The sequence below is a fragment of the Lactuca serriola genome, chromosome 4, assembly GCF_051521515.1.
Source record: "Lactuca serriola cultivar US96UC23 chromosome 4, Lser_US96UC23_V15, whole genome shotgun sequence".
Lineage (NCBI taxonomy): Eukaryota > Viridiplantae > Streptophyta > Magnoliopsida > Asterales > Asteraceae > Lactuca > Lactuca serriola.
In genome coordinates, this window is record NC_136411.1 from 173,079,532 (window position 1) to 173,151,620 (window position 72,089).

General features: G+C 36.4%; 1 protein-coding gene and 1 pseudogene across 2 annotated transcripts; one reads left to right on the forward strand and one right to left on the reverse strand.

Annotated features, from left to right (window-relative positions):
* Positions 1 to 12,083: 12,083 nt before the first annotated feature.
* LOC145102938 (mitochondrial import receptor subunit TOM40-1-like) lies at positions 12,084 to 26,835 on the reverse strand (annotated as a pseudogene). The gene is made up of 6 exons (XR_013706312.1): positions 25,717 to 26,835; positions 25,522 to 25,617; positions 25,362 to 25,412; positions 13,058 to 13,287; positions 12,837 to 12,937; positions 12,084 to 12,556 (listed from the first exon to the last, which is right to left on the reverse strand). The product of XR_013706312.1 is annotated as a mitochondrial import receptor subunit TOM40-1-like (transcript).
* Positions 26,836 to 65,871: 39,036 nt separating this feature from the next.
* On the forward strand, positions 65,872 to 66,992 carry LOC145102939 (acid phosphatase 1-like). The gene is made up of 3 exons (XM_079040460.1): positions 65,872 to 66,306; positions 66,372 to 66,581; positions 66,686 to 66,992. Exons 1-3 carry the CDS (start codon positions 65,873 to 65,875, stop codon positions 66,855 to 66,857), a joined length of 816 nt encoding a protein of 271 aa, XP_078896586.1. The 5' UTR covers position 65,872; the 3' UTR covers positions 66,858 to 66,992.
* Positions 66,993 to 72,089: the final 5,097 nt, after the last annotated feature.

Below are 72,089 nucleotides of genomic sequence, written 5' to 3' on the forward strand. Positions count from 1 at the left end.
CTCGTTTTATGATCCTCGGCATCCCAGTCACAAAACCTGGAGGGCACACTCGAGATTGAAACATGCCTTTGAAAAAGTTCATTGAATCTCAAAGAATCTAGGAATTTCTAATCAAAAACCTAATACTTAAATATTGCGGTTTTCATGGTGGAAATTGGTGAATCGTCATTCACCTACCTTTCAAATATGGTATAGCTTAGATTACGGCATACCTCTTCTAAGTTATATTATATTGTGATTGGATCCTAGCCTTAATATTACATTTGGGTGTTTTATTAAGGACTCTCTTATATCTAAACTAATCTTGTTCTCTACTCTTCAGATGTCTTCCAACAATGCTTCTGGCTCTAATCCTAATGGCTCCTTTACCCTTATGAACTTGTGTGGGAAAGTCACCTTTGATGGATCCAACTTCAATGAGTGGATCAGAAACATCAGGATGATTACCCGCTACGAGGACAAAGAATATGTCCTTGACAAGGAGCTTAAGGAGATTGATGAGACCACTGCAACTCCTCAGGAGATCGCTGAATTTCGGGCACATGAAAGGGATGCTACAAAAGTGGCTTGCATCATGATGGCCACGATGACAGCGGAACTCCAAAAGTCTTATGAGGATTTCTACCCTTATGAAATGCACCAAGATTTGATGGAAAGATACCATCAAAGTGCAAGACAAGAGAGGTATGAAATCATCTGCTCCATGATAACAACCATGATGAAGGACGGGGAATCCGTCACGAACCACATGCAGAAAATGCAAAGGTATGTGGATCGTTTGTTGAAGCTTAATGTGAACTTCCCTGAGGATCTTGCAATAAATATCATTTTGCACTCCTTACCATCGTGCTATGATCAATTCCGCATGACATATCACATGAATAAGGAAGAGGTCACACTCAGCAAACTTCAGGGACTTCTCAAGACCGCAGAATCAGGTCTTAAGGGGAAGTCGGTTGCTATCACTCCTACTCCAAACTCAACTCCGGTTTTGACAATTGGGAAAAATCGATGGAGGAAGAGAAAGAGGTCCTCGAAGGGTACCAAGGCTCGGACCCTTGATGGCTCCTCTTCAAGTGGAACCAAGAAAGGTTTCGTCACTCCTTCTTTTGACCCAAAAGAGGCTGAATGCTTCTATTGTCATGAAAAATCTCATTGGAAGCGGAACTGCCCAAAGTACCAGCAGGATGTGAAGGATGGGAAAGTTAAACCCAACCATGCAGGTACTTACACTATCATTTCTAATAACTCACCTCATTCTAAGTCTTGGGTCCTTGATACCGGTTGTGGTATTCATATTTGTTGTGACTTGCAGGGACTAAGAAGAAGTGAGAATGTGGAGCAAGGAATAATAAACTTGATCATGGGGAATAGGAAAGCTTTACCTGTTACCAAGATTGGAGTTTATACTTTATCGCTAAGTAGTGGGTTTAATTTAGATTTGAATAAGTGTTGTTATTCGCCAGGAATGGCAAGAAATATTATTTCCTTTCATGCTTTGTACAAACAAGGGTTTACCTTTTCATTTAATAATGAAGTTGGTTCTATAGATGTTTTCTATAATAATGTCTTTTATTTTAAAGCATTACCTTGTGATGGTGTGTATGAAGCTGTATCTGTTGTAGATAACTTGGGAAATAATGTTTTGTGTATTGATTCTACTAATAATAATAACTTGGATAAAGCATCATTATGGCATTATCGTCTTGGACATATAAGCAAGAAACGCATAGGCCAACTCCAAAAGGATGGAGTCTTGGAGTCGTTTGACCTAAGTCAGATGATAGTTGCGAATCATGCTTACTTGGAAAAATGACAAAGTCACCCTTCACAGGCTCTTGTGAGAGGGGTGAAGGTTTGTTGGACCTTATACACACGGATGTGTGTGGACCATTCAAACATGCCACAAGGGATGCTAATCGTTATTATTTGACTTTCACTGATGATTACAGTAGATATGGATATGTCTACTTAATCAAGCATAAGTCAGAGACTTTCGAGAAGTTTAAGGAATTTAAACAAGAAGTCGAGAATCAATTGGGCAGGAACATTAAGACGCTTCGATCCGATCGAGGAGGTGAGTATCTTAGTTCAGAGTTCCTCGACTATCTTAGGGAATGTGGGATTATCTCACAATTGACACCTCCCAGGACACCACAGTTGAATGGTGTAGCTGAGAGACGTAATCGAACCTTGTTGGACATGGTTCGTTCCATGATGAGTCGAGCTACGCTACCAATCTCATTCTGGGGGTATGCCTTAGAGACTGCCGCCCATATTCTTAATCTAGTCCCTACAAAGAAAGTTGCCAAAACTCCTTACGAGATGTGGACTGGCAAAGTACCTAAGCTAGACCACATCAAGATTTGGGGTTGCGAGGCTTTCGTGAGACGTGAGACTCATGATAAGCTCGAACCTCGAAGCGAGAGGTGTATTTTCATCGGCTACCCACAGCAATCCTTTGGTTACCTCTTCTACAGACCTAGTGACAATGTGGTCTTTGTAGCAAGAAGAGGAGTCTTTCGAGAGAGAGAATTTATAAGCCAAGGAGACAATGGGAGGCAAATTGATCTTGAAGAAATTCAAGAGTCAAGCGGTGAAGGAACTTCAAACACTAGCCCTCAACTTGAGGAGGAAACTCCTATTGAGCCAGTTGATGAGCCTGTACCTCTGAGGCGTTCCACGAGAGTTAGGAATGCACCTGAGCATTACTATGGTTTCCATATTACTGCGGAAGGTGAGACACTTATTAGTGATGAGACACTAGTAGGTCTGGATGAACCTAACAGCTACACGAAAGCCATGGCAGGCCCTGAGGCTGCTAAATGGAAAGAGGCCATGGATAGCGAGATACAATCCATGTATGACAATCAAGTTTGGAACTTGGTTGAGAATGTACCTGGTCGTAAGACTGTAGGGTGCAAATGGGTCTTCAAGAAGAAGACCGACATGGATGGTAAAGTACACACTTATAAGGCTAGACTGGTTGCAAAGGGCTTCACTCAAATTCCTGGAGTGGACTATGATGAGACCTTTTCTCCAGTAGCCAAGATTAAGTCTATTCGGGTTCTGTTGGCCATAGCTGCATTTCATGATTATGAAATATGGCAAATGGATGTCAAAACCGCTTTCCTTAATGGAAAGTTGGCTGAAGATGTTTACATGATTCAGCCAGAGGGTTTTGTCAGCAACGAGTACCCTAATAGAGTGTGTAAGCTCGAGAAATCCATTTATGGATTGAAACAGGCACCTCGCAGGTGGAATCTTTGCTTTGATGAGAAAGCTAAGGAATTTGGCTTTTCAAGGAGTGAAGATGAATCTTGCGTCTATATCAAGGCTAGTGGGAGCATAGTCAGCTTTTTGGTATTGTATGTGGATGACATACTACTCATAGGAAATGACATTCCAACCCTACAGGAAGTAAAGTCCTGGCTTGGGAAGTGTTTCGCTATGAAGGACCTTGGTGAAGCTGCCTATATCCTAGGGATAAAGATTTTGAGAAACAGGAGTAAAAGGCTAATTGGACTTAGCCAAAGTACCTACTTGGACAAAGTGTTGAAAAGATTCAACATGCATAACTCCAAGAAAGGTGAGTTACCCATTCAGTGTAACGCCAGATTGAGTAAGACACAAATCCCTAGTACTGAGGCTGAGATAGCAGAAATGAGTCGATTTCCTTATGCTTCAGCTGTAGGATCGATCATGTACGCTATGACGTGCACTCGGCCTGATGTAGCCTTTCCTTTGAGCATGGTTAGCAGGTATCAGGAAAACCCTGGCAAGGAACACAGGATAGCGGTAAAGAATATCCTCAAGTATCTGCGAAGGACTAAGGACTGGGTCCTTACCTTCAGTAGGAGTGATGACTTGAAAGTTGTAGGGTATAGTGATGCTAGCTTCCAGACTGATAGGGATAATTTCCGCTCTCAGTCAGGCTGGGTCTTTACCCTAAACGGAGGAGCAATCTCTTGGAAGAGTTCCAAGCAGGAGACAGTGGCTGATTCCACTTGTGAATCAGAGTATATAGCAGCAAGCGAGGCAGCAAAGGAGGCGATATGGCTAAAGAACTTCATCGGAGACCTTGGAGTTGTACCAGCTATAAAAGAGCCAATGGAGATTTTCTGTGACAGCAATAGTGCGGTTGCCTTAGCCAAGGAACCAAGGGATCACGGGAGATCCAGGCACATCGACAGAAAATACCATTTTATCAGACATCGAATTGAAGAAGGACTCCTCATGGCGAAGAGGGTATCATCGGATGAGAACCCGGCAGATCCCCTCACGAATGGACTGAGTAGGGTTAAGCATCTCCAGCATGCTCGGAGCATAGGGCTGAAGGATGATATAAGTTTTAGTAGTTAGATAACCCGGAAATTTGTAAAGTGTAATTGACATTTGATGATGAATAAAAAGGTGTTTTATTTATGAGTAAAGTGTTACTATCTCTTGTCGATCTTTTACTATATTTCTTTTGCATGTTTTGACTTCCAGAATAATTTTGTTTGGTATAACATATTATTCAAACCTCCACAGTCGGTCATATGTCGGAAGTAGGTATGAATCAAGACTGTCATGATGGGTTGTAGAGGTCTAAGGTGTTGGACAAGGCTACAACAATCATGAGTGCTCATAAGTTCTGAGCATTGGACTCAACCCACGCTCACTGGAATCACTTCATGGAATTTTATCTCGAGTGATCGTGACACGGTAATATCATATAAGTCTTCAAACCTAGAGATATGATTTGTTACTTACGAGTTGGTTATGCATTGATTGTACGTAAACGCATTGGTAACTCGATGTTATAAAACGTGCCTTTGTGTGTAATTCAATGAGTGGTAGAACAAACATATGAGTCGAAGTTTATCTGTTCCTTCTTGGATTAGGAGCTGATATCTGGGCCCCTCGATGATTTTGTTTTGACCTATGTACCGGGCCCGGTCATAACTAAATTGATGTGTTCAGTTAAGTTCTATGTCAGACAAATCGGAAATCGGGAAACAAATGTTGGACAATAAGTAAGACAATGTTCCATGTGTTTGTCCGGCTAATATCTAGAACAGAGGATTATATGATCACTTATCTAAATGGCGCGTTCAAGTTCTACAGAGTTTAAAGAGCTACGAGTGCTGATCGGTTCCTGAAGTTATACTTGCAAATATAGTTGCTAGACTTATCCAAGTGGGAGACTGTTGGATATAGTGTCTAAGTCCATAACTATATTTGGTATGTACTTGACCCGACCCGGCATGGTCCATTTGGGTTGCACTTCACCCGAACAATTTATGGATAATATTTGAGAATAGTACAAGTTATGATTTATTAATATATTATAAGTTCTAATATATTAATATAAGATCATATTATTTAATTAGTAGTGATCTATAATTAATCTAGGATTAATTTAGTGATCAAAGATATTACTAATTAAATATGGGCTTCTATATTTATATAGTGTGGGCTTATGCTTGTTTGGAATGGGCTAGGCTTGGATGGAGAAGTCCATGGATACTCCATGGAGCTTTAACCCATGGATCTCATGGAAATGAAGAGACATGGGTATTAGGGTTTACATGGATGTAACCCTAATCAACCACACTATATAAAGGAGGCTTTGGCTCTTGAAATCACACTAGTGGTGTCTAGTTGTATCTAGTGAACACTAGTTGACTTATGTTGAGGTGAGGGCCGATTTCAAGAGAAGTGTGACTATTCTCTCAAAGTTCCAAGTTTGTGGTGATTTGTGACTTTCATTTGAGGCATCCACATTATTGGTGCTAGGCTCTAAAACTCCAAGCAATCAACTACAATTACAAGGTAAGTATTTCTACTAGCTTTATTTGATTCATGTTCCCCATGCCATGCTAGTTAGGATATGAACCTTGGAAAAATAATTATTTGCATGTATCTGAGACAAACATAGATCCAAGGTTTATTAGGGTTGCATGTACACTTAGGAAGTGTTAGAATGCTCAAATCCCAACAATAGTATCATAAAATACTCTTATAGTATTTTAACTGTTGTGTTCTATTCTAGAAATCCTTTGTACATATTGTTAGGTAAGTTTTAAGTCTGTTGCAACACGACATCACTCCCAAACACATGTTGGTCATATCTCAAATAAATATAGTTGATCTAGCTGTATTGATCCTAGATATGATTACATAACTGTCTAGGTTTGATCGCAGTCTCAAACCTTTAAAGACTTTTGTTTTTTTGTCCTTGTGATACTTGTTCGAGTATGTATATATGTATGCAGGTATGTATAGTTTTATTAAATATTGTCATATTTTAAAAATATACTTTTAGTCAGAGCACTTCGGCCCAATTGTATTTATAATTGTATATCTTTTATAGGTTGATATACTTAGTTCACTATAAACAACGCTCTGATACCAATCTGTCACACCCCCAAATAGGAACGGTGGAAATGTTTGAGGGTGGAGGACGTCATGCTTAGTATCACAACACAAGCATCATAGTAATCAAAGTAACAAACAACCATTGCATTAATATTAAAGTGTTTACATGTACTTGATTCACAAAAGATTGACTCCAAAAGTAAATAAAAAAACAAATACATGAAGCTACTATGCTCAATCTTCTGAATCCTTGAGTGTCTACCTATCTACTAGTTTCCTAAGAATATAAGTTATTTTGATAGAGTATATCGGCATTTAAGCTGGTGAGTTCATAAGCATTTTTGTTACAAAAATTATACTTTATGTTCTTTTAGAAAAGCTTGTCTTTTCCTCTAGAAAATCCAATATTTTCTGATATGATGAATGATAAGTAAAAATGACTCTACAATTCCTTCTATGTGTACTAAATAGATATAAGTTATATACAATTTAGAGTAAAAAGACAATCGATTGTGTGAATCCGCCCTAAGCCCACAACCAAACAAGGAATAGGAAATGAGGCGGAAGTCACACATCCCATTATTTGTTAGATCTTCACTATATACAACCCTGGCGTATTCATTTGGTACTTACGGAGTTAAATGTAATAGTTCTTTTATATTTGAAGAAAACGTTCCTTAAGGAAATCATATATTTCCTTTAGTAAAAATGGATACCATAATAGTTACTTCTATAATCACTGAGTTTATACAACCTATATATAATCTAATATCGAATGGACAGTTAAATCTGTGAATCTGACCTAAGCCCACAACCAAACAAGAAACAGGAAGTGAGGCAGAAGTCACACATTCCACTACCTATCGAATATTAATTATATATAACCCTGATGTATAACCTCATGTATTATAGAATTTACCATTTAAGGTCCTTTATGTTATACTAGTTTAATAATGCATATTAAACCCGTTTACAGATAAGTTTCTAGTTTCACTAACTTAATTGTGAAACATTGATTTTAGTAATAAATGTTATTGTTTTCAGAAAGATCCATTGAAAACCATTTACCTTTAAAGAATGATGTTTACCACAGAAAATCCTATATTTTCTATAAAACCAAATGGATGTCTATGTTGTTCTAAGTTTGAAAATCACAAGTATACTCCATATACTTACTACAATGATGTCTAGTTTTGCTCATATGTTAAACTAAATAAAGGCTTGGTTGTTCTTGTTCCCTGATACAACGATACTACCCTCCTATGATTACCTAATACATACGAGTTATATATAGCCGAGATCAAACAGACAGTTGAATAAGTGAATCTGCCCTAAGCTCACAAACAAACAAGGAATAGGAAGTAAGGCGGAAAGCACACATTCCACTGTCTATCTAACTTCAATTTTATCTAACCCTAAAGTATACATTGGGTAATCACATAGTTAGTATCCTTTGTACTTAGGTAAGTACCGAAGACATGTCTCACAAGCTAGATTAACGACTTTACAATTAATAATGTGGAAAACTCTTTTTATAATTAACAGATAAGTTTATAAAAAGATCATTTTGTTCCTTAAGCTAAGCCTATTTAAGTTTATAAGCTCATTACTATGATCTAATCAAAGTTTCATGTTCTAAATACAATTTATTGGTACAAAGACATAATAAGCAATTTATATTTTATAACACAAATTTTTTTGTGTTATACTTGTATTCCCCCTTAAAAACATTTAAAATTTTGGAAAAGATATGGGGGTATGAACTCAGCTTATGTGGGCGATTCAATTGAAGATTCGAGTAAGGATGATAAGTTCCACGAATGAAGTCCCGAGGCACAAACGAGTCCAAAGGAGTTCTAGAATCAAGTTAGAAGGCTAAAAGGGTGTTCACGGCTGGGCTTGGGGTGTTCATGGCCCAATGGGGTGTTCAAGGCCCAATTTGATGAATGGTTCACGGCCTAACTTGAATGGTTTACGGACCAACTGAAGAACACTTGAAGATCTTGGTGCTTTGGCAAGTGTTTGAAGATCCTAGTAAGCTCCTAAGGATTATCAAGGAAAAAGGGTGTTTAAGAGTGAAAGATGGTGTTCTTGAGGATGATACTTGAGAGAGAATGGGTTGTTTGCGGCCAAGAGAAGAGGAAATGAAGATAAAATGCATCAAAAAACTTATATATAGAGAAGTGATTGTAGCCAAGGAGTTCACGGCCGTGAACTGAGGACTCACGGTCCGAGGCTTGATCACGGTCCGAAGGTCATCATGGCTTCGCAAGTTCATGGCTCGGTGGTTCTCGGTCCGAAGTTCTTGGCTCCTTTCACGGCTGCGAAGCTTTGGTGGTCAATGCAAAGGATCTCTATTCCTAAGGATTTTTCCCTTCCAAACTATAACATACTTAGATACAAGGCTTCAAATCTTGTAAACCAATAATCCGTCTAATTTAAGATTGATGGAAGAAATAAGTTTGACCATGGTTGACTTTTAAGAATAAAAATTTGATTGGAGAGTGGGATGGTAGAAGGATTCGGTTTAGGGAAGATCTCTTGTGTTGGACTGTCATTCTTCTAAAACTTCTTCACGTAATTATCATCAAACGTAACATAGTAAGTTTCCTCAATGTTTTTAGACCTTTTGTTGAGAACCTTGTATGATTTCGAATTTAAAGAATACCCCAGTAAGATACCTTCGTTAGCCTTCACATCGAATTGTTCCTTTGTTCCTTTGAGTTAAAGATGAAGCACCTGAAACCAAAAACATGGAAAAACTTGACATTAGGTTTTCGATTACTCCCTCCGTCCCAAAATAATAGTCCACAGACAAAAAACACACAGTTTAAGAAAACATTAATTACCATTAACTTTATTAAATGAAATGACAGTCTTACCCTTATGTTGCATTTAATTCTATGGTTGTTGTATTTAATTTTATGGTAATTTAACTAATAATGAGGGATATTATGGTAAAAGACATATTTATTTTTAGAAGTAGACAATTATTTTGGGACAAACCAAAAAAGAAACATGGACTATTAATATGGGACGGAGGGAGTATTTATTATTTCATATGCGGTGACAGAGAATCGCTTATTGAGGATAGATTGTTTTTGGGTAAAGCAAGCAGTCCATATCGCATCCTCCCATAAGTAAAGTGGCAGATTCGCGAATGACAACATGGTTCTCACAGCTTTGCACAATGACTGGTTTCATCTTTCGACTACCTGGTTTTGTTGAGGAGTATAGGGAGTTGAAATTTTGTGAGTTACTCCTTTCGCGGTCAGGAATTCTTCAAATGCTTGGTTTTTGAACTCTAGAGCATTGTCACTTCAAACGTTACGAACCAGCTTTCATAGTTAAAGCTCTATCTGCTTTATGAAGTGTTTGAGCTTAGGAGTGGCTTCTGTTTTCTGTTCAATAAAATGCACCCAAGTGAATCTAGAAAAATCATCTAGAATAACAAGAATATATCTATTACCACCAACGCTTTCAATTGCAAAAGGACCACAAAGTTCTATATGCAAAAGTTCAAGTGGCTCAATGACTTTGTATATTCACGATTGTTAGATGACTCTTCCTGCTCTGTTTCCCCATTTCGTAGGTTGCACTTAGATGTTCTTTGTTAAATTTCAGGAGTGGTAACCCTTGCACATGATCAACAAGAACAAGCTTGTTGATATCTTTAAAATTGGGATGCGAGAGTCTCATGTGCCATAGCCAGATGTCATCGGTAGAAGCTTTCGGAAGTAAGCAAATTGCAAGCTTCCCTTTGATAGGATTCAGATTCAGCGGATACATTTTTCCTTTGTGTTTTAATTTTAAGAGCACTGTCTTGGCCTTCTTTTCAATTATCTCTGATCCTTCGTCATCAAATGATACTTTCAATCTTGTTCCCACTACCAGCTACGAAACACTAACGAGATTATGTTGCAGTCCTTCCAAATACACTACTTTGAGAATTGAAAACTCCCCATTGGTTATCATCCCATAACCTTTGATTTCACCAAGTGAATTGTTTTCGTAATTCACTCTGCCTCCATCCTTTAGTGCTATGTACTCTCGCAGTTCCTCCTTTCTTCCTGTCATGTGATGCGAGCAACCACTGTCGATATACCATTTAGAATCAAACTGCTCGTACGTATTACCTGCAAAAGTTAAGCAGATTTAGGAACCCAAAGTTGTTTGAGCCCTCATGAGTTTTTCACGGGAAAATAAATAGTAGGATCAACCGAATAAGTTCATTTTATTAAGTTTGTTTTATTTTTCCTTGTGATTTAAAAAATAGTAATCCTATTGTCTTTTGAGTTCGCATCCTTGGTGGATGGTTTCTTTTGTTTATTTTGGATTTGCTGTTTAACCACCTTTTTCTCAACTATCTTAGGATTAGCTTCAGATCATTTGAGAGGAACTTTAGGCTCTGAAACTATCTTTCCTTTTTCTTTAACATCTTGCGATGTCTTGGCTGAATGTGAAACATTCTTGTTAGGAAAGAAGTGAGACTTGGTTTTCTGCATAGGTTTCATATGATTTGAAAGAAATAGTTTTTGAAAAACTTTTTTATTTGAGACCTATGGAGACTTATTTTGATGAAGACTCTTAGGGTTCATATGTGGAGAGACTTTCGCATTTGGATTGGATTTTTCTATACAAACGAAGTTGGGATTCTTGGACTGCCAGAACTGCTTTCTTTCCTTAAGATTTTTGTTATATCTAGCATTTCTTTGGCATTTTTGAGCTGCGAACTGATCAGATTATTTGTGAACACTAGCCATAGGTTTTGGATTTTTGATAGGAGATGCGGTCTAAACAGACGACGTTTCACTTGGAATGTTCTTAGTTCCACTTGGACTTCCCCTTTCGTAGCTTGAATTGACTTTGTTTAGGGGGTTCTGCGACGTATCGGCTCTTTGTTTCCCACGAGGTCATTTCAAATAGACCTTTGGTTTCGCCTGCATTGTCGATTGGAGCAGACCATAAGAACTCATCACATCCATCTTGGTTATCATCTTCGACCATGGGCGTTACTTTAACTGTTTGATTTTTGTTCAGTCCTTTAGTTGTAAAAACTTGGTTAGGAATAGTTTGGACTTTAAGGAAAACAGTTGCTTTGGCTTTTAAAACTTTATATTTGTTTTCAGAAACACATGCAAACTCAACTGAATTTTCAAAAATTAGAACTTTCGCAGAAACAGGTTCATTTTAACAAACTCAGAACAGTCAACCTCATCCTCCACATAGATTTCACTCATATCAATTTCATCGTCGAATTCATAAACGTTTTCAACATTAAGTTTATTTTCTGAATTTAACTTCTACTAGAAAAACAACCTTTTATGACGCGCAATGTGTGATGTAAAACGCTCAAACGACGCGCTTACGACACGCATTTATGACACACTTTTGCACGTCGTTTATTTACGACGCGCATTTATGACATGCATTTTTTATGCACATTTATGACACGCAATGTGTATCAAGGAAGGCATTGTCATAAAGGAAGACGACACGCATTTGTGTGTCGTAACCATGCGACGCGCATGTTTATGACAGGCAATGCGTATCAAGGAAGCCCCTGTCATAAAAAGATGACACGCATTTGTGTGTCATAAACTTCAGTAACCATTTTCAATATGCATTTACGACGCGTCTTTACGATACAAATTTATGCATAATACAAAAATATGTAAACAAATATATACCAAAACAATCAATTTCATCCAATAACATCATGCAAAAAAATTGTAATACATAGATATTAAGGGGATCTAATTGTACATTGTTATTAAGAGGTTTTCCCTAACTATATAACCTAATACTACATTGCTATTAAGGGACACCTTCTACAATGTAATGCTATACAAACTAAGAAGATATACACAAAGATGATAAACATCAAATTCCAACTAAGTAGAGTTGCATCTTGCCTTTCATAATTCTTTAAGACTAATGAACCCTTGCTCCGATAATTCTTGTGACCTCATCAAATAAAAGTAAAAAAAAATTAATATGCTAATATAATTATTAGAAGAATCAAACATGGAATGTCAGTTGTAAAAGACGAAATTACCTTTTTCTCCATCCAAAGAATGTGGGACCGCATTTGAGATATGATATTTGATCCATGTGGTGTTCCGGGTTCCATTAAAATATGAAGTATTTATCAAGTTTAATATTCAACCATTAAATGTAAGCTCAAAGCCTTCTAATAAGAAGACAAAAGGGATCAATAGGATAAAAGAGATGACGGTCCACTAGTTTGATTTTTTAGATTTTGGGTCCACTAGTTTGATTTTTTACATGTGATGTAAAAAAAGCATATGAAAATTCATTTCATTCATACAGGCCAACCAAATATGATCATGGAATGTAATGAGTCATTCCATTCCTTTGTTAAAGAAAAAGTATATTGTTATTTATTGTATATAATACTTTTCTTTATGGTGTTTATGCATGGAATTATTGAGTGTGATAAATGTACTGACCTCAGCAGATATGATAAAATTAAGACCCATGCTCCTCCTTTCTTCAAGAAAAGCAGATGTGCAACCACTTGAGTCAATCTTGCCTCTAAGCCGACACTGTCAATGTAAAAAAAGATTTGTTTTTAAAATGTTCCTTTATTAACTCCAAAATTTGATGCCAATTTCCCAAACTTTATTTAAATAAAGAAACATAAAATATAAATTATATTGAATTGACTTGTGAAGTATATAATAATAGCCAAAGCCGACAGTGACATCTCTTGACATGTAATTGTACATTAAATTAGATGCTAATGAAACCTACATTCAACAAAGGAGACAAAAGTAATGTAATAAGCCAAAAATTATAACCAAACATTAATATAAGATATGGGAAATCTTTTACCTGAATATAACTAACACCAAGAAAACCACCATTTCCAAGCTGGAATTGAGTCCAATAGTCTATACCCTATATACAAATTTCAAAAACAGTTACAAATAAAATTACATAATTTAATAAAAATGGAAAACCTGTGAAGCATATTCCTTGTAGACAAATCGACTTACTTTCTGTTATATTTGAATATGAGTGTTCCTTTTTGACTTAATAAAGAAAGTCAGGAAATGAGATTTTCATATATTATTTATCCAGACAACACTTAATTCAGTTTTGAACACTTAATTCAGTTTAAATCAAAGTACTTGACATTAATTACATCATCAACTTTGTCAGTGAGCCAATGATACCCATCCTTGTCTCTGAAACAAAATTCAGTTCAAATGAAGCAATAGAATAATGCCAAATAACTTTCCACTAAGTAATTATGACATTTGTGGTTTATATATTACGAGGTATGTGGGTGTTTTTAGCTAATAAAGGTTTGAAAAACACAAATTATGAAAATTTTAATGGCATCTACACATGGTATTATTAAGTATTATTATATATTATATTTGTTGGGCTAATGGTGTTGCGTCATGGGCTCGGTCCTTAGCCCAGTTTTGGTTGCCGGTTTGGGCATGTCCAACCGTGCATGTTTTGTACTAGGGTTTAGTATTTAAGCTGCATGCATGCAATCTTTTAAGGAGACAAGCTTTTATTACTTTTCTTGATTCAGTTTTTGTAAACCCTAGCTCGCCTCTACAGTGGAAGTTCTTCATCGAGCTCTGCTGAGGCGTGACTATATTTGAATCATAAGCACAACATTGATTCCATTCTGTGTTCATCACATTATTGTGTTTGTTTTTGTTTGTTCTTTATATTTTACATGTGAAAGATCTAATCGATCTAAGTTTTATTCACAACAATTGGTATCAGAGCAGGAGACTATGTAATTCATACACATCTCTTCTGTCGAAGAAGTTATTAGGGTTTTATTCCGCATTGATTGATATTAATTGAGCCGTCATTCCATATTGACGTATCTCATTAATCGTCGATCTAACTCTAACGATATATTACAAGTCTGATCTTAAACAGGTAATCGATCAAACATCATTGCGATGTCAATGGATGATTCTCAAACCAATCCAATCAACATCTCCAACAGCATTGGTTCTACCACAAGGATTCCGATCTTGTATACTCAAGATTATGAAGTTTGGACGCATTACTTTGAAGATTATGTGATTGGATCGGAGGATAATGGGTACCTAATCTGGGAAGCTATCACTGTTGGCCCATTCGCTCACTCAAGCACCTCAAAGATTGTCAAAACTCAGAAGGAGTACAATCAGCTTGTGAATGATGTAAAGGACATTCCTCAAGACGAGAAGGAAAAGTTTCAATGCAACATCAAGGCCTTGAGGATGATTAGGTTTGCTTTGCAGTCAGATACGTTCCGTTTGGTGAGTTCTTATGCTACTGCTAAAGAGATATGGGACAAGTTAAAAGAATTGTATTCCACTGATGAAGATTTGGAACATTCAATTCAAACTCTTTTGCTTTCTGAATTTGATGATTTCAAGCAGAAGCCAGAAGAGAAACTGGTTCAGGCTTTTGATCACTTTAATCATCTCTTAAGTAAGATGATAAAGCATGGGATCAAAAGGAAGGTTATTGAACAGAAGGTTACTTTCATGAACGGTCTAAGATCTGAATGGATGGTTGTTGTATCCACTGTCAAAGCACATGAACAGTTCAAATTGTATTCTCTGGCGAAACTGGTAGGAATTTTGAAATCCCATGAAAGTGCACTGTCTAAGGAAACGACTGTGGTTTCTAATTTCGGTTTGTTAGCCCTTGTTTCTAAAGGAAAAAGCTCTGTTGATGAAGAAGAAGAATTGGATCTTGCTAATTACGATCTAACTGGTGAAGAGTATGCCCTGATGGTGTCTAATTACTTATTTGGTTGCTCACATCACATGACAGGAAGGAAGGAAGAACTGAGTGAGTTTTGGTTTCTCAAGGATGGTGGTATTGTGAAGTACGGAAACAACTCATTTGGTACTATCAAAGGCTATGGAATGATCACTAATGGCGATTTCTCTATAAGAAAGGTGGCTTTTGTTGAATGGCTCCACCACAACCTTATCAGCATATCACAGTTGGTAGTTGGCACTGGATTGAAGGTATCTTTTGATGATGAAGGCTCAGAGATTGTCGAGAAGAAGTCAAATAACATTCTGCTGAAATCGAAGCGAAAAGGGGAAATGTACCCTTTAAACCTCAACCCAATTCGAGGTAAGCCGGCAGTCTGTTTACTCATGAAGGCCCACTCTGATGAAAGCTGGTTATGGCATCGAAGACTCTCTCATCTTAATTTCAAGGATATCAACAAGCTGGTTTTAGGAGATCATGTTTGAGGTCTTCCAGTTCTTAAATTCGATAAAGATCACCTATGCGCAGCCTGTGAAATGGGAAAGCAGAGTAGACAAAGTCATCCCTCTATTATCAATACAAAGGTGATAGAACCATTGGAGCTATTGCACATCGATCTGTGTGGTCCTTCTTCCATTGAAAGCATTGGTGGTAACAAGTATATTCTGGTCATAGTGGACGATTTCTCTCGATTCACTTGGGTGTTTTTCTTGAAACAAAAATATGAGGCTACTCCAAAGCTCAAGCTCTTCATAAAACAGATAGAAATTCAACTGAGGAAAGTTGTTCGTAACGTAAGAAGGGACAACGGCTTGGAATTCAACAACAAAGATTTCGAAGAGTTTCTTGCTGAGAAAAGAACAACACATAATTTCTCAGCCCCTATACTCCACAGCAGAATGGTATTGTTGAAAGGCGAAACCGGTCTTTGTGTAAAGCGGCTCGAACGATGTTATGATTCGCATCATTACCTTTATATTTCTGGGCTGATGCAATCGCTGCTGCTTGTTACACTTAGAACATATCATATCTGAACAAGTGATTTTCTATCACTCCCTACGAAATCTTGAACAATCGCAAACCAAATATGAAATTCTTCCATGTGTTTGGTTCAAGATGCTTCATCCTCAACTCTAAAGAGAATCGAAATAAGTTTGATGCTAGGGTAGATGAAGGAATATTCTTAGGTTACTCCCTGAATTTTAAGGCATATAGAGTTCTAAACAAGGGCTCTAAGAAGATTGAAGAAACATACTATGTCACTTTTGACGATAGTTATGTTAAAAAGATGAACACAACCGAAGGTGCCACACATGAAATCTTTCCAAAGACTTGTCAAGTTACAACCTCTATTTCAAATCTTTTCGAGCAATATATGCTTCTTTTTGACGAGCCTCAGACAGCAATTGATTCTGAATCAACGGCGAACGACAACAAGGTTGATTGTCTAAGGCAAATCATCGATGATGCTGCTCAAAAAATGGATGATAATCCACCTAAAACAACCGAGAGGCCAGACAGAAGCGAACCTTCGAATGACCGTCCTAATGTCCAGGGGGAGGGTCCGTTACTACAACACGATTAAGGTTCATCATTCCAGGGGAGAACCTATCGTCACAATCATCAAGCTTCTCTGAGAATCCAGTAGAAGGAGAAGATACTAACCTAAATTCTGAACCAGTGTCATCCTTCGAGGGGGAGAACACCAATCTCAATGATGACGACATGCTATCTGAAATGGAAGAGGAAATCAATGCAGAATTGGATCCCTCTTGTGATCCAAATTACCCGCCACTTATTAAATGGACAAAAGATCATCCTCAAAGTCAAATTATTGAGGAATCTTCTTAAAAAGTGTTAACTCGATCTCAGATCAACGCGAAACAAGTTGCACTCTTATCTCAAGTGGAATTTTGTATGTTCAACTCCTTTGTTTCCAAAGTTGAAACGAAGACTGTTAATTCAGCACTTGATCGCTCTAACTGGGTGCAAGTCATGCAAGATGAGTTGAATGAATTTGAAAGAAATAAAGTATGGCATCTTGTTCCAACTCCAAATGATGCTTCAGTTGTAGGTCTCAAATGGGTATTCAAAAACAAGATGGATAAGGAAGGAAACGTGATGCGTAACAAAGTTCGGTTGGTTGTGAAAGGCTATTGTCAGGAAGAAGGTATCGACTATGAAGAAACCTTCGCTCCTGTTTCAAGATTAGAGTCCGTTCGAATCTTTCTTGCCTACGTTGCACACAAAAACTTTGAAGTCTATCAAATGGACGTCAAGTGTGCCTTTCTCAATGGAGAACTTGAAGAAACTGTGTACATTGAGCAACCGCCAGGCTTTGTGAAAGAGAAATATCCAGATCACTGCCACATACTTGATAAAGCGGTAGATGGCATGAAACAGGCTCCCAGAGCATGGTATGAAACTCTAACTCGGTTCTTTGAAATGTCTAAATTCAAACAAGGTTCGGTTGACCCAACCTTCTTTCGAAAGAGAGAGGGTAACCACCTTATGATAGTCCAAATTTATGTTGATGACATTATCTTTGGCTCCACGAATCCCATCTTAACAGTTGAATTCAGAAAGTTGATGGAAACTAAATTTGAGATGAGCTCAATGGGTCCAATTAACTTTTTCCTTGGTTTAAACATTAGACAGGGACCTGAAGGCACAGGAGGCATACACCAAGACATTATTGGCCAAATTTGGTATGACGGGGGACTCCAAAGTTAAGGTTCCAATGGCTTTTGGGACAAAGCTTTCGCCCTAATTGGAGAAGTCGGCTGTTGACATGACACTCTACTGTCAAATGATTGGGTCTCTAATGTATCTCACAACCAGTAGACCTGACATCATGTTTTCAGTCTGTTACTGTGCCAGATTCCAAGCTAACCCACGAGAACCTCATTTGCAAGTCGTGAAAAACATCTTTCGCTATCTGAAGCGAACATCCTCTCTCGGTCTGTAGTATCCAGCCAACTCATGATTTTTTGTTCAAGCATTCTCAGACGCTGACCTAGGTGGCTGTGGATTAGATCATAAAAGCACTACTAGAGGATGCCAATTTCTAGACGGTAAATTGGTAACCTAGCAATCGAAGAAACAACTTCTGTTTCTCTCTCTACTGCAGAAGTTGAATACATCGCTGCAACGTCATGCACATCTCAAGTTGTATGGAAACAAAGTCAGCTAAGAGATTACGGGCTGAACATGAAGAAAATCCTACTATATTGCGACTCTGAAAGTGTTATTAGGATTTGTCATAACCCAGTGCAACACTCAATGACCAAGCATATAGCACTAAGGTATCACTTTATCAAGGATCATGTGGAAGATGGCAACGTGGAAATTCACTTTGTAAGGACAACTGATCAATTGGCAGATATATTCACTAAGGCTTTACCTGAAGCTAGCTTCAACAAGATTTTGCAAGGCCTAGGAATGATGGAAGCAGAATCAGTACCAAAATCATCTTCGCTTCTATAAAGGTAAGAAGCGAAATAGAGCGAACCGAAATGAACCGAGCGTTCGGTTTATTTCGGGTTCGGTCTATTTCGGGTGAAGCTCAACCAAGAACCGAAATGAACCGAGTGTTCGGTCTATTTCGGGTTCGGTCTTTCTGAACTTGTCCGCTTCTTTTTCTTCTCAAGGCATTTTGATTGTATTACCATGTACATTTTTTTCACACTTCTTTTTATATTCATAAAATTCACAAATATTTTTCCTTTTTGTTCAATTAAATATTTTTCACAAAATACAAAAATATTTTTTCATTTTAATTTTTTTTAAGTGTTATTCTCAATGATGAAAGATCCAGAAGGTATGATTTTTTTACACACAGTCTATACGTCCCTAGAAGCATGTTGTTGTATGTTGACTAAAGCCTCGAAAGATTTTAAGTGAAGCCTTAATAACATGATATATACAAATCATGTTTTCCCAAGCTAGGCTGCAATATTCACTCTAATCATGAGCTATCTTACTCTACTCACATTGAGCTTAGAGTTTTCTACTTAGTCCTTCTTTCATAGCAGAGGTACATCTGTTTCTTATACTACCTCCATCATTTTTCTCCATTATACTTCGTTTCACCAATATAACCCTTGAGACTCTCAACATTTACCACTGAGGTTTATGGTTATACAAAATATGTGTTAATGATCTTAGTTTCGTGCCATTATGTACTAATTGAAACCCATCATTCAACACCATTACTGAATTGACGGTCAATGATCACTATCTTTCAAATTTTAAAAGAAATCTCTTTTTATTATGAGTGATTCTTCTGAAAATTTCTATACCAAGAATTTTTTCTTCCCCTAGGATCCAGTTAATTTTTTTTTAGATTTCTCTCCTATCCAACAGTCAATACATATCTTTCCTACCTACTTGTTCAACATATCACATTGATCTCACAAGTACTTCGTTCAATTTCGGTCTTATATCAAGTATCGAAATCATGAATTGCAGCGAAAGCCACCCGTTATAAGCTTTAATTTAAAAGATGTCTTTCAATACTTCTTAACAAGTACTTGATCGTTATTTAATGGGAAACCAAACAAGTTCTTTAAAGTCTCTCTTGACTTTGAAGGAAGAGATTCGTGCCCAGAATCAACTGCTTTATGTCTTTTTTAGACATCACAAGTTATCCCAAAATGTTTGCTTTATTTCTTTATCTTTTACACTCCTTGCACGAAAATTTTTAATTTTCCACAATCTGGTTCTATTAATGGTGATTTACTTGTTCCAGCTTCGTTTCATAAGTATTTCAATGCTCGATAAAGTTAATAACCAATGACGGTTCATGTGGAATATGGGGTGTCGATTGGGATAATGTTAAGGGTGACTCAGCAGCTATCCAATCGTCTTTACAATTTGAAAAAGCGATTCTTATGGAATGGCGTGCAAAAAAAGGAAACGTCCTTTCTCTTTCCTGCGTCATCATCGGGTATGACAACTGTACATCCGTCAAGTCAGGCGCACTTTTTGAAATAATCCAAGATATCAGTCAAATTTTTCTTTCTCCTCCAGTATGTATAAAAGGTTTTGGCACGCTGATCTTTATCCTTTTATCACTCACAAAAATCTCTCAAAGAACAAAGGCGATTTATCTCACTGTTCATCATCCTCTCCAAGCTTCTACAATGGCAGATTATTCTTCAGTTCATGATACCACTATTCACCAACCGCTTCTCATCATCAAACCTCAACAAAACTTGATCATCAATCTTACTCCCTTCATCTATGAACCCTACATGCTCTATGTCGTCGAGTGCCTCAAATATTCGCCTCTCGTCGACGCTCTGACCAAAGTTGAAGTCGTTCCCATGTCCTAACTCCCACTTATCTACTCCACTACCTATTACGACAAAACTGCTGAAAGGATTCACTTTGAAGTCCACAACGAGAAGACTTCTATCTCCAAGCACCGCTTCTCTTCCCTAATTGGTCTCTCTCAAGAACAAAACTTGGTTAAACCTGATTCGATCCCTATTGGTCAGCTCTTCTCAATGTTCTATCAAATGGGGTATACTGAATCCCTAACCACCATAACCAAGTTCAAGAAGTCTTTCCTTCCTCCTCAATGGAATGGCATTTTCACTCTGCTGTTCAAAGGACTCTCTGAGCGAAGCGTCGGCTCAGATGGAGCAAGCAAGTCATTTATGACTATGCTTTATGGTTTGTACCATGGGATAGATTTGGATTATGGAACCATTATCTGGCAACTGGTTCAAAGCTTGGTCTCTTCGTTAAGACACTCAGAGATCTCCCGTGGGAGATATTAGTCTATTATCACTAAGTGGGCAATGGATCGTCTTCACGTTCCAATCATGGTGGACTCTCTTCTCTCCTCCATCGCCACTTTTCACACAACCAAGATTATTGTTACAGATCCCACTAAGTTCTCCTTCATTGGATCTATTCCTGAAACCATGCTTGCCTGTGTGTCTGCAGCAAGTAATGTCTTGCAACAATACAGGAAGATTCCTTCCTCGGGTCCACGGGAGCTTACACCAGCCACGGTTCGCTCTATTGACGACGATGACAAACCAACGAAGAGGGGAAAGAAAGCTGACACTCAGAAAGAGATGCAGGTTACTAAACCAACCAAGGGGCAAACCCCTAAGAAGCGAAAGTCAAATAAAGCTGCATCATCACAAACACAACCGAAGAAGCAGAGAAAGCCCGCTAGGAGACTCATACTCCAATCTTCCAGTGATTCAAACTCAGAGTATGTTCCTCCCAAAAATAAATCTGCACCTCCTTCAGAATCCGAGAGCGAAAGCTCTGATGATGAGGCTTTGGATCGTGGTGATACCCCGTCTCACTCCCCTACCCCAGAAATTCTAGTTCGCTCCCAACCTCCTTCTCCTCCACCTGTTACTATCCCAGTATCCATCCCTCTAATATTTCCTATCCCCACCTCTTAACCATCCACCACTATTCTCATCCCTACTCCAATATTCACAAACACTACCACCACTACTACTACTACAGGGGCTCATTCTACAACTCCCACCCCATCCATTACAACCGAACCACAGGTAACAACCGAACCTCCTACCACTACCAAACCATTATCTCCTACACCTTCTACTGACACCACCCCAGTTCTAGTCGGTGAGGACTTGGAATTTGATTCCACCTATTTTAGTCCTTACCATGTACAGAGTGATGAATATGATGATGATCCTGTTACCAAGTGTCATCTCAAAGCAGTCAACGACAAACTCGATCAACTGCTTTCCTTCTCTTCCTCTGGGGCTTACTCAGATGCTGCTCTCAAGGCATTGTTCTCCTCTGTTGTCGAAGAAACATAATGCCTCCCTTACTGCTGCAGCTAAAGCTATAGACGCCTCTACTTCCCAATGCCAGAAAGCCTCCCTCGCTGTTGAGGCTTCCACCAAGGAGTGCAAAAAGGTGACCGAAAAAGTCGATAAACTAATTTCTGAGGCTCACTTAGTTTTAGACTCTTTGCAGGCGGCTGCTCAGAAGAATTCTTAAACTGTTAATGCTTCGGTGGATAATATTCAACGTTCTCTTCAAACTGAACGGTCCAACCTTGCAGCTGCACGCCAAGAAATCGAAGCTGCCAACGAAACTATGCATGCTAATGTTAATGATCGCTTGACCCAACTGGAGGCAGAGTTGGCTGTAGAGAATCGTATCATGGATGAACTTGACAACCGAACCTCTCAGCTGAAGATGCAGAATCTCAAGCTTCGTACTGCCACTGCTGAGCTTTATGATGTCAAATCTGATAGAGAAGTTATACGAAGTTCTGCTAGTGATGTCCACTCTATTTTACTTCATCTCCTTGAAGCTCATGATCCCATCATCACCATTACTATCCGACGGCACTTGGCTGACAAACTCAGGCCAGCCTTGGACATCCTTAGTCGTATTGAGGGTGTTCCGGTGATTGGTGTCCAGCCGAAACAAGGGGGAGAGAAGGCAAAAACTCAACCTCCTCCTGCACCGAAACCATCTACTGAACCGAAGGGTAATGAAGCTTCGGTCAGTAATAGAGACAAGAAGAAAAAGAAAATTGGGGAGGATGACATTGATAATGAAGATGATGTCTATGTTGAAAATCGCGAAAAGCCTTTTCAGAAGACAAAATCTTTTGATAAAGAGCTAGCAGAAAAGTTCAAGAAACAACAGGCTGATCTTGAGCAAAAGCAAAAGGAACAGGAGCTCCTAGAAAAGAAGAAGTCTATTTTTCCTGAATGGACTCTTGATTCACTTCAACGGTGTGCCATTGTTGAGCCAAGCACACTTTGGCTTGAGCCTGTGATGTCGTTTGGGCTTGATAACTCCAAGGATGCACAGTTTGACATGTCGATCACGCAAAAGTCATTCATCTTTCATTGCTTCAATTCGACTATTGCCATCCCGTCTCCAGACCCAAAGGTGGATAGGGATATGTTGGAGTTCTACCTAGAGTTTGCTCAACCCCAGTACTTGACCTGGAGTTCGAACAAAATTACGACTATCAAGGTTCTAAAGCCCGAATCAGCTGGGAAGTTTATTAATGTGAAATTCAAGGTGACTCGAGGCTCTGAAGGCTCGGCTCATAACTTCATCCTTGCTGATCTACCGAACCTCAATCCCCACGACTGGATACTCCTTAACAATATCTTACTGTCAAATCCACAGGAGTACCAGCCGATCATTGACCATGTCAAGCGAATGATTGTGTGCTACATTCACGAGGTAGCAAAGATGGAGCAGGAAATTGCCTCTACCATTCACAAGCGAACCACGATCAAAACTATGGGCAGAACAGGAAATGTTAATATAATGGTTAAGGGCTAGATTGATTCAAAGTACCACACTGTCATGTGCATCAGAAGCGAAGGATAGAAATGCCTGTTCACTCTTGTTGACAAACACCTCTTCTCAACTACTTGCTTGGAGCACATATTGGAGATTATTCAGAGGTGTGATCAGAACACTGCAGCCGACAAGAAGATGTTTGCTGAGATGGTACATTCAATTTCGGCAGACTCTTCTTGCTATTATCCCTCGGCTGTTCAAAATGGTCAAGACTGTGAAGCCATCTCAAAGAAAGTGATCTCTCGCCTCATTTGACGCAAAGGGGGAGATTGTTGGGCTAATAATGTTGCGTCATGGGCTCAGTCCTTAGTCCAGTTTTGGTTGTCGGTTTGGGCCTGTCCAACCATGCATGTTTTGTACAAGGGTTTAGTATTTAAGCTGCATGCATGCGGTCTTTTAAGGAGACAGACTTTTATTACTTTTCTTGATTTAGTTTTTGTAAACCCTAGCTCGCCTCTATAGTGGAAGTTCTTCATCGAGCTCTGCTGAGACGTGACTATATTTAAATCATAAGCACAACGTTGATTCCATTCTGTGTTCATCACATTATTGTGTTTGTTTTTGTTTGATCTTTATATTCTACCTGTGAAAGATCTAATCAATCTAAGTTTTATTCACAACAATATTATTACCTCCTACAGCCATCACCACTAAAATAATAGCCAGGTAATGCACTGAAATAAGTTGTTTCATATCTTTCATGATCCCCATACAGTGTCCTAAATGCCCCTGGCCATGACTTTTTAACACATAGATACCCACTACATTCACCTACAATCTCCTTGCTCTTTTCATCCACTATTACAACCTGCATTTTTTATTTTATGGTGTGATGATTTTAGAAGATTCAATTATTTGAAGGAAAACCAAATGATTTTGTTTTATAATAATAATAAAAAAAGATACCTGAACCCCGAAAAATGGAAAAGTAACAGAACCAGGTCTTTGAGGCCATGCACCGAGCAAGGGCGTAATCTGGAAAAAGAAAAATGATCAAATTCAATTGTTAATTACTTAATTATCAAATTATCATTAATGCAAATAAGTGTAAATAATAAATACCATGAAACCTCCTGTTTCTGTTTGCCACCAAGTATCTGATATTGATATTGGACACCTTGAGTCTCCAACTACATTGAAAAATCACATGTCATATCAACAAAAAAAACAAAAAAAATCCATAAATAAAAATTTTCAATTAACCCCTAAAAATAAAAACATTAAAAAATTAGTCCCAAAAAGAACCTCCATGCCCTTGGATTAATCGGCTCGCCTACACTTCCAAGAACTCGTAAAGACTTACGTGAATAACGAGTCACATGCTGCATTTTAATTTTAAACAACAAAAAATAATTATATCTTAATCTATATAAGCTAAATAACAATGTTTATGATGAGGTTTTATATAATAAATAAGAATAATATAATAAAAAACTTGCCTCGTCACCAGTGTAGGAGCAGTTTAAAATATTGTCACCTTGTATTTGTCAACAATATCCCAACATCGCCCAAAATCTGGATAATTGGGAACCTGAAAGCAGTCAAATGTCATGTATTATATATAAAATCATAAAATGTTATATCATAAAAATAAAAATAAAAACTAAATTAGTTTACCCCTTCATAAAGCACAACTGTTGCTCCATTAAGCAGAGGTCCATAAGCAACATAGTTGTGTCCAATAATCCAACCACAGTCAGCTGTACACCTACGATACAAATATACAATTAAAATGTTTTAATAAGTTAAAAAGATTCACTCACTCATATCATATATTCATATACAGCTTAGCTTATTGGATTAAGTCAAAAGATTAACCAGTATACAGTATACAGTAGACTCCATTTTGAGATGACTCTGAGAGTGCAGAATCAACAATTTACCTTTTAGTCAAAATTGATCATTCCATGAGACATGAATGGCTCACTTGTAAGCTGAGAAGAAAAACAAAATGAATTATCGATAACATTCATTCAGCCAAAAAATGCTTGATGTGTATTATATGTAAATAATAAACTAATAATTACTAATCTACCCTTTTACCAGAGCATTGGTCTTCATGGTAAGATTCTCAGACAAGTCACATTTCACTCTGGCATTTACTCTTCTATCAGTCGAAACTCTTCCAATAAGCATTAACTACAACACAACATGATACAGGTAATGATAAGAAACAAAGAACAAGGACCCAGAAAAGAAAAAACAGAAATGAACATATATAGTATATGAATTGATTGCCTTTAGCTGGAGAAGGGCGATCTAGATCATGACCAAATGCCTTAGCATAAGTGTCATCAGATTCCTCATAAACTGCCCTTCTGTAAGAAACAACCCTAGCTTTGTTCTTTATAAGATCGATACCAACATGCTCAAAACATATTAGATAAACATAAAATAAAACTTGCAATCAAACACAGTAACAAACATCAAAAACTCAAAATAGGTTACACCAAATGGAAGAAAAATCAAAAGTCAAAAGTGTTGACTCATCGAATTCAGATTCCAGAGTTTGAGATTGAAGAAATGCGGAAAGATAACTGATAGGGACATAACCTTCAATGAATCCATGTTTTTCTTCCTTAATTCCACAGTTGAATTCCGTTCTTCTCACACACCCATCAGAGAAATCACCAGATTCCATCATTCAATGATTTAGGCACAAAACCAGTCAAGCAACTACAGAAATGTATTTGTACTTCTTTTATTTCCAGAAACCATGATTTCATAACCAAGAATCAGGATTCAAGAATCAAAAAAAAAAAAAAAAAAAAATCTGATTTTTGATGTTCTGGAAATTAAATTGAATAAAAATTGTGATGGAAGGGAAGCCAAATATAGGTCAAATTACAGAGTATAAACTTAATTTTAAAGGCTCGCTCATAATGCGATCGAATACAGAGAGAAACGTACGCCAATTAATTGACTTTTCAAATTCCCAATCACGTACCCAATCGATTGCAAACACGTTTTGGAATCAAGGAAGTCGTGATACAAATAGCATCAGGTACGATTGAATTGCAATTTTGGAACGCCAATTTCAGATTTAGAAACGCGATCCCGAGCGTTCCCTGTACACGTTTGTATCGCGTTTCGGTACGGACGAATTGGTACGCAGATCGCACCTCACCCACCGATTTATGTGACTATGAATTGGCACTAGCGTTCTCAATAGCATTGATTGAGTATACAGCTCCAGGATCATAATCAGCTACATCAACAGCATAATACCCTTTAACATCTGTCTTCCTGAAATTTTGCTTACTTCTACACATACAAGACAAACCAAGTGCATTCCTTCTACTCACCTCATCCATTGCCTCTTCCACAGCTTTGACAAAAATTTTAGGTGGTTTTTGTTTTTTTACGTCGCAAAATGTTTGAAAAAAAAAAAAAAAAAAAAAACTGTTTGTTTTTTTTTCATCTGCGAGCTACTTAAATAAACCTAAATCTAAATAAACTTATTTTTTTAAACTTCAAATTGATTTTTTAATATTTTTATAACTTTATTATAAATAATTAATGAATCTATATCAACTTTTATGTATTATTGTATAAGAATAAAAATAAAAATGGTATGAATATATATATATATATATATATATATATATATATATATATATATATATATATATATATATATATATATATATATATATATATATATATATATATATATATAGAACAACTTTGGTTGCAAAGTTATAACTAAACATTATAATTAGTGATCAAAAAATTTGATACATAAATGGATGGAAGTAAACTTCGATTTTTTCAATTAAATCCATTAAAAACGTACCATAAATATTTTCTCGAGAAATTGACGATATTGTATTAAGTAATGTTTTACAAAAGTTGGCAAAAAAGTATAAGAATATATTATAATTTTTTTTTCATATTTATATAAAAAACTACAACTACTATTATTGTAATAAATCTTTATTTATAAATTTGTTAAAAATATCATGTTTGTATCGTCGAACGTTTTTTTTAAGCTTTGTATTTTTTTTTTCAAATTGTTTATCATTAATAATGTTGGAAAAAATATAAATTAAAAAAAACTTAAAAAATAAAGATATATATGTTTTTTTAGGCTAGAAGATGTTAGAAGACTCTGGTCCACATCTGCGCCAAGAAGAGGGCGCGCAGATATTTTTAGGTCTGCAGTCTTCAAAAAAACAAACAGTCTGCGAAAGCTAATGTCTGCGCGTGGTCTGCATGGCGCAGACAGAAGGGGTCACGCAGATCTGTAGACAAAAACAAACACTACCTTAGAGTAAGTCTGCCGAGACTTTTCAGCAAAATTTGATTCAAGCATAAGTTCTAAAGGGTCAAACCATCCATAACTACTATCTCCAAAGAAGGAAACCAAGAGAAGACCCTCCCTTTTTGATCTTCGCACAGAAGTGGTTGCAAACTCTTCGTTGAATACATGACCAGGCCACCAAGGGTGAGACTTCACTTTTCCCCAAACCATATCCCCCACTTCATATCCATGACCAGGCGATCCCAATGTTGATCCCTCCATTGATGACCTAACCTCGATGGCCACACTCCCATTTGCAGCAAAATCATCAAACATCGAGAGCATTAAATCATATGCAGGCGATACTGATTCTTTTGACTTCGTCTCTTTTCTCCGTTGTCCCTTCTTCTGCTAGTGGAAATTACCAGCTAATGGAATTTGGCAACTCGATAACATAACGGAAGCCATCTGGAACAGTGGGGTGGTTAGAAAAATTATATCGAGATGGAATCAGACAAACAACAAAAGAAGGGAATAAGAACAACAATAACCAAGTACACCAAAGCGTGGGCGCCAACACGCTCGGAAATGTGGAGTTTTCTAATTTTTTGGGTTTCTAATCGGAGGTTAATAGATGTTTTCAGACTAAAATCAAAGATTAGAGAGCCGAAGAAGAGAGAATCAAAGAAGCGTGAAGTGTGGATTGAGTTTTTAAGGTTCAATGGATGTGGCGGTGGCGGTGGCTTAGGGTTTATAGAGAGAAGGAAGGAGTGAATGAAGGGAGATACTAAGGAGAGAGAGTTGAAGCGGCGTTCTTCAAAATTTTAGAATATCAGATGATTTCGTTTTCCCCCTTTAAAAACGTGCGTTTAAGCAAATATATATATATATATATATATATATATATATATATATATATATATATATATATATATATATATATATATATATATATATATATATATATATATATATATATATAAAGTGACATTTGAAGAGGACACACGTTTAAGATAAGCGCCCTCCGTGTTTGTATTTTTTTCCTTTTCTGACACTAATTTCAGGGCACGCACAAATGCGTGTCCTCTATCCTTCAAATTTTAGAAGAGATGACATTATTTTTAGGGCGCACGCTTGTTCGTATCGTAAATCACTGCGTGTCATTGTTTGCGTGTCGTAAAAGACTGTTTTTCTAGTATTAATTAGTGTTTAATGAGTCAAAGTTTTGCACAATTTCGGATTTAATTTGCCCTTTGTCATTTTCATCCAAAAGTTGTTTGAGCATGTTTTTGTGATCTTTGGACTTAATGAATGATTTCATTTTGTCCAGTCCTACTCTATATGCATCTGAGGTTTCGTCTGATGAGACAATGGATTCACACATGTAGCAGTCAGCATCGATTTCGTCCTCTTTCAATTCAAGAAAGGGCAAAATCATCTTGTGAATTTTCTTTCCAACCTCATAATTAAGATGCAACTGGCTGATATTGAAATAAAGTGGTTTGGCAATCAAACAAAAAATATTACGCTGTTTTAAAAGTCTCAAATTATCTCTCTATAAATAAATAGACTCATCCCTAGATTTAGACAAATCAGACTCCAACTTTTCAATCCATATGCGTCTCTCTTCACTTTTCGACGAAACCATGTCGAGTTGATCAGTTAAGTTAGAATTTGTTAAACGAGCTTGTTTTAGACTATCACTGAAACTTGAAAATGTGTATTTTAAGTCATTTAGTTCAGATTCATATCTAAAGATAGGAATATTTAGAGATTCAATAATTGAGTTTACCTTGTTGATCACCTGCTCTCACTCGCTTATCTGCTCAAGAACATGTTTCGCAGCGAAATAGTTAACATCGTCACGTCCACCATCACTCTCAAATCCTCTAATCTCTGACACTTCGTTTGTAACCATCAAACACCTTCCATTGAACTGCGAACTTTCATATTTCTCTACGAAGCTCCTTCCATGAGTAGTTCTGTGAACCTCTTCATCTTCAGAGTCAGTTGACCAAACCTCGACTCTGCTAAAATTGTCTTCAGCTTCGTTTTCCTCCACAATTAAAGCAGGCATGGTGTTATTAGTATTCTTCTTCTTTTTTATCTCCTCTAGCTTTCGGAGATAATAAGCTTCATCATCCTCTCCCTCCTTCTTCTCATTTAATCTTCTCAGCATACACTCCTTGGCTAGATGGTTTTTGCCATGACTGTAGCTACAATCATAGCCAGAGTCCCCCATAAGCTTCTTATCTTTCTTCGTTTCTTCTTTCTAAGAGTTATTCGCACTCTCCTCCTTTACCTTTTCAGAGATATAACTGCCCTGCCAGTTTCGGTTCTTATTACGACCGAAGTTCTTCTTTGCGAATCTATTTGGAATAGATACCATCAAAGCAAAATCCTCCTTAGAAAGTTCACAATCTGAGAGATCAGACTCCGAACCATCATCATCCACAACCTTTTTACCCTTCACAACGAGGGCCAGTGATCCCATCCCAGAAACTATTTTCCCCTCTTTCGTCACTTCAGCTTCATGTGACTTCAATATTTCAACAAGATTCGTCAACGTGTAGATCTTGAAATGTTCATGCGCTTTCATAGTAGAAACAACTATCTTCCACTCAGATCTCAGCTTGTTCATGAACGTGACTTTTTTCATAATTAGTTCACGTCCAATCTTGTGCTTCATCATCCTACTGAGAAGATGATTATAGCAATTCAAAGTTTGATCCAAACTCTCTTCGGGCTTTTGTATAAACTCTCCAAACTCAGAAAGAAAGCCTGGGTAGAATGCTCAAGATCAGCATCAGTTGAGTATAGTTCCTTAAGACTATCCCAAATGGCTTTTGCAGTGTCATACGAAATAACCAAATGGAAAGTGTTTGGTGGAAAAGCAAATATGATGATCCTCATCACTTTAACATTGCTTATCATCCTATCTTTCTCGTCTTGTGATACGTCTTTAACATCAAGAAGAAGCTTGTTATAGTCGGCTTGAGTTTTGATTTCTCTTCTTGTTCCTGTATCAGTAAACGCCTGAACAGTAACGGATTTCCATATCAAATAGCCATTGTCTTCAAGCCCAAGGACGTAGTCTTCAAAATGCAACACCCATACTTCATATTCATTGGGAAAAAGAATGGGAATTCTGGTCGTAGATCCAATGCTGCTTGAAAGATTTATTGAGTTAACATGAGAATTGTCTATCATGTTTAGAGATTGATAAAACTTGTATGAATCATATGTGTAAACTAAATGGCTTTTCGGGTAATATAAAGATCAAAGAACAGCGTTGATAACAAGATGACGGCTGAACCAGGTCCTATAATAGCGGAAACCCTAAAAACTCTCTCAACTGAAGAGATACATATAGATTACACGGTCTCCTGCTCTGATACCAATTGATGAGTCGAAAACTCTTAAGATCGATTAGATTCAAACAAGTATGAACAATCAAACACGGAATATGAATCAAGAATGTGTCGAATGATTATAATTCACAACCTCAGCAGAGCTCGATAAAGAACTGCTATTGTAGAGGTGTGTAGGGTTTACAAAGACATGATTTACTTTGCATACAATTCATACATGTACCTTAAATAGTAAAACACTAATCCTTAATCACGAGTGGACAAGACTAACTCGGATATACAAAAGACTAAATACAAAGGCCCAAAAGACGCAACAAATAATACTAGACAATGTTAATTCATGCTCCAGTTTAATGAAAAATATGGATAAAATACCAAACAATGTCCAAATCGTCTGAATATTTACATGTAATTCTTATTTTGAGAATAAATTAATAATAAAAAATTTCATATTTTTATCTCTCCTGAAACGATTATTTGAATTTATGGTTATTAAATCATTATTTTTATAGAAAAATAAGGATTTTGTTTAAGCACTTGGGATTTCACAGAACACCTCTGAAAACAACTTACTTTCATAAAACAATTTTTCTCACAATTATTTCAAATATGAATGGGGTATTCAACCTCCACAAATTAGGGAATGTAGCACTATATAGTGTATGAGTTCTAAATCTAGCTGAAAGTTCACGAATTTGTGTACAAAATTCTATGGGGTTTTAATCCATGAAATTTTGGGAATTCTTTTATGGATATGTTAAGTTTCTAAAATATTTTCCAATAGATGTAGGGTGAGTTTTAAGACCCTTGATCATGTAATGCAAGACTAGTGATCACAGAAAAATACTTGTTTCTAACCATTTGATAAACGATACTAAACTTTTGAAAACTCGGTTTTTGGTGCTAAATAAGGTTTGTATGTGCTCACCTTTGCTCTTGAATTTGGTTTGATCATGGATCATCACCATTTACAGAACATGAAACATGTTTTTGGTGGTGATCTACAAACATCAAGATCAAACAAAGGTTCTTTGTAAGAACATGCCTTAGAAATTGAAAATTAGAAGGAGAAAGTGAGTAGAACTTGTAAAAGGTGTTATAGATCTTCAAGAGGTGTATGATAATCAATTACCCTTTGATATGAAGCCTCAAGAACAATCAAAATAAGGCTGAAAAATTGGTGGTTGATGGGCTGATTTTTAGAGAGAGAAAGTGAGGTTTATAGAGAGAAGGAAGAGATAAAGTGAGACGTTGTCTCTCTGGATAGACCATTCTCGCATCGTCTCTTTGGGGCTATACTTCACCAAAATCGTCCACAAAACTCCAGTAATGTGAGCTAACTTATGGAAAATGAAATGGAAAAATCTCTCCTAGAGAATATGTCCCTAAGATCCATTTTTTCTCTCATATTATCATGCAAAATTTTTGGGGAGATGTAATGAATGAGAGATAGTGAATAAGAGGTTGTGCATGGCCGAATTTTTTCGGGAGAAGAGAGGGTTATGAGGCTTTTCCTAGTTAGGGTACCCTCTTTGAATCTTCCCTTAACTTTTATAAAAATTTGGCTTTAATTTTTATAAAAACTCTAAATATTTTCAATTACTTCCAAGAGTTTATTTCTTGGTTGTTTTTTTTAACTATTTGTTTTTAGAAGTAAATTCATAAACTTGAATTATCTTGAATTAAGTTATAAAAATGGTAACTTATGATTTGATTTTTATAAAATCAATTTTTTATATTTCAAATAAATGAAATAAAGGTTCATAGCATATGAATATAAGATTAGACAATCCTTGGATTATATTTTTGGCTTATAATTCAAATTATGATGTGTGGATATTATTTCCAACTTGTAATTAAATCAAAGTATGATTTAACTAAATTGAGTTTAATAAGTTATCAAACTAGTTAAACAAGTCATATGTTCCGATTAAGAAATTAGTATTCTACATACGCATGAGCTTTAATCTTCCGAACATGGTTTTTGTGTTTAGTTTTGAGATTGAACTTTGCATGCTACAACCTAGTTGGTGTATACACATATCAATGTGACTGCTTAGTACAAGCTAAGTGACACTACTTGTTCCAAGGGATCTATTAATTCACAATCTATCTCAAGTCATTGCATCTAAAGCTAAGTTATGCGCACACATGGAAATGACAAGGTTCAAGATGAGTCCTAACCTGAGTTTTGACGGTTGTCACAGTCTCCCTCAGTTGTCGGAATTTCGTCCCGAAATTCAACTGGCGGTACCACTGGTTCATACGTAGAAAATAGTTGAGGATATTTGTTCTTCATGAAATCCTACCATTCCTATGTAACTCAGGTTTGTGCTTAGAATTCCAACGAACGTTCATAATCGGGAATTTGATTTGTTTAAGCTGCTTAACTTCCCGATTGATGATTTATATGGGCTCATCCACAAATTTTAGTCGATTATTAATGTGGAGGTCCTCGATAGGAACATTCAGGGACTCCTCCGCCAAGCACATTTTGAGGTTTGACACATAGAATATGGCGTGTATCGCACTAAGTTCTTCTGGTATCTTGAGCTTATATGTCATTAGACTGATCATTTCAATAATGTCAAAGGGTCCTACATAGCGAGGAATTATTTTTCCTCTTTTTCGAAAGAGTACAATTCTTTTCCATGGCAATACTTTTAAAAGTACTTTATCTCCTACTTGAAATTCCAAAGGTTTCCTATGCTTATCAGCATAGCTCTCATTACGATCGCAAGCACCTTCCAGTCTATCATGATTTTATTGGTGGTTTCTTGAACTATATCAAACCTTATTAATTTCCTATCGCCAATTTCCAGGCAACAAAGTGGTGATCCACACTTAAGCCCGTATAGTGCTTCGTAGGGGAGCACATTTAATGCTAGCGGGATAGTTTACATTATAGGAGAACTCAAATAATCGTAAACAGGTATTCTAGCTATCTCCGAAAACTGATTATAATGGGCTCGGAGTATGTCTTCCAAAGTCTAGATAGTTCGTTCGCTTTTCCAAACATCTAGGATGACAGGTCGTACTTATGTTTAGTTGTGTACCAAGGCTTCCTAAAGTAACTACCATGTCTGTGACGTAAGGTGACTATCTCTATTCAAAATAATGGGAGTAGGTACTCCATGACGACTACAATCTTGATGGGTTTTGGTCATAAGACATCCTATGTGCTCATACAAACCCTAAAGCTCGGATCTAGGTTTCTCTATTGTACATACTTTGAATCCAAGACTTTGAACCCATATTCTAGCATATGGAAATCAGAATTCACATGTAATTAGGTTTAAGAACATACATTGATTGTTATATAGCAATAACAATCCAATTCCTCCTTGAATTGACCTTGGAAAGCTGAGAGTCACAAGTGTCACTCCTCTAATGGCTTACAAACACCATAAGCAAGTGGAGAAGGTATAAAGAGAGAGAAGGGAGGTTAGAATTCGTCCTTAGGACTTCTTGGGAAGGGTTGGCCGAATTCCTAAGCCCTAGGGGGTTTATATAGGTGTAAAGATTAGGGTTTTAGTCCTTATCCTTATCTAGTTGCTTGTCCACCAAGCAACCATAAGATAAGTCCTAGAAATCCTTATCCTAGTCGAATTCTAAGGGATTTACACCTCAAATTCGTTCACCATATATATAAGATAATCCTTACCTTATTTTGTAACTATCACATAATTACAATTCATCCCCTCTAGTTTAATTAATTACACTTGATCACAAAATTAATTCTTAATTAATTATTGACCAATATTAATTAAACAAATATGATTTCTCCTTTAATATATTATTCTTATAACATATTAATAAATCATAATAACTTCTCTCTCTTTATTTATTTTTCCAATCAAGTTGCTTTGGTGAAGGCAACCCAAAAGGACCATGCACCATCGGGTCAAGTACATACCAAAATAGTTATGGACTTAGACACTAATCCAACAGTCTCCCACTTGGATAAGTCTAACAACTATTCTGCGTATGACTTCGGATCCCGATCTGCAATCGTAGCTTTCCAAAGCCGCTGTCAACTCTGATCATATCAAATACGCGTGTCCTTAGATAAGGGATCATATATTCCTCCATTCTAGATATCATATGAGACATGATTTCAAATCATTCTCTTTGTACTACTTCTCGATTTCTGATTTATGACGACTGACTAATTGAACAAATCAAATTAGCCCTAGCCCGGCCGAGCATTTACGTTTGTCATCACTAAACCATCGAGGGGCCCAAAGATATCGCTTTTATCCTACTTTGGATAAAAGGAACGGATAAACTTTGATACAATGCTTGCTTGCACTTACTAACCAAATCACACACAACAATATGTTTTATAACACCAAGTTACTAGTGCGTTTACATATTATCAATGTGCAACCGATTTGCAAGATACAACTCACACATCTCAGTTTCAAGAATATAAGATGTTATCGTCTCACCAATCACTAGTGATACAAACCATGGAGTGATCCAAGTGAGTGTGGGTTTAATCCAATGCTCAAATCATAATTATAAGCACTCATGAACGTTGCAGCAAACATTTGCTTATGTCTAATACTTTTCTAGACAATCCACACACCAATTCACGACAGTCTTCATTCATATCTACTTCCAACATATGAACGACTGTGGCCCGTTTGAATAATTCGATTATTCTTAATAAACTCAATTATTCTGGAAGTCAAAACATGCAAATGTGAAACACAAGAATAATACTAATCCCATATGGCCTCAACCCTTTGAGCATAAATAAAACATCTTTTATTTATCACCATATTGATTACTCATTATTTGTAGTTCCGGGTAATCAACTTCTTACTTGAATTACAACACTTGTCCCATGCTCCTAGCATGCACACAATGTTTACCTATGGTTCTTACTTTGTGAAATAGATCATATTGAACACATTTCCAATCATTCTCATTTCTCAACTCCAAATCCTTTTTCCATAAGTTAAAGAATATCAAATTCTTGCTACTTATAGAATATGCTAGATTCTAACATTCACTGCAACTTATCCTTTCGTAATGTCACTGCACCAAAGTCACAAAGACTATTGCCAATGATATTACAAAGTCCTCTATCGGAGATTGTTACAAGACAATTCCATAGACGTGATGTCTCTCACTCAAAGTACATTCTTTGAACATCCTTTTGCATAGAAGTTTCTAATCTAGTCATAGATTTTTCAATATTCAATTCCCAATATGGACACACTTCCATATGTTCCATATGACAACTCATTCTTAATAGAATCTTATCTATTTGTTATGATGTCGATACGGTCCATCCAATATGGAAACATTTCCATATTTTCCAATACTATACTTCCAACTACTCACAAGCGACCAATCCTCGTCGAACTTTGATTGTCCTTTGATAGTTGTTTAATTATTTTAGTCTAGACCGATTCTAGTCCTTTTTCCCTCTAAATGTGCTCGATATTTGGAAAATTTTAGAATGGTCAAACATTAAAGCATTTGCAATCGATCCTTACCCGAAGCGTATGGGACACGACGCATAGTGTTTTATTTGCTATGTTCTCAAAATTCGAATTGTGAAGAGGGATGCCGTAATCATAATCGAAATTCTAAGAACACACTTTGTACCTTTGACTAAATTTTATTAATATTTCTCAACCTAAACCTTTAGATTTGAAATGAAGCATAATATTCTCTCCCTTAATTATAGCAAAACAACTCTTCAACTATTGCGACTTTGCAAAGTATGACTCATGTTTTCTATAATTAATATTGCTAACCTTGCAATACTTTCCTTAATAATCATACAATCATAACATTTATGCTCCCACTATCATGATGATTATTATAAAACATAACACTTATGCTCCCACTAGCTTCGACATGTATTTATAAACATCTTAACTTTCAGAAAACAATACTTATTGAATTTCTTAAGTTCATGTTTTTAATACTTAGTGCTTTGATAATCTTTTATCAAGGTTTCTTGAACTTATACACATTTGCCTTCGATAGTTCATATGTGTGTCTAAACAATTAGGACTAATTGCCAAACCTCACAATTCAAATTATGGAAAGGGATACCGTAACCATAATCGAATTCGAGAATGCAATTTTACAATCACTATCTTTCTTAAAATCTGTCTTAGTGAAAGCATTTCCTCACAATCATTTTCATGAAGGAGGAAATCTTATGACACTTAGATTTAAACAGTGTATTTGTTCCTATCCATGTGAATTTGTCAAAACCAAAGTTTACGACAAATTCAAACTCTTATGGATCGAACTTTCTTGATCTCGATTTCTTGCCTTTATGGTAGCACAGCTGCCCACCATGTCTTCCAAGTAGTTAAGTAGCTCACCCTTTCCTATCAATGTACCTTTCATTGATTAAGGTGCTTTGCCTTTTATGCGTTCAAAATGAGAACTCATAGAACTCACATGCATAATTAACTCGATTGGATTGGCACAGAATCAAAATAATGTCAACACGATAGGTTGTAAACCTCAACTCGTGTGCTAGTGATGATCGATAAGGTTTATTTGATTTGTTCTTGAAACCTTTCAAGACCATTAAGACTCCCACTGACTCCTTGACATATAAGATTCTCTTGTCAATAAACATTTCTTGACAAACAAATATTCAAGAGTTAGTGTAGTTTTTATCAAAACACTTCATAAATTTGTCCTAGTTGGTCTTTGTCTTATCCAAGACATCACAACTTTCCACATTTTATGAAAATTACAAACCTTCTTAATACCTTTCACTCAATGTCACAATCTTAACTTTAAGATTTGTTATTGGAACGAAGTATGATTGACTTATTGATTTAACCATTTCTTCAATTCTTGATTCCTCTTCTTAGACATACAATTGTACTAAGACTCGCTTAGAGGATCAATTGAGATATGGTTCTTAATCATTAAGACTTACCATAAAGCATAAAAGGTACTCTCCCATCTTCTTAGAATGGAGAAACTTTTATCTTTCTGCCTACTTGATTCTTCTTATTCGTTCTGTTATTGATCTAAACCCTTTAATCAATTCAGAATTACACTTAATCTTGTAAGTATAATCATATTTACTAAACCTTTAGTAAATCATGACGAATATCATTTTTACTCTTATGGTGGACTTGATCAACACGCAACATTGTGTGCTCGATCTCTTAGTCCTTCACTTGACACCTTGTCAACGAATTAGTCTAATTTCCATATATGAAATTTCCCATTCATCGTGCAACCAAGTTGCATGATTCCAAATTTCTGTCCAATTGAAACTTGGGCGATGAGAAAACTCTCCCTATTTGGTAAATTCTCGACTTTTCCATAAACACCATAAATAAGAATCATATCCATTTGTTGTAGAAATATGCAAACACCAATTTTCATAACGATTTCATTGCAAGGAAATAAACAAATAAATACATAAGTCAAACGAAAATTTATTTTATTTATAAAAGCAGCGGAAAACATATGTCCTTACAATGCAAAATCCATTGAAAACTATGTATTTCAAAAGAAAATTTTCTAACAACTCTATCATAACTATCTAAGATCTAATCTTCAAGTCCATGCGATCAAGATCCATTCCTTGTGATTTGATTCATCTTGCTCTTTCACCAAGCTTCCTTTCTTTTCACCGATCCTTTAAAACATTCAAATGCAATCTTATTACATTATGTATTAAGAATTAATGAATAGGAACTTAATGGAGTCAGATAGTGGATTTTACCTGAAGCGCAGCCATACTCTTTGACTCTCCCATCTTCTGGACTCTTCAGGCTCTTTGGGCAGACTTGTATCCAACGCTCTTTCTTTTGGCAGCAAACGCAGGTCGGTTCTCCTAGAACGTCCTCGGAAGTATGGTCGGTTGACTCTCCCAACAAATACGCTCCATTGCTTCGCCAAATCATTTCTGATTCAGCAGCAATGAGCATGTAAGTTAGGTCAATGAGGTTGTCGTCATGATCCATCATATAATACTTTCTTTTGAACTCATTATACGATTCTGGAAGTGACTGCAAAACCCAATTTACAGCCAACTCATTCGGGAATGACACACCCAACATTATCAACCTATCAATGTGTGATTTCATTCCTAGAACGTGGGCACACACGGGTTTACCATCTTCATGTTTCATTTCCAATAGGGCTTTAGTGATATTGAACCTTTCAATTCTTCAATCTTGTGGGTTAGGGAGAACAATAGGAGGAGGAGGAGGAAGTGAAGCATGATTTCTCGTTCCTCGATTGAATCGTGGAATACCATCTTCATGTGGAATGCTTGTTCCACGGGATTTGGGAAGACCATAGTTGTCGAACTTTGACATCTACAAAACGGGAGAAAAACAAATTCAAGTTAGTTGATAGATTGAGTCCTTAGTAAGTCACCCAAATGAAATACTAAGGCTAGGACCCAACACAATATTCTACAACTCGGGAGAGGGATGTCGTAACCCTAATTGCAGAACATTTGAAGGTAAGTGAATGACGATTCACTAATTTCCACCACGAAAAACGAAAAAGAAATTTAAGTTTTAAATCTATGAAAACTCCTAGATCCTTTGAGATTCATTGAACTTTCAATGGCATGTTTAAATCTCGATATGTCCCTCTTGTTTGTGACTGGGATGCCGAGGATCACAAAGCGGGTGTGAATAACCATGCAAACTTACATGGTGCCCTCACATGTTACAGTCACCTATTCGATGTGCCGGTAAACCACACACGCTCCACCGAACTATGACAAACATTGAGTCACCCTTTTGCTACCATTGCTTAGAACCATTTAGTGTGCCGGTAAACCACACACGCTCCACTAACGTCTTTGCAAGGGCACAAAGTGTAATTTCATGGAATTGCATCAATTCACTTTTGCCTAAGTAACTAATATTGGGAATTTTATGAAACATTTAGTTACTTTAATAATTCATTATACTTATAATGGAAGGTTTCGTCCTATCCTACCCGTTCGGCTAACGACCCTCCACTAGTCAAGAGTGCGGTGGGTAAGAGTGGATACCCATTCAATCGTCATTTTATAGGCAATTTCCTTAAACACCCCTTATAGACCAGCTTCGAGAATGAGGCCTACTAACGGTAAGACTGACTTTTACTCATACATATATATAATGTTAGACTTTTAATGTTATATATAGTATAGGGTGTATTTTATACTTTCAAAATACTAGGTGGTCTAATTTAACAACTATACTTTTAATTCAATTAAATTGTAAACCTAAACTTTTATGGATTTACTAAACCTCTTTTAATTATACACCTTAATTAAAAAAACCATAAGGGTGTGATGTGAACTTTTTTCAAAACAATACTAGAGTTTTAGAATTTAACATTCATAATTAATCTTTTAATCAACTTTTAAATTCCAAAACTTGAGGGCAAGTTTTGAAACATTTCAACACATTAGGGTTTAGAATTTAAATATGCATCAAAATTAAACTATTTAATCAAAATTTAAATTCCAAAACTTGAGGGCAAGTTTTGAAACCTTTTTCAAAACATTAGGGTTTCAACTATTTAAATTTCAAAACAACAAAACTTTTGGGGTTCAAATTTAAACTATAAAACCTAAAGGGCCAAATATGAAACTTTTCACAACAACAAGGATCAAATAACAAATAATTCAAATTAACATTTAATCACATAATTATCCATATTTGATGATTTCTTGCAAAATAATTTATCAATTTACTTAAAATAATTAATCAATTATCTTATAAGGAAACAATTATCTTATTAATTGATAAATATCTTCAATTAGATTAAAAATATAGTCAAATATATCATATAATCGGATTAATATTAATCTAACATGATAAGGTAATTATCCCAATGCAAAAACAGCAAGAAATCCCGAGATAAGCAATATCTGACGCACCGACTCGCCGAGTCACCCTCTGGAACTCGCCGAGTAGGGCTGACTCGCCGAGTCCAAGAGTGACTCGCCGAGTCAGGTCGAACAGTGAGGCCAAAACACGATTTTCAGTTACATCAAGCATCAATACAATAGAAACCAATCATGGATCTGATACCACTGATGGGTTTTGGTCATAAGATATCCTATGTGCTCATACAAACCCTAAAGCTCGGATCTAGGTTTCTCTATTGTACATACTTTGAATCCAAGACTTTGAACCCTAATTCTAGCATATGGAAATCAGAATTCACATGTAATTAGGTTTAAGAACATACCTTGATTGTTATATAGCAATAACAATCCAATTCCTCCTTGAATTGACCTTGGAAAGCTGAGAGTCACAAGTGTCACTCCTCTAATGGCTTACAAACACCATAAGCAAGTGGAGAAGGTATAAAGAGAGAGAAGGGAGGTTAGAATTTGTCCTTAGGACTTCTTCGGAAGGGTTGGCCGAATTCCTAAGCCCTAGGGGGTTTATATAGGTGTAAAGATTAGGGTTTTAGTCCTTATCCTTATCTAGTTGCTTGTCCACCAAGCAACCATAAGATAAGTCCTAGAAATCCTTATCCTAGTCGAATTCTAAGGGATTTACACCTCAAATTCGTTCACCATATATATAAGATAATCCTTACCTTATTTTGTAACTATTACATAATTACAATTCAGCCCCTCTAGTTTAATTAATTACACTTGATCACAAAATTAATTCTTAATTAATTATTGACCAATATTAATTAAACAAATATGATTTCTCCTTTAATATATTATTCTTATAACATATTAATAAATCATAATAACTTCTCTCTCTTTATTTATTTCTCTAATCAAGTTGCTTTGGTGAAGGCAACCCAAAAGGACCATGCACCATCGGTTCAAGTACATACCAAAATAGTTATGGACTTAGACACTAATCCAACAAATCTCGTTTATGTAAATCCATGAAATATTATCCATTCAGTAATCTTCTTGAATGGGAAGGAAGTGTGCAGATTTTGCCTATACATCCACCTCCACCCAAATCCGATCTTTCCTTTAGCATTCCTTGGCAATCTCCAATAAAATAAATTGTATCTACGACCCGGTGGTTTAAGCACCGTATATATGTTGCTAGAGAATCGACACCATTTGTACCATCAAGCACTTAGAGTGCTAAAATTATTAATGGTTAAGGATGATCATATATGCTTGCCGGTTTGGAGACAACCAAGAATTTGAAATGAGAATTGTTGAAAATGTATGAAGCACCCTCTACTGCAAACAAGGTCTACGTGATTCGTTGGCTATGGAATATGAATATGAAAAGGTAGTTATGTGACGATTCATGAGAATAAACATGACTCAGTAACCTCAAGACTAGCCTCTGTTGCCATTGGGTTAGAAGACGTAGCCTTGTTTTTGTCACTATTATCATTTACTTGATAGTTTGCCCAGTACCGGGGCAATAGTTAGCAGCTTTATTAGGGTTGGATAGCTAAATTTTTAAAGCATTCATGATTGGATCCTTGAAAAGAACATGTATAGATAGTGTTCCAAGGGAAACATCAAGTGGGGGAGAAGATGTTAACTAAACAATTGGAAAAACATCTCATGTTGGAATTGTAATGATAACCAGAGCTCCTGATGTAAAACTACAAAAGAGGTGAATGTTGCAAACAATTCTCATGATGATGATCTTATTTACTGTAGTGATGGCTAATAGAATTCTAATTAATAAGAGATGGGGTGTCACTTCCTTCTAGGCATTTCATAAGCTCCATAAAGAATCCCAAGAACTACAACGGGATAGTTTGAGTAGCACACAATATGATATGAGGTATCATTATCATTGGGGAAGCGGTCCCTAAAGCCACCTTTGGTACAAATTTAGAACTTGCAGAAAGTCAAGTTCTTTCCAGTCCTAAAGAGAATGTCGATACACATATACCACCTCATCGATGAGGGTCACCAAGCTATTTATGGTGGTTAGCCATGTAAAGCAACACAAATAAACTTAGTGGTTTCTAGAGATCATAAACAGGGTACACTCTATTTGGAGGAAGCTTGTAGTTATGAAGTGCGTACTGATGATGAAGTTGATTATAATGGATAGAGTAAGAATACTTTACTACATAGAGAGAATGATTCATAAAGGGTTGATAAGGATGCAAGAACATTAATGGAACTAAACATTCCAAGTTTGACAAGAGCGATGCTAGAAATTCCGTAAGGAAACTAATTAAGTTGTTGTTAAAAGCGGCTAGTGAGTATTTTGAAAATGACCCAAGGTTTGATACTATGTTTTTCTTCTCACATAGAAAGTTGCATTGAGTGAATGAAATAATAGGCTTGGGTCAAGAAGCTAAGTGTACAATGTCCAAAATCCATGATCCTTGTTTAAAATTTAAATTTGATTTATAAAAATACTCGGAAAAAGAGATAACATACAATTCACATGTCAATTAATAATAGTTAAGACCATAATGGTAGGAATTTGATGAAAAATATCAAAGTTTTAAAATTTTCTAATTTTGGAAACTTTCATGATTTATAATACGAAAAGTGACATAAAAGAGTAAATTAAGAGATGTTTTGAAATCAACATTTTGGTAGTGTAATATAAAATAATAGGACCAAAAGGTTTTGAAATGACATGCTCAAACTCGAGAAATCATATTTGGGCAAAGTGGAATACTTAAATGAGACCATTGTCAAAAATGTCAAAGATGAGTATTATGCCCTTACTGAGCATACATGAATACTGAAATAGATATCTAAGAATGAAGCCAAAGATACAGTTTCAGATAGCAAATCCGCAATTGTAGTCCCTGAAGTCTCATTCATATCAATAGGAGGATTCAAGTGATTCACTCAAGTCGGCAAGCTTCCGGTGAGGTATACTGCATTTACAAGCTACTCATTGCCTTTGCCTCATGTTGAGCATCTTCGCTCTGGGATATGTTGAAGGCCTTTGTGTTCAGTAAAGATTGTGCATTTGGTTTCATTGACGTACTGTCTATAGATTTTAAGGGCGAATACTAGCGTTCCTAACTCTAGGTCATGTGTGGTATAGTTCTACTCATGCACCATCGATTGCCTCGAAGCGTACGCAATAATCTTGTCCTTCTGCATCAATATGGAATCTAGGGATTGGTGCGATGTGTCACAATATTTTGTGATATTGTCCACTCCCTTTGGTACAATCAAGGTTGACATGTTGCACAACTTGTATTCTACCAATTTGAAAACATCCCCTTATTTTTTTTTACCAAAAGGACTTCCTAAATTTTTGGGTCACTTCATTTAGTGGTTGGGTGATCTTAGAGAAGTACTAGGTATTTTATAGTTGATCGAACAGATCGTTGATTCGGGGAAGAGATTATCAGTGTTTGATCGTCAACTTATTCAGTTCTTTATAATCGATGTACATTCGATCGATCCATCTTTCTCTTTAACGGATATCTCTAGTGCACCCCATCATGATGTATTTACACGAATGATCCCTTTTGCAAGGGGTTTCTGGACTTGACCAGATAGCTTTTGTATTTCGGAAGGGTGCTAGGCGGTATGATGCTTTAGTTATATGTTTTCCCCATAAATTATGTCAATTATGAACTTGACATGTCTAGGCATGGAAAGTTTAGGCAATTCCTCTGGAATTATATTTAGGTCGAAGGTGAGACATCTAATATGTTGGTTTTTTAGTCTACTTGCTGGATATCAAAAGGTTAGAAAAATAGTTCCCTAGATTGGTTGAGGAGAAGGACCTAAGGATTGCTATGTAAATATTAGGAATGGGCATAGAGAAAAATATAGTTGATGGTATTCTAAAACTCACTTGAAAGAAGTATGTCCGAAAATTCCAAAAAAGCTCTTATGGACAGGAGCAAGCCCAGACATACGCATTTGAGAAGTCACTTAAGACTTTCAAAGAATCCATGTCTAAAGAGAGATAGCAACCTAGAAGGAGTGGCAAAGGCCTTTTTCATATTATTAGTTGGCAGCATAACATATACGACAATATGCATTAAACTAAACGTTCCACGTACATTGGGAGTAGCGAGTCACTTCATGCATAATACAAGGAGACAACATTGGGATGGTGTCGATTAGCTGCCATGGTACATGAAGGGTATTTCTATTTTGTCTAATATCTAAGCAGATCCTAGGTTGTTCATACCGCTCACAATAACCAATTTCGGCCTTGCACTTGCTCTTCCTTAATTATAAATAGTTGATCAGACTATGAATAATTAGGGTCCGGTAGTGCACTACCCGATTTAGTTATACTAGATGGTATGTTTATTAACTCATATGTTATAGTTTAGGCTTTCCCAAGGGAAAGGGAAAACCGGTATTCGATTTAACCTTCGGCTCTGATACCAAATCTATCACACCTCGTTAAAGCAAAATCACGAAGGGTGACAGGCTAAGGTCTCACAACACAAGGTAAATAAGATTACCAATCATAATCATTGAGAATTTTATGTTTACATCATATTTGAAACAATAATTACATTTTAGTTCCACAATACATAGTCTAGTACATAACAAAAGCAATAAACATAAATCATTGTGGTGTCTTAAATTGGCTCACTGACCATTTCCTGAAAAGTATGCAAAAACGAGGTTCAACTATAAAATAATTGGTGAGTTCATAGGATTATAAAGGTGCATCATTTCAGTAAGAAAATATATATTTGTTCAGCAAAAGTTCCAACTTTAAATGAGTGTTGAATGCCAAAGCACTTCGTTCACAACCTAGCCTAACGACCGTTCTTTCCCCATTCCATCATGCCCATGGTTCCCATGATGTCAGCTCACAGAAATATGCACTCACAGTTCTGGGGTGAGTGGGGGCTTTCTACCCCAAATAGCGTTATCCATAAGACCATCGGCTCGAATACGAGTTAATAGGTTGTAGTTCGGTTCTCGGGGACTTAACATATAAAGTTCATATCAAGAGTTCATAGCATAAACTTCATAGCAAAAGTCCATAACACTAAGTTCAGAAAAGGGTATCGTTCAAAGTTCATCAAGTTCATAAAACAATATCGTTCCAAGTTCATTAAGTTCATAAAACAATATCGTTCCAAGTTTATTAAGTTCATAAAACAAGGCTCGACAAGTTTATAAAATCGAGTTCAACAAACTCATAAAACAACGTTCACAAGTTCATAAATATTACGGATAGCTCATAAAACAGTAGCATGCTTTCCACCCCAAAACATGAAAACAGTAAAAAGGGGATGTGAATACTCACTAAGGAGAGTTTGCGGTTTGAGCTTCGCGGTTCTATGTTGTAGAGATCGATTTCTACTAGTGCCCTACGGAAAAAATAGTTTCTAGTGAGATAAAATTCACTAAACCATTATCTAAGATCTACCTATCCAACTAGTGATGTCACAAAGTGCCCAAAGTTTGTTCGGTTCATTTTTGGTATTATTGAATTTATGGTTCCTTGTGTTCGAAAATCCATAAAGGCATGAAAATGAACTCGAAAAATTGTAAAAAATTTTATTCTGGTTCTGACAAAGAGCATTGGTGTTCAAAAATTTTTTGGACATTTTTTAAGGTCATTCGATATCTAATTGTAAATTAAAGCCCAAATAATAGAGAAAATTCAAAATAAATGGTAAACAGTTTCTGAAATTCTCAATTTAATTTTTACATGTTCCCATGATTTTCCCAAGGTTGCAAAAAATATTAGCTAGGGTCTTCGAGTCCAATTACCTGAATATGTAGGTTCATGCTACAATTTAATGAAAAATATGGATAAAATACCAAACAATGTCCAAATCATCTGAATATTTACATGTAATTCTTATTTTGAGAATACACTAATAATAATTTTTCATATATTTTTCTCTTCTGAAAATGATTATTTTGAATTTATGGTCATTAAATCATTATTTTTATAAAAAAGGTAAGGATTATGTTTAAACACTTGGGATTTCACAAAACACCTCTTAAAACCACTTACTTTCATAAAACAATTTTGCTCACAATTATTTCAAACATGAATGGGGTATTCAACCTCCACAAATTAGGGAATGTAGCAATTTATAGTGCACAAGTTCTAAATGTAGCTGAAAGTCACGAATTTGTGTACAAAATTCTATGGGGTTTTAATCCATGAAAATTTAGGCATTCTTTTATGGATATGTTAAGTTTCTAAAATATTTTTCCCCGTATTTAGGGTGAATTTTAAGACCTTTGATCATGTAATGCAAGCCTAGTGATCAAAGAAAAATACTTGTTTCTAAGCATTTGATCTTACATGCAACCAAGATAGATGATACTAAACTTTTGAAAAATCGGTTTTTGGTGCTAGATAAGGCTTGTATGTGCTCACCTTAGCTCTTGAATTTGGTTTGATCATGGATCATCACCATATACAGAACATGCAACATGTTTTTGGAGATGATCTACAAACATCAAGATCAAACAAAGGTTCTTTGCAAGAACATGCCTTAGTAATTGAAAATTAGAAGGAGAAAGTGAGTAGAACTTGTAAAATATGTTATGGATCTTCAAGAGGTGTATGATAAGCACTTACCCTTTGATATGAAGCCTCAAGAAAAGTCAAAATAAGGTTGAAAATTTATGGTTGATGGGCTGATTTTTAGAGAGAGAAAGTGAGGTTTCTAGAGAGAAGGAAGAGATAAAGAGAGATTTTGTCTCTCTGGATAGACCATCTCTCGCGTCGTCTCTTTGGGGCTATACTCCACCAAAATCGTCCATAAAACTCCAGTAATGTGAGCTAACTTATGGAAAACCAAATGGAAAAATCTCTCCCAGAGAATATGTCCCTAAGATCCCTTTTTTCTCTCGTATTAACATGCAAAATGTGGTCTCAAATTTTGAAATATAGGGGCTAAGATGTAATGAGTGAGAGATAGTGAATAAGAGGTTGTGCATGGCCAAATTTTTGGGGAGGAGAGAGGGTTATTATGAGGCTTTTCCTGGTTAGAGTACCCTCTTTCAATCTTCTCTTAACCTTTATAAAAATTTGGCTTTAATTTTTATAAAAACTCTAAATATTTTCATAAAATTCCAAGAGTTTATTTCTTGGTTTTTATTGAACTATTTATTTTTAAAAGTAAAATCATAAACTTGAATTATCTTGAATTAAGTTTCAAAAATGATAACTTATGATTTGATTTTTCTAAAATCAAATTTTTATATTTCAAATAAATGAAATAAAGGTTCATAACATATGAATATAGGATTAGACAATCCTTGGATTATATTCTTGGCTCATAATTCAAATTATGATGTGTGGATATTATTTCCAACTCATAATTAAATCAAATTGTGATTTAATTAAATTGAGTTTGATAAGCTATCAAACTAGTTAAGCACGTCATATGTTCTGATTAAGAAATTAGGGTATTCTACATACCCATGATCTTTGATCTTCCGAACATGGTTTTTGTGGTTAGTTTTAAGATTAAACTTTGGCACTTTACAACCTAGTTTGAGTATTCACATATCAATGTGATTGCTTAGTATAAGCTAAGTTACACTACTTGTTCCAAGGGATCTATTAAGTCGCGATCTAGCTCAACTCATTGCATATAAAGCCAAGTTATGTGCACACATGGAAATGACAAGGTTCTAGATGAGTTCTAACCTGACTTTTGACGGTTGTCACCAAGTCGATTTCCTTTTCTATCCACTAATGGGTCCGGAGGAACACTCATCCTTTGTGTCCTCATCAATTGGGGATTCTTGTCGTGATTGCAGTACATCTGATAATACGTCCTAGGTGGAGAGGGTAAGTAGGATAGGCTCCTCCCTCTACTAGGTCATCATCGTCCAACTCATCATGTACGTCCTCAAGTATACCCTAATCGTCAGACTTTACGACCTCCAATAGATCGTCTTCATCTTCCGAAGGGGCTTCCTCTTCATCCTCTGAAGGGTTTTCCTCTGCAACAGGATCATATGGGGCGTCTTCAGGAAAATATAAGTCTCCAGCTAAGTACATCGGGGCCTCGTGATGATCCTCGTGGTCTGCAGGATCAATCCCAGCTCGGTGGTCTCCAGCCATCTGCATCAAGGGGTTGGAAAATTTTTAATTAAGTTAGATGATTTTTAAATATATAAGTGTTTTAAAACTGTGTAAGTGTTTTAAAGCTAGCCTAGGGATTCTAAGGTACTAGGTATTTGCAGCGTATCTTGAGAACATCCTTCAATCTCTAAAACTCTCAACCATTATAGTTTGTCAAATTCGTCGCTCAAGGTTTGTTGATCACTAGCCCGACCACAAATAACATATGCGTGCATCCCATATTTACTTATGGTATGATTTATGTACAATACTAACCTTAGTTGAGGCGTTTGACCTAAAGGGTTGAGTGGCTAGTTCTTAATGAAGGGATGTTTAGAATTTTATTAAGTGTTCCCGTTACGGGTCAGAGTATATATATATATATATATATATATATATATATATATATATAACTATTATATATTAGTGTTGGTGAGGTTTGTAGTATTATTAAATTTTGTTTTGTATTCCAAGACTGCTAAGTACAGACGAGGGCCAGACACGAAACACCGGAGGGAAGGACCATTTTGGCAATTAAGTCGTTCTAAAATCTAGCAATCCTATGCGGCCCTTCAAACCAGATACCCCATACAATAAGCAGTCAAGAAGTAGTGTAATTTTTATGTAATACCCTGTTTATTTATTAGATAAATAAATAAGTTAATGAATGAATGGTAGCCTAAAATAAATAATTATTCATGCAGAGTGTTGGGTTCGAGGAGTTAGTTGCCACATTTTTAGAATTCGGGTGTTAAAAGCGTGACTTTGGGACTCATTTTATAAATATTTATGAACACAGAGGCTCCGTGGTAATTATTTGAATTTAATTTAAAAAGAAATGAGGTGGGAGAGTTGATTATGTCATAATTAAGATATTGGGGGCTATATAGTAAATTTTGTACCTAAGGTGTAAAGGATTTTAATGCCGAGGGTCTAAATGGTAACTTATGGGACTTCATTTGAAAGGATTTTTGAGGCTTAGGGGATGTATGGTAAATTAGGAATTTATTTTGTAAGGAATTATAACTTTTGGGTTTAAATTGAAAATGAATGTTGTGGGGAGGGGCTGAACTTGGAAAAATGAATATAAGTTTGAAGATCACGGGATTTAAACCCGGTGACCCTCCTTCCCGTTTAAATCCATCGTTACCAAACCCTAACCCCACTTATCTCTCCAGCCGCCACCCTCACTTCCGGCTCCGCCAACTCCTCCGTTAACACCACTGTAGATACCAGAAACCACCATGGAGTTGTCATGCGATTTAGCTGTCGGCGTGACGTTCGTGTTACTGTTTCATTGCCACATCGCCGCCGGATACCATTGCTGCACCGCTGACGTCGAAGACGAAACCACCAAGAGTTGTCGTCGTGGTCGCTGTTGTGGCTAGTGACGGACACTACCGCCCCTCGATCGAGAATGCTATCATTTTCCCCCTTCCGCTTTCGTTCAGGCTGCTGCTAGCCGTCGCCGCCGCCACTCAAACGATTCTTGCTTGCTCATGTCATCATCAATCACCGCCATCGCCACCCACCACAAGTGGTGTGGGTTTCCTTTACGAGAAAAAGATGAAGTGTGTGTGTGTTTTTCGTTGCTGTGCACACCGTGTATGTGTTTGATGCCCGACAACCGCAAAGAACAACCATGGCACTACCTTGCTACCATCTTCGTTGCCACCGGCCACAATGGAAGGTGGCTGTGTGCGTGTTCCACCAATGGTTTAGGTGTGTAGGGTTTTGATGTACTATGTTGCATATATTGTTTGTCCGAATTTTGTTGGAACGCCACTGCCACCACCACCTCCGGTAGTGGCTGCCACCATGTGCCACCGTCGGCCACCATTAGGTGGCTGTGTGTGTGTGTGTGTTTCCCTTGCTTAGTGTAGTGTATGTGCGTTTATTTTTAGTATTTTCTTTGTAAATTGTAAAATGGAATAATGAAAGGAAATTCCACCACCTTAGGGTGGTGACTGCCGCCATCGGCCGCCGTGTCGGGTGGCGGTGCGCTTTGCCTCTTGTGATAGATTCGTTTGGGGTGCTAGAAACCCTAATGGGCTCAAAGGAGCTCTAATGGGCCCAATGAAGGTTAATGGACTCTAATGCACCCAATAAAACCCATATGGGCTTAATAATATTCTAGTGGGCTTAATAGGCCCAATAAAGCCCTAATTGATCTAAAAGCCCAACAAATTAATTAATGGACTAGTATTGGGTTGGAAACCCTAATTAGGGTTTGGAAAACCCTAATTAGGGTTTGGAAAACCCTAATACCATGAAACTCTAATTTGGGGGAATTAATCGGGACACACAGAAATTATTTAATAACTTGAGATATTAAATAATAATCATTGGCAAAGATTAATCTAAACGATATTAGACTTAATGGATTAAAGTCCTTAGAGGATTAAGTCCTTAATGGGTTAAGTAGGAAACCTAACCCTAATCATCATTTTATGTGAAATCCTAATTTCACTTAGGTTTATTGTTGGGCCTTGATGATTGGGTTATTAAATGGGCTATCCAAGATCAAGCAAATGGTCTAGAGTAATTTAATGGGCCTAAGGTAAGGCCCATGTAAGGGGCTTGGGCCCAATTTGGAAAATTGGGCCATAGATGGGCCATAGTTAGGTCTTAATGATTATATGATGTTGGGCCTTAGAATGAGACCATGTATACGCCTAGGCCTAATTTGGAAAATTGGGCCATATGTTGGGCTTTGATTCCTAGTCGACTTTGGGCCTACGGATTGGGCCTTGGGCTTGAATAAGCCAAGCTAGGGGTAATGTAGTAATTACCCAAATAATGTACTTATGGTTATGTAATGGGACCCAATTATTAATTGGGTGATATTTTGGTGTTGACAGTTCGGGAATCTGTCAGCCAACAGCTAGGGTTGAGTCTGTGGGACTTCAGCAGTGTGGGATTGTGTCTACGGGACTTCAGCAGTGTGAGGTGAGTTACCTTCCGATAGCGGTGGGTCTAAGGCCACAATGCCGGCCCACCAGTAGGAGTTGTTGTTAGATGATTGTCTATGTTTGCTACTACCTGTTATGTTTATGTGCTAGCATGATATGATGTTATGTGATAGTGGTAGTAGGGGTGAAATAGTCCCCCGGTTATCGGTTGATAGGGCTGAAGGGGTAGATTAGTACCCAACTATGCTAGACAAATTATGATATATGTGATATGATATTATGTGGTAGTAGTAGGGGGTGAAATAGTCTCCACTTACCGGTCGACAGGACCGAAGGGGTAGGCCGGCACCCATATATGCTAGGCAGTATATGACTTATGTGTTTATGCTATGCTTTTATGTGGTAGTGTTAGGGGGTGAAATAGTCACTGGTTACCGGTAGAGAGGACCGAAGGGGAGGCTAGCACCCATGTATGCTAGGCAGTATCCGGTCGAGAGGACCGAACGGGAGGTTAGCACCCAGATATGCTAGGCAATATCCGGTCGAGAGGAATGAAGGGGTAGGTCAGGCACCCAGATATGCCTGACAGTATATGTATGTTATATGATCGTATGGTATGTGGTATGATGGGGGAACTCACTAAGGTTTGTGCTTACGGTTTACGATTTTGGTTTTAGGTACTCGTTTCCAAAGGAAAGGAGCCAACTTGATCGCAGTGCATCACACTATGTTTTCCGCACATGAGATCTTTGGGATTACACTCTGATATGGTTTTATGATAATATGTTTTGATTATTAACACTTTGGTTTTGACATAAGATATTAATATGAATGTTTTTATACTGATGGTTTTATATAATAATGTATTTAATAATGAAATTTTTGGACTTGAATTTTGGGATGTTACAAGTTGGTATCAGAGCCTTGGTTTAAGGGATTGTGGCACACTCAAGGGTGTGTCTGAACTCAAACTAAGGACTTGGTATGAAAATTTTGAAAAGTAAAATCATTTTATAAAAAGAAGTTTGAAAAGAGAAAATGACTTTGAAAAGAATAAGGTGTGTGATGCGTGCAATCAGCCGAGCTCAAGTAAGTTTTCCCCAAGATACCCATACATGTTATGTTATCGTATGATATGATATGATTATGAGAATTGCATGCTAGATTAGGCTAAGGATCTAGGAGGATGCCTTATATGCCTATTGTATGTGCTCGTAGACTTGCATGCTAGTACTGATCAGTCAGTGATAGGATAACTTGTATAGGTTATGCCTGATTGTATGAACCTTTGAATTTCATGTACAGATTCCTGATTAGAAGATAGAATGATTTGATTGGTATATGATGGTTAGATTTTCCATTGTCTGAATGTTGCTTGCTTTGTGCTTTGTGGACTCTTAGTAATGTGAGTTAGCTATTAAGTGAATATGCTAAGTCACATGTGGCACAGGCTGGATAATCTCATAGTGATAGATTTAACCCTATTGTGAAGCTCTCGTTTGAGTCTAACTGTTATAGGGATGAGTCTGTTACTTGAAGGATTATCTGATCTCTATTGCATGTGGCTATATTCATGAGGTAGCTAGTTGACATTACTGGGAATCTTTCAGCAACTGAGGACTGGGTGAGTTCGGGAACCTAGGGAAACCTAGGATATATTTCAGTGAGTTAGTAGTGAGGCTCAGTTAGACTTGGGTGTACCAATTAAGGAAGTGACTTGGAGGATCCGGGAGGATTGCTGAGGAAATTATGGATAGGTGTGGAAGGTAGTATTGGGCCCGTACTACTAAAAGCATAGGATCCATACTCGAATCAGCGAGAGTCTTGGAGAATCTAAGAAGCTTCAGGGAAGAGTTTGTGACCCAGTTTGGGGACAGAGGATGTTCCAGTTGTTGCAGCTTAGCCATTGGCAAGCAAGGTAGTGAGCGTGACAGGGTGTCAGACCCTGAAGGATATGATTTCCAAGGGTTGCAGATGCGGGATCGATTTGGAGCGCTCTGAGAAGAGAGGCTCGTACCAGGTGCGTATAGTAGAGGGTCCCAGGAAGAGACCCATGACTTCTGATAATCGGGTGAAAGGCCAGCAGGGCCTGAGTCAGTGCAGCGCGTACGAGAAAGTACACAAGGGAGTTTGTCACTCCAAGGGTTTAGGCTGCTACAGGGTAGCAGGATTGGTCATATCAGCTAAAGGGGGTTAGTATTCCTCCAGATGTTGCGGGTATGTCATCTTCAATGATCTTAGGTAGATGTTTGGAATATGTACCGCTTTGGAATTGTGAGTGAGTTTGGATAAGTCAGACCTCGGGTCGGTTTTTCTGCTAGTGTTTGGGTTATCAAGGATCATATATGCCATCCTGCATGCTGAAAAGTCCTTGATGAACCCACAGAGGGATGCATTTTATTGAGTAGGTTCCGCGCGTACCGTTATCATTCTGGATATTTGTCCAGATCTATGCAGGAGTATTATTTAGAGGATACTCGATCAGGGTTGGAGTGATTGCTCTCCAATGAAATCAGCGTTCAGAGGTTCTATCATTGTTCAGGTATGGTCAGTAATTGTTTATGGATGAACTTTGGAGTTCAAGGCACTACCGTTGCTAGGACAGAACTAGTGACAGGAAGAGGGTAGTGTCAGTCGCGGGTGTTAGATGCATAAGTGGTTGGTCATTACATGTTCAGGATAATTGTGTTTTCGCATGGGTTGTGTTCAGCTAGAGTTCAGTGGTACTGCAAGATTGGAAATGACAATGAGGATTTGTCAGCCAGAGTGAAGATTGAGACCTTCAATTGACAACATGATAGATGGATCGAGGTGTCAGACTGGATCAGATGTCAAGAGTACTCATCGAGATTTCCAAGGATGTGAGATCTCAAGGTTTAATCAGTGATTAAACACTAGCATTGGCAGGCACAAGATGTCATCAGTGGGACATTATAAAGTAAGAAGGATTGGAAATCCTTCAATTCTTGCGTGCAGTGAAGACTTAGTCGAATCTAAGTGGGGGAGAGACTTTTTATAAAGTTCTCCAAATGTGAGTTCTGGTTGCGCGGGGTGCAATCTCATGGGCACCTTGTCAACCAGAAGGGTATTCTAGTTGATCCGGCCAAGATAGAGGTCGTGATGCAGTGGGAGATTCCGAGGTCTCCATTTGAGATTCGGAGCTTCTTGGGTCTAGCAGGTTACTACCAGAGATTTACATGGGACTTCTCCGAGATTGCGGTTCCTTTGACCCGACTGACCAAGAAGTCGGTGGCCTTTCGTTGAGGGCCTGAATAGCAGGCAGCCTTCAATACTCTCAGACAACAGTTGTGCGAGGCACTGATTCTCACCCTGCAAGAAGGTGTAGATGATTTCATGGTTTACTGTGACGCTTTGATCACGGGCATTGGGTACGATACGGATACAGTGGGATCACATGATAGCAGTAAGGATAAGGAAATCCACGGATTGGATTTTGGAATTACCCAGATGGATTAGATCTGGTTGAGCCAGTGATAGGACTGCAGGAGCGCCACTACAGTTATGAGATCAGAGAAGCAACAGGACTGCTTCAGGACATGTGAGATAGGGCTACCATTGGTCAAGTAGCAACTACTTCTAGCCTTGGATTTGATGATAACAGGATTCGACGTATGGATTCGATCAGTTAGATCAGAAAGTTGTTAGAGTCACAGTGGCATGATAACTAGTTACAACTAGTTCCAGAGGAAGATTTCGTTCAGAAGTCGTGTGAGGCGACTAAGTGGGAGTCCTTTGGCTCTGTAGCCGGGCCGGAACCCAATATTTCAGATGATTGGCGAGTGAATTGAGACCCAGGAGGTCTCGATAGCTTGTGGGAAGCAGCCATGTGTCAGCATACTGCTTCAGATAGTTCAGTGTTCGGGCAGTTTTAGCGTCTGGGCAGTGTTAGTATTGGTGTTTGGGGTTGCAAGTACTCACGAGATAGCTGGTCTATTGGGGAATGACAAGTCACTCACAACAGGAGTATCTGGGCCTAGGCCAGGTACAAGTGATCTGCAGAGATAATTAGGTCTATGATCCTGTTTTATAATGAGAACCTCGAGTTATCGGAAATTGAGTAGCCGGTTGAAGGATAAAGTAGACTGGGTCCAACGATATTGATTCAGTATGAGTGGTCTGCCAGGGATTCAGACCATCTTGAGACAGCATATTCAAATCGAGTAAATGTTATCTTGTTGCGAGAAATTCGTTCATCTACGGATTGTAGGGCTTTACGAGGATTGGTCTTGGCTACCCTAGGAAGGCTAGGGTGTGCCCAGGATGGTGACGATGTTACTAGAATGATTGGGTGTGTAAGGAATGATAAGAAATGATTTCGAGGACGAAATCTAATTTAAGTGGGGGGGGGGGAGTTGTAATACCCTGTTTGTTTATTAGATAAATAAATAAGTTAATGAACGAATGGTAGCCTAAAATAAATAATTATTCATGCAGGGTGTTGGGTTCGAGGAGTTAATTGCCACATTTTTAGAAGTCGGGGGTTAAAAGCGTGACTTTGGGACTCATTTTATAAATATTTATGAACACAGAGGCTCCGTGGTAATTATTTAAATTTAATTTAAAAAGAAATGAGGTGGGAGGGCTGATTATCTCATAATTAAGATATTGGGGGCTATATAGTAAATTTTGTACCTAAGGTGTAAAGGACTTTAATGTCGAGGGTCTAAATGGTAACTTCTGGGACTTCATTTGAAGGGATTTTTGAGGCTTAGGGGATGTATGGTAAATTAGGGATTTATTTTGTAAGGAATTATGGAAGGGAGGGCTAAAGGGTAACTTTTGGATTTAAATTGAAAACAAATGTTGTGGGGAGGGGCTGAACTTGGAAAAATGAATATAAGTTTGAAAATCACGGGATTTAAACCCGATGACCCTCCTTCCCGTTTAAAGCCATTGCTACCAAACCCTAACCCGACTTATCTCTCCAGCCGCCACCCTCACTTCCGGCGCCGCCAACTCCTCCGTTAATGTCGCTGTAGATACCGGAAACCACCATGGAGCTGTCATGTGATTTAGCTGCCGACGTCACGTTCGTGTTACTGTTTCATTGCCACATCGCCGCCGGATACCATTGCTGCACCGCTGACGTCGAAGACGAAGCCGCCAAGAGTTGTCGTCGTGGTCGTTGTTGTGGCTAGTGACGAATACTACCGCCCCTCGGTCGAGAACGCTATCATTTTTGCCCCTTCCGCTTTCGTTCAGGATGTTGCTAGCCGTCGCCGCCGCCACTCAAACGATTCTTGGTTGCTCCGGTCATCATCAATCACCGCCATCGCCACCCATCACAAGTGGGTGTGGGTTTCCTTTACGAGCAAAAGATGAAGTGTATGTGTGTGTGTGTTTTTCGTTGCTGTGCACACCGTGTATGTGTTTGATGCCCGACAACCGCAAAGGACAACCATGGCACTGCCTTGCTGACATCTTCGTTGCCACCAGCCACCATGGAAGGTGGCTGTGTGCGTGTTTCACCAATGGTTTAGGTGTGTAGGGTTTTGATGTACTATGTTGCATATATTGTTTGTCCGGATTTTGTTGGAACGCCACTGCCACCACCACCTCCGATGGTGGCTGCCGCCATGCGCCACCGCCGGCCACCATTAGGTGGCTGTCTGTGTGTGTTTACCTGGCTTAGTGTATTGTGTGTGCATTTATTTTTAGTATTTTCTTTGTAAATCGTAAAATTGAATAATGAAAGGAAATCCCACCACCTTAGGGTGGTGGTTGCCGCCACCGGCCGCCGTGTCGGGTGGCGATGTGCTTTGCCTCTTGTGATAGATTCGTTTGGGGTGCTAGAAACCCTAATGGGCTCAAAGGAGCTCTAATGGGACCAATGAAGGTTAATGGACTCTAATGCACCCAATAAAACCCATATGGGCTTAATAATATTCTAGTGGGCTTAATAGGCCCAATAAAGCCCTAATTGATCTAAAAGCCAAACAAATTAATTAATGGACTAGTATTGGGTTGGAAACCCTACTTAGGGTTTGGAAAACCCTAATGCCATGAAACTCTAATTTGGGGGAATTAATCGGGACACACGGAAATTATTTAATAACTTGAGATATTAAATAATAATCATTGGCAAAGATTAATCTAAACGATATTAGACTTAATGGATTAAAGTCCTTATAGGATTAAGTCCTTAATGGGTCAAGTAGGAAACCTAACCCTAATCATCATTTTATGTGAAATCCTAATTTCACTTGGGTTTATTGTTGGGCCTTGATGATTGGGTTATTAAATGGGCTATCCAAGATCAAGCAAATGATCTAGAGTAATTTAATGGGCCTAGGGTAAGGCCCATGTAAGGGGCTTGGGCCCAATTTGGAAAATTTGGCCATAGATGGGCCATAGTTGGGCCTTAATGATTATATGATGTTGGGCCTTAGAATGCGACCATGTATAGGCCTAGGCCTAATTTGGAAAATTGGGCCATATGTTGGGCTTTGATTCCTAGTCGACTTTGGGCCTACGAATTGGGCCTTGGGCTTGAATATGCCAAGCTAGGGGTAATGTAGTAATTACCCAAAGAATGTACTTATGGTTATGTAGTGGGACCCAATTATTAATTGGGTGATATTTTGGTGTTGACAGTTTAGGAATCTGTCAGCCAACAGTTGGGGTTGAGTCTGCGGGACCTCAGCAGTGTGGGATTGTGTCTACGGGACTTCAGCAGTGTGAGGTGAGTTACCTTCCGGTAGCGGTGGGTCTACGGCCACAATGTCGGCCCACCAGTAGGAGTTGTTGTTAGATGATTGCCTTTGTGATAATTGTCTATGTTTGCTACTACATGTTATGTTTATGTGCTAGCATGATATGATGTTATGTGATAGTGGTAGTAGGGGGTGAAATAGTCCCCAGTTATCGGTTGATAGGGCAGAAGGGGTAGATTAGTACCCAACTATGCTAGACAGATTATGATATATGTGATATGATATTATATGGTAGTAGTAGGGGTGAAATAGTCCCCACTTACCGGTCGACAGGACTGAAGGGGTAGGCCAGCACCCAGATATGTTAAGCAGTATATGACTTACGTGTTTATGCTATGCTTTTATGTGGTAGTGTTAGGGGGTGAAATAGTCCCCGGTTACCGGTCGAGAGGACCGAAGGGGAGGTTAGCACCCAGATATGTTAGGCAGTATCCGGTCGAGAGGACCGAAGGGGTAGGTCGGGCACCCAGATATGCCTAACAGTATATGTATGTTATATGATCGTATGGTATGTGGTATGATGGGGGAACTCACTAAGCTTTGTGCTTACGGTTTACAGTTTTGTTTTCAGGTACTCGTTTCCAAAGGAAAGGAGTCGGCTTGATCGCAGCGCATCACACTCTGTTTTCCGCACATGAGATCTTTGGCATTACACTCTGATATGGTTTTATGATAATATGTTTTGATTATTGACACTTTGGTTTTGACATGAGATATTAATATGAATGTTTTTATACTGATGGTTTTATATAATAATGTATTTAAAAATGAAATTTTTGGCCTAGAATTTTGGGATGTTACATTTTAATTATACTTTTATTAGGAGCCTGTAGCATATTTGTATTTCCTCTTTCGAGGATACGAGTTCTCTATAGCCAATTTAGCTCTGATACCAATATGTACGCCCATGTCTAAGGCGGCAGAATATGTCGAGTTATGCGACTAAGTTCATGGATCACAAGCAAATTGAATATACATCACAAGTTACAACAATAACAATACAATAGTTACATTCCATTTTAAGGTTTGAATACAAGGTTCATATAAATAATACTAAGCTCATAAGTTTGCCTTAATAAGTAGGATGATATAATAAAAACTAGATAAAACAAGGTTGCCCAAAATCCATGAACAATTCTTCTACTAAAATTTGGTTCAATGATCTCCTGAGAATACATGAAGTTTGAAGGTCAACACAAAGGTTGGTGAGAGTTACATGTTTTCTGCTAACTGAAGTGAAGATACTTTTAAAAAGTTTGAAAAGTATTTCTTTTGTAGGCAAAACCATGTTCGAAAATGTTTGATAAAATGAGAAAACGAATATGTGGTTTCTAGATAAATATTTTAGTTAATACTTATAGTGATTCCTATAACCGAGCTATGTGAATAGATATAGCCCCTTACGATGCTTCATTAGACGTCATAGACAAAGAATGAAGATAATTATCACCCACGTCGATTGATCTGTCGAGGTAGTAGTTAGCAACCGCAGGTGGGGTGTCAACCCGTATAGATCTATAACTACGTATCTCGCTCCGAGGATTAACGTTTATAGACGAGAGGGTATACTAAGTAGTTAAATTTAGGTAATGAATCATACCTCATTATAAAGTCCATTAAATAAGTTGTACGATATAGTTTCACTATAAAAAGTCGAGTAATTTCGATATATAAAAAAAATGTATTTTACTCGCTTAAATAGATAGTGAGTTTTCTCGAGAGTATGTATGAATTTTAAGATATAAATGTTAGGCAAAACTTCAAAAATGGTCCCTATGGTTTTCGAAAATATCAATTTTAGTCCCTAAGTTCAAAAAACCTCACAGATGGTCCCTGTGGTTTCAAAACTTTTAACAAATGGTCCTTTTCGCTAACGCTGTTAGCTTTTGGCCGTTAAGTGAAGGGAATTTCTGTCTTTTCACTACCACAGGGACCATTTATGAAGTTTTGTCTTATTTAAAAAAAAAGTAATAATTATTATTTAATATTAACTCTCTCTCTCTCTCTCTCTCTCTCTCTGGTTTCTTCTTACAACCTCGTGTCTGTCTCCCCATCCAGGTTCCATACATTTTTGAGGTTCGAAAAGGATTGTTCATAATAGGGGCAAATCAAAGATGGAGATGGGGATTACCGAAGTAGAGAGGGGAGTAGGGGTGGAGAGGGGTATTTACCTTGACTTGGACCTGCAAGACTAGAAAGATACGAGAGGAACAGAGAGAAAATGGTAGTGAGGGTGGGTATTTGACCAATTTTCGGTTTTGTTTCTTTCTCCAGCGACAAGATAAAAAAGCATCGAGAAAAAGATAGGAAGGAGTCGGAGCTTTGGTGGGTGTGGGGTTAAACCCTTCTGAGATTATCTGGGTATCCTTGAATTAGGTATGACTAGTTGTTTTACATAATTAGGGTGCTGATAGCTTGCACGAATCCAGTGATGCTGTGGAATCCGTGAAATCGAGCGACAATATAGTTGCGATTTTAGGATCAGTTGACTTTGTTACAGATGGTCAAAGAGTTTTCGGTTCGCATAACGGAGTTCCGATAATGCAAAAGATAACGGCGAGCGGATGTTCAGTCACTACTCCGATTGCTGCTTTTGTTGCAATCGACCCAACACATGCTTTTGAAGCCACGACATCTGCATTTTCTGTATTTGGTTTGACCGGCGACATCGGAATGGAATTGGCAAAAGGTTCGACGTCACTAAGAGTGCATCTGATTGATTCCCTCCATAGCCTCGATCAAGACATTGTTCTTGAAGAATTGTGATGTGTGTGTTTTTTTATACAGGAGAGAGAGAGAGAGAGAGAGAGAGAGGTGGGACCCCTTGCATATTAAATTTTATTTATTTATTATTTATTTTTAAAAAAAGTAATACAAAACCTCATAAATGGTCCCTGGGTAGTGAAATGACAAAAATACCCCTTACTTAACGGCTAAATGGTAACTGAGTGAGCCGGAAGGACCAAATATTAAAAGTTTTGAAACTATAGGGACCATCTGTGAGGTTTTTTGAACTTAGGGACTAAACTTGATATTTTCAAAAACCTCAGGGACCATTTTTGAAGTTTTGTCTAAATGTTATAATTCATACATATAGTTTAACATATGTGTTTGTACACGCATGATATACGTCTAAAATATTTACGAGATTTATAACATTTCTAAATCATTACAACATAAGCATGTCATGATAAAATTAGTCTATAACATATTGTTTTAACATAATATTAATTATAATTAGATATACGTTTTTGTAAACATATTTCGTAACCGATAAATATGTTTCATAAGTATTCTCCCCCAAAATAATAAAAACGTTAAAAATGGTCCGTAATAACTCACTTTTTGTAGTATGAAACTTGTCGTGAGAAACCGTTACATGACGTTCCTTGTGTTTAAAACGAACCACTTGATCTATTTATGTTACTTAATAAAACCAAAGGGTAGTTTTGGTATTAATTACTAATTATGGGGGTGGTCTTGCTAAAATAATTAATTATAGGGACCGTTTTTGTTAAATTTAACCAAAGGAGGGGTTAGAGTAATTATTTTAAACCAAAGTTTGGAGGAATTAATCTGTAAGCAAGGAGGGGGTTAAACTGTTTATTTTAATTCCAAGTTTGAAAGGAGGGACTGAGTTGTAAAATCAGTTAGGTTTCGGGTGTGTTTTAAATAAAATTAAACAATGTTTGAGTAGTGTCATCTTGTTCCTCTCGGTTACGAGTTCACACAGAGAAACAAAAACGAGACCCACGTAAACAGGCTTCATCGTCGTCTGATCAAATTCAGACTCCACAAAATCAAAACAGATAAAACGATAATGGCGGTGATTGATTACTCACATTGGTGTGGTCGGAGTTACACATCAGTGGCGGCAATGGGAGGTGAAGATGGTGGAAGTGGGCGGTGATGGTGGATCTGCGACGGCAGCGGGTGGCTCCGTCGCTTCCTCTCTCTTCTGTTAGGTGAGTCGACGAGGAACAGGTGGAAAGCAGCGGCATCAGGTTATTTGATGGTGGTGGGTCACGACAGGGGAGGCGGAGGGGCTGCCACAGTCGGCTGTGGTGGCTCTCTTCGCCGCAGGAGAGAGAGAGAGAGAGAGAGAGAGAGAGAGAAGAGAGAGAGAGAGAGATGAAAGGGAGGGAGGACGGAGTGTTTGGGCGGCATTTTCTTGCCAAAACAGTGGGAATAAGGTGGAGTTTATGATGGTTTGTGGTGGTGTTTTATGGTGGTTCTTAGTGGAGTTTCAAACCAAGAAAGTAAGAGAGTGAGGTTGTGTTTTTGGTGAGTAATGGAGGTGTCAATGGTTCCATTTTATAACCAATTGATCATGACCAAGAAGATGCAAGTTGTGGACGTGAGTTTTGGGTCCAAGGAGGTATCCTGGTCACTTTCCCCAAATGATTTCTTCTAGTTCCAAACATATTTTAGGTATCCTTAAAAGAAAAAAAAAAAAAGATTTTTAAAGTAAATAAATTTTATCAAAATTATTTATACTAACTTTTAAATATAATATTTTCGATTTTAAAAATACATATATTTAAAAGCAAACATTTTCTTCTAGTTTTTTGAGATGTAAAATTTTTAAAGATATCTTCAAAATCGAACATATCATTAATAAAAACCATAAAATTTTTGGACCCCTTTAAAAGATAGTTCTGGACGGTCGTCCCTATCGTCCACCATATAAGACGAGTCTGGATTTTTTAGTCAAGTAAAAAGCCTCTGCTACACATACCTTCAATTGCAAGGGTTTGCCTTCTCATAAAAGTGTGTGTGTGAGAGAGAGAGAGAAAAAGAAAAAGAGAGAGATGTTAGTGAATGGAGTTAGAAATGGCTGGAGCATATTTTTTATATAGTGTAGACATAAAAGTGTAATTTCCTCATTTAAATATTAAAATTCCTTAAAAATGGTTTTTCATTTTGCATGCCAAATCTCGTCATTAATGTGGTATTTTTGGAAATTCACTAAGTTTTGTGCTTACAGTTGTGGATTAAATGTTTTTCATGTAATTATCAAATTGCGAAGGTAGGACTGTACACACACATCAACGGTTTTATGGTTCGAGATTCCTCATTGTTTTCCTTATAACTCTGATTTCGAATTATGGTTTATAAACAAATGGTTTGAATTGAATGTAACCTTATAAAAATAGGTATTTATTCTATTTTAAAATGAAAATTTTATTCTGGATTATGGGATGTTAAAACTTCGTTTTTTATTTTATTGATATTCGATGTCTAACGTCCGTTGATCGACAAGCTTGTTATTATTTTCCTCTTGTTCCTACTATTGACAAATCCATGGAAGAATTTTGTGTTTTGGTCCCCATCTATCAAGTCTAGTACTATCATTCTTTCAAGTTCAAGTATCCTCTGTATTCCATTACTTCTATTTGATAATTCATTATTAGACAATACTCAGTGTTCTGCAGCTTTCTTAAGTGTTGCAACTCTGTCTTTCAGTTCAAGTAGCTCTTGATTTTCTTTTTGACGATTCGTTCTCTACCACTGCTTTATTGCTTCTTTCACATATCTAAGTTTAACAACTAGGTATTTGTCGGCAATGCCATATCCCAAGAAATTCCCGCAGTCTTCAATAATCGTTTGGTTAATCCCATCAATTAATAACCATGAATTGAAGGACTTTAATGAAGTTGGGCCAAAATCCGAAGCCTCTTGTTTAAGTGTAATTGGACAGTGATGAAATAGTTCTTGGAGATGGCCATCGCAATTACATCCGGGAATGAAAACATTAAATTAAAACAAACTAGAAACTTATCTAGTTTGCTTAATTTGGCATCTAACACATGTCATGTACGTATATCTCTCACCACCCATATTAAATTCTTGTAAACCAACCTCATGTATGAATCGATTGAAGGCAGATGCACTAGAAGGACAGAAATTTGAGTTGTAGTTTTCTTCCTTTCAATCTCACAACATTTAAATCACACATTTGAGTAGCTATTAATCAACGAAATGTGGCCTGCAAACACAGTGTATGATTGAACTTGTTAATCAAAAAATTATATAACTCAACTAAAGTTATGCACAATATTGTTAATCATGTACACCAACAATTGGGGATTGATCTAAAGGAAGTGACTTGACGATATAATAATTTTCGTTGCTTTGATCCAAACCATCCATATGACCATCCTAAGGGCATCTCCAACCCATCCCCAAACTCCATTTCTTCCCCCATTTATTCCCTCATTCTTCTCCAACCCTACCTCATGGGGGAATACTATTCATATCTTTAAAAATGGAGGTGAAGTTTGGATGTCAATTTTAGTCTCTTTCATTTTTATTTTATATATTTCTAGTTCATTTTATCTACTAATTATAATTTGAATGCAATATTTAATATTTATAATATCATGTTATATACTAATTTATATTAATTAATCATAAATATAGAGTTTAATAAGTAAAGGGGTGTATTTGACAATATATATAAGTTATAATAATAGAATATTTTAGGAATATAGTTTTTAGGGTAAAAATAGGATAGAAAATTAAGTAGGATTGGAGATGAAACACTATTTACTCTATTTTTTACTCCATTTATGAAGAAAAAAATAAAAATTGGTTGGAGATGGTTTAAGAGACGGTTTGTTCTTGTTGTGAATCTCCAATAGGCAGATTTACTCCAAACAACGAAAAGACTCATCCCGAAGACAAAGCTTATAACTTCTTCAATCCCAAAAAACTCAAAAATCTTAGCATTAATTGAGTCATTGAAAAGATTTTTCTATAAACTTCGGGGACAACCTCTCACAAAACAAAGTCCAGATAAACCTTCCGAATGGTGCAACCTGCAAACCACAACGACCAAAAATGTAATTTACTCTAGAGTTTATTCTAAATATGATTATAAATTATATATTTTAAAAAAATAAAAAGTTCGCATTTTTGGAAAGAAATGAGTTCCCACGTGACAAAACTAAGCATACCTTGAGGGTCGTGATTCATGAATCATAACTTGTATTTCAATATAGGGGTTCGATACAACAAATAATATAAAAACGATATCCATAAGTCTATACTATAAATTTGCAATTAATTATGAGATTCGTTGTCCATATCAATATCTATTGAAAGTAATTGTATTTATTTAACGATAAATCCATTTTCTAGAAATGTTCAAAAACGAGCTTATATAATGCAAAATCATATCCTTCAATACAACATCCTAATGCATACCCCAACACAAACCATGGCTTCCACGTTACTCTTCCTTCTCCTAACCGCCACAACAGCCATTGCATCTCCAAACATCATCCACTTGCTCAGGCCACATTCCGGCTCCGGCGGCCACAAGCATTCCAATCTCAACTGCTTGAGCTGGCGGCTGGCCGTCGAGACAAACAACCTCCAGAAATGGACCCAAGTCCCCCAAGCATGCGAAGACTATATCGGTCATTACATGCTCGGAAAACAATACCGCCGGGATTGTGACCTTGTCGCCGCCGAAGCCTATGAATATGCGAAAGCCCTCAACCTCACCGGAGACGGAAAGGACGTTTGGGTGTTCGACATTGATGAAACTACGCTCTCTAATCTCCCATATTACGCTCGCGACACCGTTGCCTTCGGGTAAAAACAAAAGTCATTCTTTCTTTATCGTTACTGTGCTTTCTGATTGTTGTATGCGTTTTCAGGGCAATACCGTTTAACTCGACGGCATTCAACGCTTGGGTGGTGGAAGCAACGGCGCCGGCGATACCTGGGTCTCTTAAACTGTACAAAAAGTTGTTAAAATTAGGGTTGAAGATCGTGTTTCTCACCGGAAGCGAGGAGATTTACATGGAAGCCCGTGTGAAAAATTTGAAGGCAGTTGGTTATACTACGTGGGAAAAGCTAATCATGAAGTGAGTTGTTTCATAAATATTATATAAATTGATTTGTGTTTTGTTATAAATTGTTACATTCGGATTAGATGTGTATATAATTAATCGTCGGAAAATGTTTGCAGGGGGGTTGGGGAAGGAAGCGGAGTTGTGTACAAATCGAAGAAAAGGAAAGAGTTGGAGGAGGGTGGATATAGGATTCGTGGGAATATGGGAGATCAATGGAGTGATTTACTTGGAAGCAACGCCGGTGATCGGACGTTTAAAGTTCCCGATCCTATGTACTACATCGGATAGCTGGCTTTTTTGCTTGAGATTTGAACCGAGGTTTCAAGACTCGTTCAAGCAAACTCTATTTAATTTAATAAAGGCTTAATAAATTGTTTGTTATGTATGTTGTCTAGTTTAATCAATAAAAGTGTCTTTTTAATCCTTTTGTTGAAAAATGATACATGAGTCTATAGATAATTTGGATAATTAAAGTAGTGGTAGGTGATAGCTGTTCACGGATAGCTTTTAGCGGATAGCTGATTGCTGAAAGTTGTAATTTTTATTTATTATAACTATTTGATAAAAATAGTTAGAAGGTTTTAAAATATGTAAAATTTAATAAAAGTACAATCGTTTATATATATATATATATATATTAAGAGTAATTCTAAATATTGATTTAAAAAATTTAATACTATAATTTTATAAACACTATATAAAATAATTTTTAAATTTGAAAGTGTTTCTTTAAACTAAAAATTAAACATTAACAAAATTTTCTTTTTTGGTATAAAATAGACGGTAAAAACAAAAAGTAAAGTCTTTTAAATACTTAGTGTATAATAGTGGCGGAATCAGATGGGACGTTTGGGGTACTACAGCACCCGTAAAAAATTTATTTTACATATATATAAAAAAATATTTGTAAAAAGTTCTATGCTATTATAATCCCAATTAAAAAGATTATATGATTTTAATGTTCCGAATATGATAACTACAAAGAATATTTATTGTTAGAATATAAAAAATTTTGTATCCTATATAAAAAATTTGTCTCGTCACTGTGTATAAGTTGCAAGCCCCCATGCTTTAATTATAGACCACAAGCAAGGTCCACAATTTCAAATACTGACATTAGTGTCAGTGTTTTTAGTGTCATATAGCTTCGTACATGTTGATATATTGTACGGGTGATAATTACACGTATGGAATGGATTTGCAGGTCAATTGAATCAATTTTATAGAGGTATACATAAAATTCCTTCATATACTCTACTTTTTAATTATTTTACCTTTTTAAACTTATTTTGATATAACATATTTTCTTTTTTTCTTTTTTTGTTTGGTCTTTTTATCTTATGTTTTCTTTTATTTTTATTATTATTATTATTATTATTATTATTATTATTATTATTATTATTATTTTAAATAGTTGATTTGATTAGATGTCTTTTTAATAGTACGAAAAAAATGTAACACAATAGTAGTTTGAACGAAAAAAAATAAAACAAGCATTAGAGTAGTTAGGAAAAAAATAACACAAAACAGTTCAAACGAAAAAAATAAGACATATATAGTCTAAATGAAAAAAAATAATATATGAATATTCCAAACGGAAAAATAACACAAAATAATCGGAACGGTAAAACAATACATGGATACTCGGAACGAAAAAAATAAAATAGGGATAATCCAAACGAAAAAATAATACATAAATAGTCCGAACGGAAAAAGTAACAAAGTGATAGTTTGAATGCAAAGAAAATAACACAAAAATAATCCGAACGAACAACAACAACAACAACAACAACAACAACAACAATAATAATAATAATATATTTATTAAAACAAAAAAATTAAAAAGATAAAAATAAATAAAAAAATAAATAAAAGATAAAAAACAATACATTTACAACAACAACAAGAAAAATAAAAAAATAAAAATAAAAATACCAACAAAACAAATAAAAATAAAAAAAATAAAAAAATTAAAAAAAAAAAAAAAAAGTAGAAATGGGAATAGGCATAAAGAAAACCTTATTTTATTCCAATGTATAACAATAGTTTTTTTATATTATATTCAAAAATTCAAAACTAATTTAAAAAATTAGTTTTTTTTAATCTTTTTGTATTAAAAATTATCATATATATTTGTTATATATATGTTTGAATTGTTTCTAACAATCATATATTTGAATTGTTTCTAACAATCATATATTTTATATGTTTATAGTACGTAAGTCGTCACAATACTTAACCATAAGTATATACTACTACAACTTTTCTTATATAAATACTTTATGATTAGAAAGAAAAAAAAATGAAAAAAAAAATGATTGAACTAATAAAAATATTATAACTTAGTATTGATATGTATTAGTTTTTTTTTAACTTTAATTATATATATTTTATTTTGAAATGATTAAATATTTTTATTTTAATTAGTTGTGTTAATTAAGATTTTTTATTAGTTTTATTTATTTATTAAATTATACTAGTATCTTTATAAATATTAAAACAGAAACCTGATGATGTTATCTTCAACAATCAGAATTATTTATTGGATTTCTTTTATTAATTTCACATTAGATCGTTCTTAATATTTCTGGTGATGTCATCCTAACAAAACAATTCATTATTTATTTTCGTCTATCATAACTACTTCCCATATTCAAATCGAAAAATCAGTCACCAAAGACGAGAATTTAACTAACCATCAACATTATCAAATTTTAAATTTTACAAAATAATCCTAATAGAATGTTCTATATTATCTATCCTAACTATATTTTGAAATTCAACATTTAAGGGATAAGATAAAAATGACTTTTATCTTATCCCTCCAAAATCAACTTGGATTCAGTATATATATATATATATATATATATATATATATATATGACATATTCCGCCAAAACCCATTTTTATTTTTCCTTCCACGCCCCTGCAAAAGGTTGGTTTTTATTGTGTTTATCTATGTTTTTACATCTTCGTTTATATTGATATTCGTGATATTGAATCAATACTTCTTCCTTTCTACAGCCTTCTATAGCAGTAAACAATTGTTAGCTTGGTTAATCAAAGGCAAAAAGGTACGCATTTCATTGTTTATCAATACTTCTTCCTTTCTACCACCTTCTATATGATAAGTGTTCATACTCTTTTTTTTTGCTTTGTTGTTTTCTGTGAAATATATCACCATATTATGTATGTTTTGATTTGATACCATCCTACTTCCGTTAATCCATAATTGCAACCAACTATTATTTTGCAAAATACAATTAATGTTTATTTTTGTTTTTTTCATGGTTAAGTATGTCAACCAAGAATGTCTATGTTAATTCAACAACATCATATTTACATTAAAGAAAAACCTTGTGAATCTTTGAATTACTTTTCTATTTCTCATAGCACAAACGAAATGGAACATAACAGTGACAGTGAAATCGTCATTGATAAGCTGGCTGACATAAATGTCTCCAAAGAATCATGGAATATTCGTGTTTAAGTTGTCATGATTTGGAAACATACATACAAAAACAACTCAAACATGGTCAACAGCTTGGACATGCTTTTAATGGACCAGGTGGTAAGATTAAAATAATATGAAAAAACTTATGTTTTATTTTTGTTTCATATAATAATATCTTTATCACCTACAGGGCACTAGAATACACGCAACAATCAAAAAAATCACATAAATGCATTTCAAGCCCTTGGATTTCTTTGATTGATTTCAACTCTTAGATCGTTCTTAATATTTCTGGTGATGTCATCCTAACAAAACAATTCACTATTTATTTCCGTCTATCATAACTACTTCCTATAGTCAAATCGAAAAATCAGTCACCAAAGACGGGAATTTAACTAACCATCAACATTATCCAAATTTTAAATTTTAAAAAATAATCCTAAAATGTTCTACATTATCTATCCTAACTACATTTTGAAATTCAACATTTAAGAGATAAGATAAAAATAACTTTTATCTTATCCCTCTAAAACCAACTTGGATTCAATACATATATCATAACTACTTCATTTATATTGATATTCACGATACTAAATCAATACTTCTTCCTTTCTACAGCCTTCTATAGCAGTAAACAATTGTTAGTTTGGTTAATCAAAGGCAAAAAGGTACGCATTTCATTGTTTATCAATACTTTTTCCTTTCTACAGCCTTCTATATGATAAGTGTTCATACTCATTTTTTTGCTTTATTGTTTTCTGTGAAATATATCAACATACTATGTATGTTTTGATTTGATACCATCCTACTTCCATTGATCCATAATTACAGCAAACTATTATTTTGCAAAATACAATTAATGTTTATTTTTGTTTTTTTCATGGTTAAGTATGTCAACCGAGAATGTCTATGATAATTGAACAACATCATATTTACATTAAACAAAAACCTTGTTAAACTTTGAATTACTTTTTTCACTACATAATTATCTCTAATACTTTTCTATTTCTCATAGCACAAGCGAAATGACACATAACAGTGACAGTGAAATCATCATTGATAAGTTGTCTGACATAGATGCCTCCAAAGAATCATGGAATATTCGTGTTCAAGTTGTCATGAGTTAGAAACAGACATACAAAAACAACTCAAACATAGTCAGCAGCTTGGACATGATTTTAATGGACCAGGAGGTAAAATTAAAATAATATGAAAAAACTTATGTTTTATTTTTGTTTCATATAATAATATTCTTTATCACCTACAGGGCACTAGAATACATGCAACAATCACAAAAAGTATCATAAATGCATTTCAAGCCCTCCTGGAAGAAGGAGCTGTAAGGCAAATCACTAACTTTGGTATGGCCAGAAATGAAGGAGATTACATGTTGGTTGCTCACAAGTATAAGATAAATTTCTACAAAACAACCAAAATTCATGTATCAACTCCTTTTGTTGATATGATCGATCCTTTTAATTTTGTGAGTTTTCATGATCTAACAGCCAGAAATTTTGACACTCATGTTGCATTTGATGAGCTTTTTTCCCTTAACAGTTTTGCATTTATTATATTATATATTTTTTAACCAATTTATATTATAATAATTGATTCAAATTTACTTTTTGTAGATTTTATTGGTCAGGTTGTATCTACTAAACCCATGAGAGTGATTAAGGAGAATGCAAGGAAAACAAGGCTAATGAGTATTGTTGCACAAGATCTGAGGCACTTTTTTGTATTTTTCATTAATTTTTCATGTTTAATATTTTATTCATATAACCCAAACAATCAATTATAGTGGTAGGAAAATGCAAGTTGCTTTGTGGGATGGTTTTGCATTGAAGTTGAACAACTACATATCTTAACATCAAAATGAAAATGCTCCTGTGATCATCCTCCTACGTATGGCAAAGCTCAAGACTTGTGGTGGTAATAATAATTATTTTTAGATTTCTATGCTCACTACATTAATATTTTATTTATAATATTAAATAATCTATTACTTCAATTGCTATTTATAGGTCAACCACAAATCGGTAACTGTTTATTTGGGTCAAGATTGC

Bases quoted from the DNA above. Each gene is read 5' to 3' on its own strand.
- LOC145102939 (XM_079040460.1), top strand. From the start codon at position 65,873: ATGCAAAATCATATCCTTCAATACAACATCCTAATGCATACCCCAACA. The intron at 66,307-66,371 runs GTAAAAACAAAA...ATGCGTTTTCAG, and splicing joins CGCGACACCGTTGCCTTCGG to GGCAATACCGTTTAACTCGA. The intron at 66,582-66,685 runs GTGAGTTGTTTC...AAATGTTTGCAG, and splicing joins TGGGAAAAGCTAATCATGAA to GGGGGTTGGGGAAGGAAGCG.